Consider the following 72,089-nt stretch of genomic DNA (forward strand, 5'->3'; position numbering starts at 1 on the left):
AGAGTTATCTTTGTTGTGTGCAGTTCTGTGTGTCAATGCCAGTAAGATGGAGATCCTTTGTATTGGGACACTGGTGCCCTGTTTCCCTCAGACCCTCTGGTCACTCTCCTTAGGCCTTCTACTGTTACCATACCGTGAGCCCAGAAACTTGGGGTCATTTTCAACGCCTATCTTTCCTTCACTGCTCACATCTTGGACGTTTCCAAAAAGGCCCACTTTTAGCCTCACCTTCCACCTGTCTGCAGAGCCCTGGTCTTCTCTAGGATGGACTACTGCAACAACCTCTTCCTCAACCTCCCTTATTTGTTCCCTACTCCCCTTCAGCTAATGCAGAATAGTGCTGCAAAACCTATTGTTGGCCTCAAGCACAGGGATCGTACCTCTGGAGCCCTAAAATCGCTAGACTGGCTTCTGGTGACCACAAGAATGAAAGTCAAGATTCTTTGTATCATCCAGAAGGCCTTTTGGGGCCTGGCACCACGCTCTTTCTACCTTTGTCTCCCTAAATACTCCCCTTCTAGAGCCCTCTGCTCCTGTAACTTGAATTCTCTCCCCATGAAATGTTTATTCAAACAGAGAGAGGGAGGCAGGTCTCTATGTTTGTCTGGTGCCTCTCTTTGGAACAGCCTCCCGGCCACGGTTAGACTTGAGCCAGACTTCCTCAAGTTCTGGAAACCTCTAAAAACTGTGTTTTTCTCTTCCTCTATCCCTCTGTGCCTTCCCTGTAAACTCATTCCACTGCCACTGAAACTGGTGGCCTGGTCCCTCAAAAACCTGATAGGTTCCAGACTGTATAACTAGTCAATATCAGAACCCCACCCTTTCTTCAGTACTGTCCTTGTGGGCCCACTGCCTGGTAGCTGTGCACCCCACTCTTGGGACTGCTCTACCCCAGCACTTAGCCAGTTGCTTTCAACCTTGGCACCCCTTGTCACATCCTGAAAGGGGCCCCTAGGGGTCCCTTACGTCTATGGAAACAAGGCGAGTCACCACACACGATACGCCAGACACGAGGTTGTATTCCCAAAGCTAGGGTTTATTGCAAAAGCAAAAGTCTCAGTTGGCCAATTCGGTCTCACGCCCCGCGACGTGTATCTCTAGACCTCGAGGGACACAAGAGAGTGAATTACGTACATCAGTTACATGTATACAAAATGCATATCAAACAATCAGCTATGACATGTTTAACACCCCCCTTTATTGGGTTTCTTTGAACTTGTTGTGATGATGGACACTTTCGACAACTATGACACCTTCAAATACCTATTCTAGTAACAATTTGCAATTTCTGAGTGCGGAGGCATCTTTCAGTTGTTGAACAGAACACAGCGCTTCTGTTCCTGGAAGCGAGAAACATACGGGGGGAGAGTTGCATTCCAGACCTTGCTATCTATGAGGTGCTATTCGTGTCCTGGGAGCCGACACGCTCTAACGGGGCTCAGCAAAGGGGGGCCATAATAAGAGCATAATTCAAGCCTTTAGCTGCTTTATTCTAACATATTCTAGCATATAACGAGACTGGCTGGCAGCTGCGGAATTATTAAATGCCCTGCAGCTCTGCTTCAAGGCTACATTCGGGAGGGAGCCGGGCATTCTTCCTGGCGCTGCCTACGTTGTGTTTCAACAAACTCTTGTTATCCTCGCGGCCCTGCGGCCTTGTCCTTTCACGTGCAGACAACAATGTTTTACAGTCGAGCAGTGTAAGCAGAAAATGTACTGCGAAGCAATAAGAACAGAAAGCAATGAGCAATGGTTAGAAAACAAAATGGCGATTCTTGTTACATCAAAATGGCTGTTCATTGGCAAACTCGGAAACCTATATTCTGTCATATCGTGCATGAGACGGTTGGCCCACGGCCATCAAAATAAGTTTGCGGTCACAAAGTAGAGGTATCCATTTTTCTAGACTGACAAACCCTCCTTTGGCCGTATGCCAAACGTCTCATCTATTTATTGAAACCTCCTCTAATGATGATAAGTCTGAAATACTTATGTCTGAATTTTGCATGCTATCGTAAACATCAACATTTTCATCAATATCTATAGCCATCCATTCTTTTACTGTTTTGATCTCATTTGTGTCTTGGTCAACCCAACCATGAGTTTGTTTTCTTTCTGTCATCATATGCATACATCCCTTAGTACATCCCTCAGTTACCTCAGTGCAAACTATTGGTAGGCAGTGTATGCAACAACAGCATGTTATGAATATTCCAAACACCACTACTAATATCGAAATCAACTTCCATTCCCAAGAACGCAGTATTCCCCAAAACCAAGACCCTATTCTCCAGCCTCCTTCTTCAGTAGGGAGTTCGGAACTTAGGACATGCATTTTCTTTATTGCTTCAAAGATTGTAGGGTAATAGTCATCTACATATACACAACACGCTGATCCCACTATTTTGCAAATTCCCCCACGATCAACCAGGATCACATCGAGAGCCATTCTATTTTGCAGAGTCATTAACCTGATTCCTCTTTCTTCCAACGTCATGTTAAATAGAATCTCTGTCGTTGTGTTTATTGTATTTTTTAGTATTCTGGACAGCTGCCTTATATTATAGGAGTTCACTATCTGCCCCAAGAATGGAATGAATGATTTTGCTACGTCAGTTGCTATCAAAACACCTTCGCTACTCCTTTTGCTTCTAGATCTGGATAGTCTGGCCATGTCTGCTGTTTCTAAGAGGAACACTCCTGGGAACAGTAGACCTAGGTAACATGTACCTCCCCAGTTTCTGGGCAACCACAGATATGCTTTCTCTCCGCATATAAAATAAACTGGATCTCCCACATATACTGGTTCTATTTCCCATTTCAATACCACTGTATTCATGCACCCAGTAAATGTTCCGACTGAAAAGGAGCCTTTCTTTTTTAGACAAAAAGGGACAGTTCTTGGGTTATAATTCACTGTGTAAGAAGGGGGAACTGCATCTTTGTCCCCGTCTGTTCTTACACGAAGCGTCATCACAGATGTTTTAACTGGTGGGGAAAATCTATCTTGTCTATTTTGTTGGGTTATCTTTCACGTACTTTTCCTCGTAGGCTCCGGAGACAGTACTTGTGCTTTATGGAATAATGAACAACCCACAGGCTTCATTATTATTTCCTCAAACTCATTCATGTTGGTTCTGTCTAATTGACCCGTACTACTCTCATTCCATTTCCCATAGAACATCGCACTTAAAGATGCACTACATGCAGAACTTAATGGTAATGGCTGTACATACCAACCTATCCCCTTCCCAGCATGCTGCGGTAAATGGGCACATACCCAGCAATTTGTTTTCTTCAGAATTGCATGTGTCATGTTCATAATTAATAACAACGTGTTGTTACCAAACCCTTCCCTATGTCTTTCTTCCATTGGGGACAGGGTATAAGTAATCACCTGAACCGGGCTTTCAATAGTGGATATATTAACTATTGGTAAAAACATTCCCAATGGGTGTATCCATTCCACATACCATAATACTAGGGTTGTCGTTATTGGTGCTACCACGCTCATAAAGCACATAATTATTGTCAGTGCCAGCATTCAATTTTTTTTACCATGCGTTTTTCTTAAGATTACATTATTTATAATTGACTCATTCTCAGCAGTGGTGCAGAAGGAGGCTGGAACCGGTCCCGACATGTTTCTCATAGTCCTTCTTCTTCCTTATTACAGTTCATCGTGGATATCTCCCTTTGTTGCACTTGCTCTGATGTCAATAAGTTCAACGGAATTGTCACAGGTCAGTTCTGCCAGTCCTTTATAGCCTGGATTTGCTTATTTATTTTTAGGCAAGATCACTTGTCCTTTCTCATACTGCTCAGAGGACCTTTGATCAGTTATCTTATTGCCTTAGTACCATGTGCGCCCAGCTTGTCCACTCTGGTTCAGGACACATGTACTTTTTATGATCGCACCGAGGAGCCGCGAGTCTTGAATTGTCCGACTTGCACAATTCTCACGCTTCTCTCCTCTACCTCTAGTTCCTTCTCCGTCCATGAGCAGAAACAGAGGTTGATATAAACGCCAAAGAACTGTGGATCACTTTGTCTTTCAAGGCCGCAAATTGTATCGCCTCACTCCTGGTATCGTGTGATCCGTGGACAGTGCCGGTGCACTTCCAGATTCAGGCTCAAAGTCAGCCTGTGGCGCTACTGCAGGTGCTCGTATGCGCCGTGCCAGTGATGCAGATTCGGTCTTTGGCGTGCTGGCAAGTGCTGGTGGGCGCCAAAGGGGTACACGTTTCGTTTCTGCTGGTATTTGCAAGGCAGATTTCGTGTCGGCCAACAGTGATGTCAATTCTGCTGGCCAACGTTGGGGCACTCTTTGCCCTTCCCCTTTTTTGGCAGTCGTCTCAGGCTTTGTTTCGAGTTTTACTTCTCGCTTGCGCAGATTTGGTGGCGGCTTACTGGCAACAGTTTCTTCCGTTTCTGGGACCGCTATCTCTTTCCGGTTGTCTGGGTCAGGCAATTCTTTCAGTGAAGTTGGAATCTTTTTGGCATGGGTGGCATGGATCCACGACTTCCGTCCATCCACCCGTATCGCCGTCTGCGATGCCAAGAGTATTTGATAGGGGCCATGCCACCTGGGTGCTAACGATGACTTTCTTTCAAAATTTTTAAGCAGCACCCAGTCTCCTGGCTCCAGCGCGTGCCCCGGACCGGTGTATCTCACTGGTAATGCCTCCTGCACCTGCTGTTGAATCAAACGCAATTTCTGCATTAAAAGGCCACAATAAGTGCTAAGCACAGGATGTTCTACCTCTCTAAGTCGTTTTGGCTGAGGTGCGCACCAAACATTTGCCGGCCTCCCCATTACGATTTCGTACGGGGAGAGCCCAGTTTTAGCCTGTACAGACGTACGCATGCATAACAGCGCTATTGGTAATGTATCCACCCAACTCAACTTGCTTCCCGCACATATTTTACTGATCTTTGACTTGAGAATCCCATTGTGCCTCTCCACAAGACCGGCCGAACTCGGATGCCTTGAACTATGGAATCTCTTATCAATCTGAAGACCCGCACATATTTGTAACACCACTGCACCCACAAAATGCAGGCCATTAGCTGACCATAAAACACGGGGCAAGCCAAAACGGGAAAAATATTCTTTAAGCATTACTTTTGCCGTGCTCATTGCTGTGCAGTCCTTTAAGGGATATGCCTCCACCCACTTACTGAATGCACAGATCACCACTAAGACATATTTCAAATTTTGGCATCCCTCCATCTCTATGAAATCAAAATGGATCACCTCAAAAGGCATAGAGGGCGGGCCAAAACTGCCTATTGGAGTCACTGTTCCCTTTCCTACATTGTGTTGTAAACACGTGATACAGTTCTGCACCAACCTCTCTGCATTCTTCTTTATGTTTACATTCTGCCATACTGTAGATAGGTGCTGTATTATCTTTTTCGCACAGATGTGGGTAGGGCTGTGGGCCATTGTGACCATTGCAGTCACATAGGAATTTGGCAACATCCAGTTTCTAACTCAGCAGAGCCCTCTGCCCGCCCTTGTATTTCATTGGCCGTAGCTTCGGCCTGCATTTCTTTGACAGTGGCAACTCCATTTTCTATCATACATGGTACTTCCTCAGTCTGAACCGTCATCATTTTGGCATTTAAATCAGTGGCAGTTTGTTTCACAATTCTGTCTGCAAATGTGTTTTCCTCTCCTTCTTTGCATGTTACCTTTCTGTGTGCCTCGCATTTCACTATTGCTAGGCGTTTTGGAAGCGTGAGTGCAGACAGCAATCGTACAATCAAAGGGCCATGTTGAATTCTGGCACCATGTGATGTCAAAAACCCTCTCTCAGCCCAGAGTCGACCAAAGTTATGAACCACTCCAAAAGCATACTGACTATCAGTATATATATTCATATTCAAATATTCAGAAATCTCGCAGGCTCTGGTTAACCCTATTATCTCTGTGGCTTGTGCCGAGTTGTAGATTCTTTTGCTCTACAACGCTCTCTGGGGTAGTGATTGCGTATGCGGCAGTTGTCGTGCCGTCAGGTAATTTTAAACAAGAGCCGTCACAAAATAACTCTCCATCTGGCTCTTTCTGTGGGGTATCACTTAAATCAACTCTCCCCTTGGTTTCTTCCTCAGTGACCATTAAGCAATTGTGGGGGGGGGGGGGGGTGATTCATTCTCCCCAGTTTCTTTTATGGGTAGTGGCATTAATTCTGCAGGATTCAAAGCGCTACACCTCATAATTTGGATATGGGGCGCAAACAAAATAATCTCATATCTTGTCAATCTAGCAGATGTGAGGTCTGTGTCCTATTTAATAGAACGTCTATGGCATGTGGCACCATCAGAATTAAAGTATGCCCCAATACCATCCCTTCCATTTGTTTCACTGACGCAGCAGCCACCGCGACAGATCGCAAACATCGTGGTAGTGCGCGCGCTACAGGGTCCAGCGCAGAAGAAAAATAGCCGCATGACCTATTTCTTCCACCTTGTTCCTGTGTCAAAACCGCCAATGCACATCCTTCACTTTCACACACAAACAGTCTAAAAACCTTCTTATAATTTGGCGTGCCCAAAACTGGAGCCGAACATAATGCAGTTTTCAATTGATCAAATGCTTTCTGACATTCCTCATCCCACTGTAAAGGCATAACTGCATCCTTTCTAGTCAAATTCACCATCGGTTTAGCAATTAACGCAAAATTACCAATCCATTGTCGGCAATATAAAGCCATGCCTATTATAGCTCTGACTCCTTTCTGTGTCTTTGGAATAGGCATACAAGAAATACTTTCTATGCGTTCTGGCGTTAGCCTTCTCCCTTCTTTCGAAAGTAGGTAGCCCAAATAGGCCACCTCCTTTCGATTATATTGAAATTTCTTCAAACTAGCTTTATGGCCATGTGCCGCTAGGTGTGACAGTAGTAATACGGTGCTTTCTTTACAAATCTCCTCTGTGTCAGCAGCTAACAAAAGATCGTCTATGTATTGCAAGAGTACACAACCCACTGGTAATTCTAGCATGTCTAGCTGCTCTTTCAATGCACTACTGTAAATACTCAGACTTTCCGTGTAACCTTGCGGATTCCGCGTGAATGTAAATGATCGTCCTCCGAATGTGAACGCGAACAAATATCTGCTGTCCTTGTCCACTGGACTGCTGAAGAACGCGTTTTTTAGATCAACTACACTAAAATATTCTGCTGAAACAGGTATCATTGGCCCTCATTACGACCCAGGCGGTAAGTTACCGCCTGGGTCGTACCCTTACCACCATGGCGTAAACTACGTTTACGCCATGGTGGTTGGCGGATTTACCGCCCCATTCCAAGGTGAGTGGGGCGGTAAATCCCCATTTCCAATTTTACCCTTCCCCATTCCCATTTTCGCCCCATAGGGCATAATGGGAATGGGGAAAGGCGATAATTACGGCACCGTAAATTACGGTGCCGTAATTATCACCAAGGTCCCTTTGCGGCATGGATTTTAACGGCTGCAAAAAAGCAGCCGTTAAAAGCCATCCCGCAAAGGGAACCTTGTAATCAGGCGTTAAGGGTCGGCGCCGTTTACGGCGCCGTAAACCCCTTAACGCCTGAGTCAGAATGAGGGCCATTGTCAATATTGTAGTGACATCTGGCACTAAAGGAAATTGTGGATCTACTACCTTGTTTAGCACGCGCAAATCAATTATAAAACGGTATGGTAATTCATTGCCTCCTTTTTTATAAACTGGAAGAATCGGGCTGTTGCAGGTACTGCCTGTAATTTCTTCAATTACCCCTAATTTCACCAAATCTGTAACAATACTCTTCAATCCTTTCTCACCTTCAGCCGAAATTCTGTATTGGGGAATTTGCGCTAGGGTAACACATCTTTCAAAATGGTCTTTATTGGTTCTATTTTCAAGCATCCTACATCGTTGTCATGCATTGCCCATATACAGGTTGGCACTTTACTTAGTTCTCCTGGTAAAGTTTCAGACATGAATTCTGACACAGGGGCATCTTGTGGCCAAATCGTTAGGAACACCCCGTCTGCCGTGCAATGTATAACGGAACCTAATTTTTTCAACAAATTTAATCCCAACAGGTTCTCCCCACAATTTTCTGTTAAAAGGAAAGGACAGTGTTCAGTGAATGGTCCTATAGTAACTGGGACTGGTTGGGACACTGGGTTTATGACTGGTGTACCTGCGAACCCTACGGAAATATTCTTTTGCCCTGACAGTGGTAAATCCGGAACCAAGTGGTGGTTTATTGAACACTTTTGCGCTCCTGTATCTACAAGAAAGCGGTGCTCCTCATTCCCGACTCTCGTTTCTACGTAGGGTCCTCTCTGATTCACGGGAATAGACACTGGTTCCGACCCCTGTCCTGGGCTGTCGTATTGGGGAAATAACACATCGTCCGATGTGTAATCATTACTTTTACTGTAATACGTGTTTGGCTGTGTATCGAAAACGTTCCCACTCTTTCCTCTATTTCCCCCACTCTGGTTTCCATACTGTTGGTTTTGCTGTCCCTGACTCTGGTTAGGGGCACTTTGGTTTTGGGCTTGGTTTTGATTACCTCCATTATTGTGGTGCTGCTGCATACTATTCCTATTTGGTCCATTCGCTCCTTGGTGTCCTCTATGCTGTCTCCTCTGACCAGACCCATTTCTATTCTGCAGATGCGGACATTGCGCTCACCAGTGTCCTTCCTCCTTACAATACGCACACTGATTTGGTCCCACTGTTCCCCCATGCATATTCGAATTACTCCTTACTTGTGCGTTCCCTCTCCCTCTATTGTGTCCTACTATTTGCTGCAGTAGTACCCGTATTTTCAGATCTTCCAAATCCTTCTCCTCTCTCTCTTTTTCCACAGTCACTCTGAGCTCATAATATTGGGCCATGTGTAATACTTCGCCCAGCGTTTTTGCTTGCCATGCACTCTCTGATGTCATTATTAGATCCTGGATTGGAAGTTTTATCCACCTCACATATTTGTCAACAAATAACCTCTTTCCCGCTTCCGAGCCCACATCCTGCAAACTGAAGTCTGTAAATACTTCTTCAAATCTGTTAAAATAATCTGTAGCTAACTCATCCTTGCCTTGTACACATGCAGTCAATCTGTCCCATTGAATTCTTTTCTCTGGGACAATTTCTTTTAATTTCTGTACTATGCGTGCTAGTAATGCTACCAGGTTCGGTCCTGGTGTTCCTCTAACCGCTTTATTCCTGTCTTCTATCATCAAGTCCGCCCATGTGGCGCCAAAGGTCGTTGTGTCATCCACCTTTCTTATTTGCCTCCATATGTCTGTTGGCAGGATCACTGGGAATATTAGGTCTATGTCACCCATGGGAATCAAGGATGATTGCAGGCAGGACTCTACATCCTTGTAATACCCTGCAGGATTCTTTCTTATATCAGGAATCGTCTGCTTTATGTTGTTCACCTCCTGTCTGGAAAAGGGGACATGCACATATTGGGCGGTATAATGGGCTGGTGTTACCTGCGCTGCTACATTGCCCGCTGCGGGAACCTCTACTTTGGGCACAAAGGTAGGTGGGACCTCTCTCATAGGAAATGCCCAACTTACTGTCCCTCCCCCTTCTCTCATGTATAACAATATTCCCAGATCAAGCGATAGGGCTGTTTCTCCTGTCCCTCGCTCTAGTGCTCTTTTATATACTGCCATTATTTCAGGTGGGCTGGCCTTATCTTTTTTATATCTTTGTCTAATAAATGTTCAGCCATCGACTGCAGTGCTTTTCTTTTCATGGGCATGGAATATTCATCAAATATCTCATGTATCTCCATTGTGGGGATACTGGGCTCCGACATCCATCTAAACGCTTCTCGTATACATACTTTAACTTGTCAACCCCTCTGCACTGACGACATTGAATGTCGTCGTTGTATATACGGCTCTACAGTTTCCTTCCTATGTCTCCCGACAACTTTACTGCTGTACCCAGGTGTAGTAAACATTTCGGCATAATCATTATCTAATTCATCTTTAAGTTCAAAAAGTCCATATACATCTTCTCTCACTTCTTCATCCCTCTCCCTAGAGCGTGCTAATGCATTCAAATCTAACAATCGCTGCGGTGGTAATTTCCCAATCAACTGTTTCCATTTCTCCACCAAATATTCACCCATGCATTCCAATACTACCTGTCTTTCGTTGCTTCTTCGGAAGTTATACATCGAAGCCAATTCTGCCGTCCCATCATTCCCGTCTATATACATTTCTGCCTGTTGCTGCAATTCCACCTTCCTTTCTTTGCTGATCGTGCTGCAAGTTACCCTCGTGCATCCCCTTTGTTCAGTCCCGCCTCTCGCCCCCGTGGTTTCAACTTCAACCCCGGGAGGAACGGACGGTACCGAGTCTGCGTCTAAGGCGGGAGGTGCGGATGGGACAATGGGAACACGGAGTGTCTGTTGTGAGCCTGGTTGGCTAATAGGAAGTGTAACGTGCACGGTCTGTGGCTGTGGGAGGACTTGAGCTACCGGAGGGAGAGTTTGGGCTACGGGCGGGGTTTGGGCAATTGTTACTGATGTGGTTGGCCTCACTTCTGATCTTGGGCCTTGTTTTGTATGAGTCAATATGTTTTCTATCAATTCCTCTGCTATATGTAATTCTCGCTGTGGGTATATTCTTTCTATATTCAACGGGTCACGTCTACCTGACCTTCTTAGACTCTCCGTCCACTCCTCCTCTTCTTTCTCTCCCGCTACTTCACCTTTCGATTTATGCCTGCGCGCATGCTTTGCTCTACTTCTAAATCGGAGCATTGCTTCCCTTCTCCAGTCTTTAACGATATCAAATGCTGCAGGACGCGCTTTCTTTCTTATCAACACCCTTTCCAAGTTATCTATTCTCGCTATCTCAAAACTACCATTAATCGGCCACTGATGGTCTTGTTGCTTTCTGGTTTGCCTATGCCAAGTCTCACAGAATATTATCGCACCCACACCATACTTCACATACATCTCATACGCTGGTGTTCCCCCAGGTGGTGTAATTTGGCCATCTTCCAAAGACTGTCTACCACAGCGGAAAAACCCTGCTAGGGTGGACAATACCCCAGGCATGTTTCAACCTTCCCCCTGGTTAATCAACCTTACCTAGGGCGTTTGATTTTGCAAAGTCAACTCTCAACCAATATCAGGATTACTTTGACTCGGGGAATGACCCACCTGACAAATCAAGTCGTCTGTATACTGACGCACCAAATGACGTCGTGTCTGCGTTTCTTGGCTTCCGCCTCATTTCGGGACCCTCGCCTCCTTGTTCTCTTGCCAGGCACGTCGATCAGGGATCAGATGTGTGCAGATCTGCAAAGGAGTCTCTCATCACTTCTACAGGGCGCCCAGAACACCTCTTGATCCCGGCTCGATCGTCCCCTCCTCGCCGTTCTCCGCCTTACTCAATAACAACATATGCGAAGGAACAAGTGGGGGAGGGTCCCTATTCGGGCGCCATCTTGAAAGGGGCCCCTAGGGGTCCCTTACGTCTATGGAAACAAGGTGAGTCACCACACACGATAGATACGCCAGACACGAGGTTGTATTCCCAAAGCTAGGTTTTATTGCAAAAGCAAAAGTCTGAGTTGGCCAACTCGGTCTCACGCCCCGCAACGTGTATCTCTAGACCTCGAGGGACACAAGAGAGTGAATTACGTACATCAGTTACATATATACAAAATGCATATCAAACAATCAGCTATGACATGTTTAACACCCCCCTTTATTGGGTTTCTTTGAACTTGGTGTGATGATGGACACTTTCGACAACTATGACACCTTCAAATATCTATTCTAGTAACAATTTGCAATTTGTGAGTGCGTAGGCATCTTTCAGTTGTTGAACAGAACACAGCACTTCTGTTCCTGATAGTGAGCAACATAAGGGGGAGAGTTGCATTCCAGACCTTGCTATCTATGAGGTGCTATTCGTGTCCTGGGAGTCGACACGCTCTAACGGGGCTCAGCAAAGGGGGGCCGTAAGAAGAGCATAATTCAAGCCTTTAGCTGCTTTATTCTAATATATTCTACCATATAACGAGACTGGCTGGCAGCTGCGAAATGATTAAATGCCCTGCAGCTCTGCTTCAAGGCTACATTCGGGAGGGAGCCAGGCATTCTTCCTGGCGCTGCCTACGTTGTGTTTCAACGAACTCTTGTTATCCTCGCGGCCCTGCGGCCTTGTCCTTTCATGTGCAGACAACAATGTGTTACAGTCGAGCAGTGTAAGCAGAACATGTACTGCGAAGCAATAAGAACAGAAAGCAATGAGCAATGGTTAAAAAACAAAATCGCGATTCTTGTTACATCAAAATGGCCGTTCATTGGCAAACTCGGAAACCTATATTCTGTCATATCGTGCATGAGACGGTTGGCCCACGGCCATCAAAATACGTTTGCGGTCACAAAGTAGAGGTATCCATTTTTCTAGACTGACAATCCTTCCAGGGCTCCCTTCAGCACTTACCCATCCCTACTCCCCCTTCCATTCATGCACTTCTCTCACTGCACAATGCATATGTAGATTTATCGCAGCACTGTGTACAATTTATTTGTATAAGTTAGGGAAATGAGGATGGAAAAGATTTCTAGAATATTGTTAAGTGGCAGTTGATGTGTGGAAGTTTAATATGTTGATAGGGTTACACGTAGAGTTTTTGGAAGTGATTGCTGGATGGATGTTTGAGTGTTTGAAAGCAGGCAATGAGGGAGTGTTACAAACATAAAAGTGAAATGTGTATAAAAGCTGTCCTGTGCGAAGGTGTGCACGTGCCATTTGGGTCTTTTAATGATGCGGGACCTGGAAAGGGGACTGCAGAGTCTGTTGATAGTTTTGAAGGTTCATGGATTTTGATCCTTATTGGATGCTAGAAAAACGTATTTGTGACAGAAAATTGTTTCTGTCCTTTTTTCTTTTTTTCTACTATACAATTGTCCATTATTTCCATTAACATAGTACAAAATGCTAATAGAAATGAAATGTTGGAGAATCGTATTGAGTCTAACTACTTTATTCAAAAGTGTAAAGTAGATGGAATCTATAAGATTATTTTTTTCTATTTTGTAACTGTGAAAGGTAGCTCCAGAAGGAACCTTTTTTTGTGGTGTTTTTTTGTTTTTGTATTTTTATTTGTGTGCATGAGAGACCAGGAAGTAAGGTGAGGGAGGGAAATGGGGGAAGGTGCCCCAACCACAGATACGGAGGGGCAGGTGAACAGGGGAAGATGTTGGGTGTGCCTTCACTCTAAGGTAAGGGGTAGTGTTTCTCATGCTCCTTGATTGCAGCCTCGAAAGCACTTCGAAACTGCTCCCTCCTGCATGGTGGTTTGTTGCAGTATATACACAGTACTGTTGTCTTGGAAAAGTATGGATCAACAGCCTCTTTAATGGCTTGCAAGGTAGTTGGTGGGATCTTCTGACCCACAGGAGTAGCCTGTGTGGTGGCAGCACCGGTTTAGGAAGCTGAGGTAGAGGAAGACCAACTACTAATTGCTGAAAAAGGAACAACCTTTATCAGAGCATCTCGGTGGTTGGATTTCATGTGGCAGTATATAGAGGTGGTCCCGTAGGAGTACTGTCCAGGATGTCCATGACTGAGTACAATAAGTGCATTTCACCTTGGTAGCCTGAGCCTTTGGTACACCCCCAATGGTGGTAAAGAACCGCCACACCCATGATTCTCTCTGGGGTCTGGAGGTAGGCATTTCCTCTATCTCATCTTCCTGGTCCCCTTGATTTTTCTCTGCAACATTTATACGTTGTGCAGCCCTTCCAGCTGGTGGTGGTGTTGGTGGTGGTGGCTCCTGGGGAGGAGGGATGGCCATGGCTGATGCCATTTATGAAGTTACATAGCAGTTGTGCTAATACTCTTGCAAGCAGGTGTTCCCTCCTGGATTGCGATGGAAAATCAGTAAGAAAAGGTCTAGGAACCTCGGGAACATGACATCATGGAGTGCGTGTGTGGTCATGTGACACTGTCCAGAAAGTCCACAATGACGTCAGACTTTTGCCAATGTCGGCAAACAAACAAACGGTGTAAAAAGTTGCAGAAAGTTGATACAAGTGCTAAAAATGTTGCTAGGAGGTGGGGAATGGCACAGTTTTCAGTTGAAACTTTCTAGATTGGCTGAATATGCTGCTATATTTTGGGTGAGTACGATATTAGGAAGTTGTAGCAAATTAGGTTCCACTGGTAAAACCCATGAAATTGAGCGAAAAAACATTGTTAAAGGGACGGTATGGTTAAAAGTAAAACTGAAAAACCGCAGAAATTCGCTAGTTAGGATAAGCTAAGCAACCATAACTTGCGCCACCACAGTGCACTGCTACGACTAACACCCAGGACAAATTAATTTTGATGATAAATTCCTACAAGGGGTTGTTTTTAGAATGTTGTTAGGAAGATGTTGGGGTGATTAGGAGACGTATCATTAACTACTTAATGTATTAAAGAATGTATCTAAACAAAATATTATATTGGAGTGTTGTTGTTAATACAGGAACCTAATCATACATACACAAAGTCAGTGGCTGCAGCATGCTTCATCGAAGTACAGTATGTTAGATCTGCCAATTTTGGCTTCTAAAATAATTAATGCTACCTAAACATAGTTTTCAGTAATGTTAGGCATGGAGTAAATAGCAATAATTCAAGACTTACTACATAATTATGTTAGTACAAACAATACATATGAAGACAAATCAGAGGCACATACAGGGAAAATAAAGTAAGGAAAAAAGAAACGTCACCAGAAAATGTCAATAACATTACAATTTAGCATCATGTGAACAAACGAATTGTGTGTTTGAGGTTTGCTTATTGCCCCATATATGTGCACCATAAGCTGAGAGCAAACCCTAAGGAAAGTACTTTTAGAACATACAAGAAGGTTGATGTCTAAATATATAACGCCTTTTCAATTTTCATATTCTGACTGTCAGTAAACAAACCTGTCTGGCTTAGATATGTCAGTCAACAAAAGCAAGTGGCCCATACATGAGATGTCATCAATGACATTTGTGATATAGTCTTTGATGTCCTGGGTGTTACTGTTAGCAATGCACAGTGGGGACGCAAGTTATAGTTACTCTCTTATTTATATATTTGTGTATCTAACATGTTTTAGATGTATACATTTTCATAACTATTGAGTATTATTTCCAGTGAAGAACGACACATGAAGGTCTATATTTGAATTATATTTTCAATTCTAGGGGTGACCTTTCTCGTATATTTCCCTAGAGTCTCTCTTTGTTGTTCTACACATAAAATCACAACATAAAGGAAACCTTCTCACCTCAATACATAACATACCTGACATCACTATGAAGTGGTGACATGCTGCAAAATCCCGAAACAAGAAAATATGTGAAATTACTTAATGTGCCTTTGGCTTCATCACATACTGCGCAAGCAGCAAGGATGGGGTAGTCTGCGTTTGCCCCGATTTTGCTCTTGTACAATAGTTATTTGATATGGCATTCTTAGTAATCCATATGTTGTTTTCAACGCCTGCAATCCTCTTGTGGCTCTCTCTAACAATGGGGAGGGGATCTGTGGGATGGCTATTTAGGTTGAGCTTGTCCACAGTAGTGTAGATCCCGTTCGAGTGAGACTTCGGTGAGAGGGCATTTTCTGTGGTGAAGCCAAGAATGAGGGTAGGGGTCAACCTGAAATCACGTTCAAGGGACTTGTCACCAAGAAATGTTTGTTGATTCTATAAGTTGGGGCCATAGGAGTACGTTCTCTGAAGCTACAGATTTAAGAGGTGGAAACGTTGTCAAAAAAGGGCAGGGTCTGATGCTGCAACCTCCTGTTACACCCCTTGAGACCAGGGATGGACTTGTCTATAGGGAACTCTGGAGATTTCTCGGTAGGACGCTGCACGATTGGCCTCTTTTGTGTGGTAACCTAGTTTATTTTCCAAATGTTCTCATAGGAAAAGGATTAGGCTTGAAGAAAATGTGTAATATGGAGCCACTTTGAACATTATTTCCAGGGCCTCTTTTGGTTCCCAGTCCATTCCTGCTTTAGACAGTAATCTCTTTCTCTGTACTACCTTACCTCTCACTGTTTTAATTGGGACCACTTAGCACTGTTTCATGTCAGGATATCCTATAAAAAAATGTATCACTCATAAAAAAGGCTTCGGGTTTTATGGTATTTAATTTACAAACTGTTCCATCTGTATTTGGCAATACCTATTTTTGGCGATTCTAACTGTTCTCATCCACATTTAATTTGTACTCTTAAAACATATTTTGCAACTAGCATTTTCCCTCATGTATTGAAATGAAAAGTGCTTAGATGACTGTTAAGGGATGCTCACAGAGCTGTGTTTTTGCACATCGAATCAAGATCCATGTTCACCTTCCAAATAAATTGCTCCTCCTCCTATTCCTGCTAACCTGAACAACAGCACTATAAAATGTCATTTACACAACTTCTAAGGGAAATCTATTAGTTAGTGCATTTTCTCTGCTGCATTAGTTCGCACATTGACTAGCATGCTTGACAAGATGAAGAGGTAAGAATGAGACCAACATTTTCTCATTTTTCTACTTTTTACAGATAAATACTAAAAGCAACCAGAGTGATTTCCATCTGCATGTATGTGTAAAAATCAGTAAACATAGAAAACAGGTGGCCTTAATCATACATGGCTTAAGAGGTTGTAGTGTTGTACCAAGTAGCCACTTTTGGCATACGTTTCTGTTCAAAAATAAGTCTTAGAACCCATAAGTGTAATACTGAATCTGAATTTGTTTATTGGGGTTTGTAGGGGGGGGGACTATGGAGATCTCCTGTGAATAAATACACTTGATCGTATTGTCTGCCTCTAATTCCCGTTCCCCGAGGGGGCTGTGTAACAACATTATGAAAATGGCTCCTCAGTATTTAACAGTATCTTAAGAACTAAGATCTTACCTTCCTCCTGGAAGATTTTACATATTGTCTCAATTTACAAAAAGGGAGACAGTCTTGATCATATAGCATAGTTTATGAAACTGAATGATGTATTTTAAATATCGTATTTTTTAATGTGATTTTGTGTAATAATGAATTGCGAGTTTTTGCTCTTAGGTTTGTAATAAGCCTGTATACTAGTAAAAACTAAATATATATTAACCATTTTAAAAGTGCTTACTGCTGGCTGAACTTTACACTTCGAAGCCAGTTACTATTTGTTTCTTGAATCTGTGCTATATAAATTGAATTGTTCTAATTCTGGGTTCTTGGCTAGCTGACTAATTATCCTTTAAAGTACATGAATTATGAACTTTAAAACATAACTGCCATCCCTGTTTCTCAGGCTTGATGAGCCGGAAGTGCTAACCATTCAAGATTCTAGAACCAAGTAGTAGGGAAGAGACAACGGAGCCCTGCACTAAAGGCCAGCAAGAAATAAAAAGAAAAACTTAAAAAACAGTTTCTGCCATTTACCCAAGGCTGCCTCAAACCCTGCCAAGCCAAAGCCGCATCTCCATCACCTGTCGCATTGATACAACCCAGTGCTCTTTCTGTCATTCTTCCTACGGTGCCCTTTGGCTTAAAGGCCACTGGGTTTAGGTTCAGAGGCAGTCGGATCACTGTGAGCATGCCTCTGGATCACTATAGTCTCTCTGTTTCTCTTCAGACCCATCTCTCTCTCTCTCTCTCACTCTTAATCTCTCTCTATATGTATCTGTCTTAGACTGACTTTCTTCCTATGAAGTGCAGGGAATTCTTCTTAGGAACCTAACAATGTGCCCGTTTGATCTGCTATTGCGCCACCACACCTGTATGTCACTTCCTTTGAGTTTTGAAGAATCAGAAGTTACCCCAAGGCCCACGCCTCAAGTAACTTCATGAATTTACCCCATGACTGTGTCACATGCTAACCCTCTCTGGGTCCCTCTCTAGCTCTGAAAGTGGGGACTTTCAGTCATTGGCAAAAACTAAGAAAGCTTTATTTAGTGTTTTCCCCTTTCCTATCATTAATGTAGGCTATCTTTGCTTTGCACCTGGAAATACATCCAGGTTCTTTTGCTTTTACGTTCTTGAATCGTTTTCTTGTAAGTTGTCTGGCTCACTCCTCTGTTGCGTTCCTTCTATCCTTGAATGCTGCCTTGCTCCTCACGGACACACTATTTGCCGTTTGTTACCCCCTTTGATCCCTTTTCTCTTGTCTCACACACCACTTCTGCCTTGTTCTCCTCAATCTCACTCTTTTTTCTATCTCTCTCTCCACTTTCTGCTACCGATCTCTCCCATAAGAGTTTATTTAGCTCTTTTCTGTCCTTTTGTGCTGCTTCTCTCGTCATGGATGCCTTATTTGGCGTTTGTCATCCTTGCTCACACACTTGCTGTCTTTTCCTGTTATATGTGTGCCCCCTCTCTCCTCATACTCTCACTTTTTTCAGCTTCTCTCTCCCCTTTATGCTGCTGCTTTTCTCGTCGCACAGATGCATTTTGCTATTTTCTTTCTATACTGATAAGCTGCCTCGCTCCTCACGGACACACTATGTGCTGGGCTTTATCCCCCTTTGGGCCCCTTCTCTCCTTGCTCACACCCTTCTTCTGTCTTTGGGCCTCATTACACGGATGGCGGTAATGGTTAACGGTCACCGTTAATGGTAACACAGTGAAATTAAACCCTGCCTGACCTGCAAAATGACAAGTGGCGCTCAATTAAAAGTAAACACGGCCTGGCACATGAGCATGCCAGGTAGTGTTTACTCACTTTGCATAGCGGAGTGCAAAAGTGCAGGACAGAAGGCAGCGTGCACATGTGTATGCCGCCTTTAACCCCGCACTTTTGCACTCCGTTGTGCATATGATGAAAATTTGGTGGCGGGGAGCGGCCTACGTGTATGTCAACACATAATGGCTCCCCGCCATCAAATTACGATTTGGACAAAAAGAGCAACTATGTGTATCCCAATAAGAGGACCACATAAACCGTTAATAAGCTCCATTGTACACAAACTGTTTTAAGGAATTAGCCTATAACTGATCCCAAAAGCAATGTTAAGCTCTGCGAGTTCTATAAAAAGCAGAGACCTTTCTTGGCCTCCTCACTTCTCAATAAAACTTAAAGGAACAAGATTTCAGTGCTTCGGTCTCAGCAGATCTGGAGCGAAAAAGTGCTGCATCCTTGCTGTAGAGTGAAATGCGTGCCTGCACAAAACACTCTTTTTATGGTACTTTCAGCATAAGGGCGAGTCGCCCTTACCCTGTGAAAGCTCAAAATGGGAAATAGGAATGGACCCTGTTGACATTCTAAGGTATTGAACCAAAGAAAACATCACAAATAAGTGCTTAACGGGAGGGCAATATATAGAGAAAAGAAGAGATGCAGTGGAAGAAAAATGAAAAAGGGAATACAAAGGGACCAGTACCACAGTAGCAGACTTACCTCTGCTCCTGTGAGGAAATAGGAATCACAGGCTTCCTCCTGCTTCTGCCTTTCCCTAACTAATTATAGTCAAATTCGAGAGCTCACATCCAAAAGTTGACAACTCTTTCAACTCCTACAGGCCACATTACACATCTTTGTAATTCTTTACAGGAACCCATGTTTTATTAATTTATAGATCAAAGATGCTGTATTTGCCTAAACAAGACATTTCATAAAAAGGTATACATATAACATCATACAGAAAAACAAATGTGCATTTCACAGGGTTTTTACATTCATTCTGTGTTAGTATCTGTTATGGCTACAATGTTGCACCATCGAGTTCTAGATTTTCATATGTCCACATTTGTAGAAGTTCAAATTTGTAAAAGGACTTCTCATACAGAGCAATCTCTATAGGGATTTAAAAAAAAGAAGGAATCACATGTAATGTCATATGGACGCATTTGTTTAAGCTGCCAAGGAACGCTATGGAGAAAGGTACTGCATACCACTTGCTTTGGCTACGGGAGGGTCAGGCCCATATCATATGCTTTAGTGCTGTCAGGCCAATTTCTGTCACTGTCAGGCCAATTTCTCTCACCCAGGTGCCCTATTAACCAACGGTAGTTCAGAATGATTAGTATCTTCTTAAAAGAGGAAAAATGAGGTAAGGTGCACTGAAAGGGTTTCCTGCACAGAAATGTTTGTAAAATAATACATGGTTACACAATCCCAATACACATATCTTCACACCTGTGCCACTTACGAAATTATGTGTCGAAAGGTGAGTGGTAATGGTGTTGCTTCCAGTATTTCTGACGTCATTGTGCTTCCCATCACAGAGTTTATTTGGGATTTTATGTAAATGTAAGAAGACTACTCCTTTGCGTTTTTTACGCACATTTTTATAGAAGAAATTACTACATGTACAACACATGTATGTAAAGGTCATTGACAACGACCGAAAAGCTTCGTGTTGTGCATGTGATAGTGTTTTGTTATTTAACAAGTGTCGTCATTTACATAACAAATCAACGGTATAGCTTCCGTCTCTGAGGGGTAGCCTCTATGTATGGTTAGTGGCCACAATGTCGGGGATGTGGCTACTGGCCATTACTGAGAGGGACAAAACATTGCATTGAGGTCGCCATGTACACCAGGAGCTGCCTTTCTGGTAAAGGTCTTGCTCATAACCACACATTTCTCAAGGAACACAAATGTGGTGCTGCCCTTACGGTCACACAGTTTCATTTTTGCTTTCTGCAGCCTGCAATGGAAAGCGAAGAAGGCTTTCTATCCAACACCTGTCTTCCCTTTCTATGGTGGCCATCTTGAAAAAGGATTTCTTTTCTTCATCTGGGAACGCCTGTGAATATATATATATATGTATTCACCGAACAAACATTGTTAAAGGGACGTTATGGTTAAGTTGCACTAATAAAAACCTATGAAAACATGATAAAACTTTGTTAAAGGGACGTTATGGTTACAAGTAAAACCGAAAAACCCCAGATGTTCAGCAATTATGGTAAGCAAAGCAACCATAAATCGCACCACCACTGTGCACCCTAATATAGTAACATTTATGTTCAATTTACAAAGTTTCACCTTAAAACTCTGCCATTCCCTGCCTTCCAGCATCATTTTTAAAACTTCCATACACTTTTTTCAACTTTTTCCACTGTTTTGGTGTTCACCGATGTTTGTGAACATCTGATGTCATCTCAGACTTTCTGGACAGTGTCAAGTGACCACGCGTGCGCTTGGCATGATGACATGTTCGCGACCGCGTCCGCACTTTGCGAATGGGTCCGTGCTTCGCGACCAGTTGGGGACTGCCTTTTCAGCTGATCTAGGAGCTTTGAAGCTCAACATTTACCCTTGCACAGGTCCTACACCTATTCCTACTCATCATCCATTTACAATTTAGCACACAGTACATACTTGGAACAGTATTAGTAAAACTGCTATTTATTTTAAAAATGGCATCAGCTATTGCCACCCCTCCTCCCCAAGAGCCACCATCACCATCAGCTGGAGGACCTACACAAAGAAAAAAGGGCAATACTTCTCCCCTACTTATGCAAAAACACTCTACACAGTGCTCCTATGAATGCATGTACGCATTGTGCAGTGAGAGAAGTGCATGAATAGAAGGGGCAGTAAGGATGGGCAAGTGCTCAAAAGAACCCAGGACAGAAGTGCCAAGCGATGGCAAGGTGGGACGCCATTGGCTAATGACTGGATCAGAGGATCACCAACGGTGGGATACATCTTAACCGTAACGTCCCTTTAACAATGTTTTTTCTGTCAATTTAATAGGTTTTTCTAAGTGAAAATGTTTCATGATGTTAGATAACTGTGTGTAAGTTATTAATAATTCCTCTTTTTATATATATCAAATATATCAAAGAACTATAAACCTCCTTTAAGAAACAAACTTTTTGCAACACATTATCAGCAGCACATGCTGCAGATACAAATCATTGTTCAATTGCCTACGACATAAGACTCGTTCATGACCCCAGCTCCACCAAACTTCCCCTATTAATCACTGCAACTACCCTGCATTCTAGCTCAGTGTCCACTATACCCTAATAATGTGACCAGTGGCCAGTGCTCATAGCTTGCAACCATGGCCAGTCTCCAAATCCATGAGGCATTGGCTTCTGCCATGCCGCATTCCCCAATAAGCATATCAGAGTACACATTTGCATTTGCCGATGGCCAGGCTCTCTACCCAGACATCAAATTTATATCACTAGTTTTTGTACTTCCATTCTTACACTTTGGAAAAATAAATCAAAAGACATATTTCCAAAAACATGCATTCAGGTCCTTGCTGACGCTTGTTGCACAAGTTTGTTTAATCTAGTCCCCCACTTCAGGCTATAACCGCAAGGAGAATATTTTTCCCCACTGAAACCTACTGCTTTTGCCAGGCTGCATGCCCCAATAAGCAAATTACAGGACACATTTCTCATTGCTCACAGCCAGGCCCATTGCCCAGACACCAAAGTTATAACACTATGTTGTGTACTTACATTTTCACACTTGCAAAAAAACATATTTGCGAAACCATGTTTTAAAGTTCTTGCTGATCCTCCTTATGCATATTTGCTGCAATCTCATCCAGCATTTCAACCTGTACCCACGAGCAGAATTTATTTTCCCATTCAAACCTGTCCCGATTACGAAATATTTTACCAGATAACCGGTCCCTGGTGGCCATGCCCACTTTAATCCCATACCCAGTCCCTTGTGGTCATGCTCATTAGCCAGATTGGCTATACCTCAGTGACCAAAGGTATATCTCAATTTTGTGTACCTACGTTATAACACTTTTCAAAAAATAAAACACAGACACATTTGCAAAACCATGCTTTTGGATCCTTGGCAATGATCCTTGCACAAGTTTGCAGCAAACCCATCCATTTCTTTTTTAATTTTCAAAATGTACGTACAAAAAATAGTCATATGACTTAGCCGTATCTTGACAAAATCCATTCAGACTTTGCACGAACATTCAAGGTTCGGTCTAAAATCTTTCTGCTAACCTCTCTGCAGATTCGTCAAACGGCAACAAAGTTATAAGCCATCTAAAAATGTTGAACCCCCCTCTAATTTTATCCCCTCTTTACAGAATCCAACCATACTTGGCAAAAACATTTCAATCTGGTTCTAGAATATTTTTGCAAACCTTTGTGCAGATTTGCCAAACAGCACTAAATTTATAAGCCTTTCAAATATTTTGTAACCCCCCTCTAATTGTTTTCCCTTTTGCCGAAACAGCAACAAACTTTGCACAACCATTCAGGATCAGGTTTAACATGAAGTTGCACATTTTCATGCAGTTTCATTGAGTGATGCCAAACGTATAAGCCATCCAAAAACTGCTTTTGACCAACCCTGTAATGCAAAAATATGTATGGCTCTCCCTGGACATCTGAAATGTTTGCGAACATCACAGGGCTGGCCCCGAACATCCAGACTGTTTGAGGACTTCGGAGATGAACAACACCCTTTTTTTGCTTTTTATGGCCATGTCCCATTCAAACCTCATCATCCCTCCCCCCTTCACCCCAGAGATTGTTTCATTAGTTTGACAACTGCAATGTTTTTTTAATATGTTTCTAACGCGATGTCCACAGTCAAAGGGTGCTGCCCGCCGATTCGTGGACCGAATAGGGAAGTGGGTCTGCAGACCGGACCCAGAAATCACAAATGTTTTGGGACCTACTATTTGCCGTTTAAAAAATATATACTGAACTGAGTTACACCAAATTTACAAAAGCCTGCTTTTGGGACCAAGCCACCGCTCCTGCCACAAATTTGATGAAAATCCATGCAGCAGTTTGGGCTGTAGACATGAGCAATTTGTTTTTCCATTGTATCTATGAGGAAAACCACACATTTTGGGACCCCCACTAATAAGTTTGCCCCCTGATGAAACCTCACCAGAAATCGCAGGGCGCATGTACTTTTTTTGCATATACTTTTTTTGCAAAGTTTAGTGACGATTCGTCCAGAGGGGGCAAAGTTATAAGCCGCCCAAAAGTGCTTTTCCTTTCATTTGAGCAACTTAACCATAACTACAGGGACACTACCGCAGGCCCTGTAAATTATACATAAACATACATACATGGTAATTACAACATAAAGTAATGTTGCATTTGAGAGTAGGCTTGAATTCTCACAGGCCGTGTTGAAAACACAGAACAACACCACCTCTGACCATTATATTTAGATTCCGAGGCGCAGCGAGAAACACACACATGAGCAAGCCTTTGAACAATTAGGCAGGAATGTGTGCAGCTGATCAAGCGTGGGGCTGCAGGCTAGCATGAAGGTCATATTCTTGGGAAGCGAGGCCAATCTCTTGGATTGCCAAAACATGAACCAATATTTAAGACAGTAGCGTGCCCCATTATGATGGCCATTCTATTTGAACTACCAGATGTGAAGGAAAATGGGTCCTAAATCCTTTTTGAACTGGATTGATTAGTGGGGCACTAGGTTTACTCTTGGGGAGGAGAACTGATTAAGGGGAAAGAGGAGAACAAAAATAGATTTGATTTGTGCTAGGGAGAGCCAAGAATGATACCCGCACAGTGGGGAGGGCATGATGGGGTGCCAATGTGTCTGGGATGAGAAAAGGGCTGCTTTGTTTGCAGGGACCAGACTGGCCTCGAAGTTGACTGCCGAGTTCATGTTGATAACCAGGTGTACATCACGTTGTTAGGATTACAGGTAGAGGGGTGCCAGTTGAATGTAACCAATTACATTGCAGTGTCTCAAGATGGACAAGGATGTTACCCACATCTGGTGAAGATGGGTGAGAAGACAGCTGAGCCAAATGGAAAATGGGATATATGTAATCATTAGCATGTACATAGGTGGCAGCCAATGTGGGTGTGGGATTAACACTGTATATCGAGTGCGTCATATGTGATGATTTTTGTGTTTATAACTTGAGTCTGGTACAGAGGATGAGAGAGCTCTACAGCAGTGGATTCACAATGCCCTGTCACCTTTTTCTTTTATATACAAAATAAGCTCTGGTCTTTCTCGAAAAAGGGTGCACCTAGCCTTTTTCCCTAGTGGTTTGTATTTTCTTGGTCTGATTGCTGGGAGGTAACCTACATTTCTACAAGACAGGCACTGCAGTACGCAGCCCTAAAGTATTTGAATGCACAATGTGTGTATCTGTGTGTCGGCATGTGTGTGTGTTCCTCTGTTAAGGCTCACATATATTCTTGTTCATCACTTTTATGTGGAAGGTGTGTTATGCAGAGCAACGCTAGCCGTGATCTTGCTTTGCTTTCGAAGCAACCAACTTGAATGTGTGTTTCGTGGTGTTCCACTGTCCCTGTGATGTTGTTAATTTAGCAGGTAACATTGGGAGTTGTTCATGTGTTCACCTACAGAACAGTTCATAGATTTTGTGGCTTTTTTAAATCTTTCAACTGATTATGCAGTAGAATTCCCCATTGCACCTCAACATGCTCTGGACACTTTGGGGAGGGTATTTGACCTCCTCAACATTGATGATTTGGACATTTGCTCTCCTCCACATTCAAGGTGGGCTCCTCATTCGGTGTGAAGTCTGTATGGGTAACCTTATTGCCTGGTACTCAGGGGTAGTGACAGTGGGGATATGATTTTGTTTTTAATGGGAAACTAATAATCGAATAAAGCCGTGGCATTTTAAAATGTGTGCAGCAGCACCCCTCCAACAGTGTCACAGGGGGTGTGCTGCAATCTGGAATTCACAAATGTTGGCCACTTTTCTTTTGTTGCCTGGATTGGTTTGTTGTCGCAGTCCGACCCTGTACCAAGGATGGCATGTGCCTCGTCCACTCAGTACCAGAGATGGACACTGATTGATGTATAATTTGCCTCACCAAATCTCTGCTGCTTTCTCCCACCAGTAAGACATGTGTGGAACTTTCCCAGAAGAAGTCCTCAGGGATTCCTTTCTCTTCCTGTTTCTCTTCCCAGGTGCCCCTCTAAAGACAAGAACCCCTTCCACTCGTTTCAATAGATGGACTCTAACTGGTGTATATCCCCACTCTCAGAATCTCTGCTGATTCCTCCCAGAAAAAAATAACATGAGTGTGACTATCACGCAAGCAGTCCTCAGAGATTCCCTGCTCCACCTGTTCCATCTCATGTGTCACCCGATGGCACGTGTCTCATCCACTCACTTGAAAAGATGGATACTGACTGTTGTACCACGGACATCCTAAATCTCTGCTACTGCTGGCTCCCACCAAAATGATGTGATTGTGACTCTGCAACAAGCTGCCTTCAGGGATTCTCTGCTGCCCTGCACCCCTTCTGACATGTCTCTCGGTGGCAGATATCTGGTCTACTCACTTCAAGATACAGACATGACTGGCGTATCACCCACCTCTCCAGATCTCATCTGCTTCCTCCCTCTGAACTCACATTAGCCTCCCACAAGTTGTTCTCAGGGATTCCCTTCTTCTACTGCTTCTCCCCCCAGGTGTCACCCAATGCCTATTCCACTTACTTCAAGGCATGGACACTGAATGATGTGTCACCCATCTCCCCTCTTACGGTTTTATTACACGGCACACTCCAGCCACAGACTCCTTCCCCGACAATGAATGTGGCAAACAATAAAGCACTTTTTATTTTTGATAAACCACAGATTCTTTTTTTGTGTAGGCCTCCAACCTGTCTCGCACCCAACCCCCACAAACACCCTGTGTCCCCATGGACTAAGAACCAGGCCGGCGTGTATCAATAAGATATTTATTAATTTATTATTTATTGAAAAGGGAAAATAATCAATATACCGCAGCCACCAAAACTGTGGCAACACAAAGGCAGCATCCTCTCTAGAGCGACCAAGTGGAAATGGGCTGTTACACTCACTTTTGTTATAATGACAAACAGAAAATACTATCAGGTTGAAATGGAACGCTATACTCGCTTTTGTTTTAATGACAAAACAGGAAAATACCTTCAGGTTGAAATAGGCTGTTACCCTTGCTTTTGTTTTAATGACAAAACAGGCAAATACCATCAGATTGAAAGTAAAAGCGCCACAGTTTTAGCACTCCCCCCTGCAACACTCACCCCAAACATCAATTAAACTGGATTCCTTTGAATGGAAGGCAGTGGCAAGGAGTAGGAATAGAGAAAGAAAACCGGATTTGGAGTAAAGCCCACCACCCCAAGATGGGAAGCCAGCAAAGAAAGTGAAAACTCGTTTTGGAGCAAAATGGCAGAATGGGATTTTGATTCTTACTCACAACTGCTAAGGGCCTGAATGAAAGGAAATTCGAATTGCTTACACTTTAAGAGATAGGGAAAGTTTAGGGAATACTAATCAGCACACCAGGGGAAAAATAGAAATGAAATGGGAAAATCGGTTTTGGGAGAAAGCAACTGCAAACGGAAAATACAGTGGCAAATGGACATTTGTTTACACTGGGTTTAAAATGACAGGCAGCTCAGGGAAGGTGTTTAGCTTACAATAGGAAAATCGGTTTTCAATGACAAGGACAGAGGCACATTACAGGTAGACTTTGTTAAGTGACTCCAATCAAGCACTCCCACTAAGTCAGTGCCTTGTCTGGGATTGCTCAAAGGAAGCCCTTATTTTTATATTTTTTATGACAAGTTACACTCTGGACGATAAACCCTTATATAACACCCCTCTCTTTGAATCCCCCTGACCTCACTGAGCCAAGAAGTAGGTTTATTTTGCAATTTAAAAGATTTATTGGAAAAATTAAACAATATATATATATCACACTTTTATGAATAAATTAATAATTGATAGCACACTTATGAATATAATGTTGATCAACAATAGATAATCTGACACTAGCACACTTCTTTACAAACAATGCGGAGTTAGTATAGGAAGCATAAGGTAGCAGAAAATACTTTTATGGTTTCAAGGAAAAGCAATGAGGGAAAAATGCAGCACAGAAATAAACTTGATATGATTTCAACAAAAGATAATATGATCACTTTTTCTTTAACAATTCCCTCTGCCCCTATGCAAGATAAGGAGATGGAAGGTGAGCACACAATTCTCAGGAATATAAAATGCAATACAAATTTCCAGTTCCCCCCCAGCGAGTTTAGAGAAAAACAGGTATGATTTTAAAGCAGGCAAGATCCTTTTAAATATGGTGGCAATGAAGTGAAAAATATGCTGAAAATGCTTTTAATTCCCTCTAGAGGTTCAGGGTGAGAGATAGATAATTTAAATCAGTTCAGGTCAGCCCTACCAATGATTCAGGGATGGTTATCAGGTTGAAAACGGGATTCAGTAATGGAAGCAAAAGACAGATATTTTTACACGTGGTTGAAATGAAGCAAACTGTCAATTTGCTGCACTTATTTTCTGGTACCAGGCTTGTTGGAAAGCTTAGAATCTTAGCTTTAAGATGAAAGGTAAACCACGTTCCTAGCACCTACGATTCCAGAGATACGGATGGTTTTATGAAGGTAGTTTTTCAGAAATTAAATAATGATTCAAAATGGCAAAATGACACTTTACAGGTTTAAAATCGGAGAAGGGACACACGATTCTATGATGCAGTTCTGGACAGGTTAAAATTGTTTGAATTAGATTATCTTAAACTAAGAGATTGGTTTTGCACAGTTCTGGCTGAGTACTCACACTATGGATTTGAAATAGGCCGTCAGGGTCCGGTCAGCAGGTTTGGACTGGACTCCGGCGGGTGGTTCTGAAGACACAGCTCTCTGGGTCAGCTCTGCTCTGCACTTCACAGTGGTCTGGTCTGGGTCTCTCTGGTTCTGGTCTGTGGTTCTGCTGTCGGCACTTCTTTCTGCGTCTGCTACCGGTTCTGGCAAAAGTTCTTGGCAAAAAATCCAATAGCTCGCGCCGGCTGTAGAATAGTTTGGTTGGATTGCTGGATTCTGAAGGCCTGCTGAGAAGAGTTCTCAACTTGTGGGTTAGGCCTTTGCTTTAAGTTCTGTAGTCTATCTGGAGTCTAAGTTCTGGATGTTCCTTCTGGATGTTGTGTGGTCCGGCATAACGCTCCGCAAGAAAATGAAAAATAAATCTCTTGCCTGTCTAAGCAGTCTCTTTTTATGTGTTTTGAAAGTGGGTGGGTCGGCTCATTCTGCATGCCCATACCTCTCATGATTTGATAGGTCAAGGATTCTCTGTGACCTGATTTGAGAAGGGATAGTGTGTCAGAGTGAATCAGAGTCTTACAGTCTATTGAAGAAACGCCCCTTTGCTTTTACGTAGAAAATGAATTTTCCATAACTAACAGGTTTCCCAGATACACACGTCGTTGAAATTATATACACATTTCACAGATTAATTTAAGATACACTCTCGCCCAACTCTGATCCCCCTCAGAGCCTGGGTTCACAAATGGCAACATTTTGTGCTTTTTAGTGACTTTCGCCATATTGGTTTTTCCTCAAAATTTACACAGACCTGCACCCTTTCCCTGAGCATATTACTGGAAATTACTATGTCTCTATCGTAAACACAGTGTCTGCAATATTAACAATTAGCGGGGTTTGGTCCCAGAACATGGAATTTGGGCTCAAATCGTGAGGGCATTTTTCATTTTCATGATCACCAAATTGTACATTTCTGTGAGCTTAATACAAGATTTTAGAAGCATTTAACTTAAACATATATTTGCTGCAATATGAATCCACAGTCCTGTCTGGCCCACCCCTAGGAACTGGGGGAGTCAGGGATCACATGTCTCTACTTCCAGGCAGAGCTCTGTTTACAGTCCACACCCAAAATCAGCATACCCCATTCAATTGCAAGGGTCTATAGTGTTGGGTCCAGCAGGCTGCAGGGAAGTCCCCTCCCTCTCAATCAACAGGGCCATGTGATATCCTGCCTCCTGGTGTGGGTCTCTGGGGTGTTAAGAGTTCTCAGGAAAGGCCAGTCTTTTGAACTTTTAATTACATAAGACCCCCTTCTGTTCACTGCCCAGTTCTGCAAGACAGCTCTCCTCTCAGGATTTAAAGAGCGATAGCGCCGGTCAGTGTCCAATGCCGGTACTGCACCTATTTTTGACAGCTGTCTTGAATTAATACATTTCAAAAGGAAAGGATTTTACTTGATGGTATATGATCCTTGCTTGACATGGCATTGATGTGGATCTGTAGTAGAGTAAAGTAAAACACTAAACCATAGTTGGATTTTTGTTTGGTGGTTTCGGGCCCATGATCTTAGCAATTTTTGACATTAATAAAAACGGGTTTTGAACAGAACCATCTTTCTTTGCACTGGTGGGTGGCAGGTCAGTGGACAATTTTGGTGTGCGCAAAACTGCACGGTTCTCCTGGATTCTGGCGCAAATGTGGGCTTTTCCGCCATCCAAATGTTACAGCATAATAGTCCAAACGTGGGTCAGGACACCCAACAAGCCCCCTCGCCCGACTGCGCTTTGATTTCGAGTCAAGGGGGAGTCGGGTGCAAAGGATGTTTCGATCCACGGGCTGGGATGTCCGCATCATCTTCTTCCGATTCCGCAGATGACAAAGTTCAGCATCTTTTCCTCCATCAGGGTGGATCGACAGGTTCTCATTGCCGGTCCTGATGGGAGTATTGGGCGGTACCCCGGCCCCTCGGATCTTTGCTCCCGGTCCCCAGGTCGTCTTCTGTGGTCAGTCTCCAGGTGTTCTTTCTCCTAGGACGACAAAGCAAAGCGGCATTACCTATTCGTAGACATTTCTCCCCCACTTTTGATATAGTGGGGCGGCATATACATCTTATAAATCAATAGACATTTACATCCTTATTTTTTTTAAAAAAACAAGATATAATCAGAAGACATCTTCATTCGAGAATCATAATATTTTAGAGACTATATGTGGGATATTTTAGGGTTGGAACTGAATTACTCTTGAGCGGCCCCCTCTGGTATTGCAGAGGACTCCTCCAGTTGCTGCAGAGTGTGCCTGGGATGGCAACACTTTAACTGATTTATATGGACCCACTTGTCTTCCCCTTCTGCCACACTACCTTTGGGGATGTGGATCTTGTAGGCAACTGGGGAGATCTTATCTACAATTTCAAATGGTCCCTTCCATGTAGGCAAAACTTTTCGCTGTTTGGCCTGGTTTCTTTGGAAATTGTATAGATAGACCCGGTCTCCCACATTGTATTCTTTCCGGGTGGTCTTCAAATCGTAATGGGTCTTCATGCTATCAGCTGATCTTTCTAGATTCTGCTGAGCATAGGCAAAAGCATGTTGAAGGTGTTCCCTAAATTCTCCACATACTCATGAGTTGTGGAGGCATTTATCAATGTCTTCTCTTGGGTCCTGTAGAGCAAATGCTGGGGAAGCACCATCTTGCATCCAGTCATCAGCTCAAACGGTGACATTTTAGTTGCAGATGAAGGGGTAGATCGGATGGCCATTAGGACCAGAGGTAATCGGATATCCCAACTTGGCCCAGAATCTGCCACAAACTTTTTTAAGATGCTCACTATGTTTCTGTTGTATCTCTCTACTGCACCAGAAGAGGCTGGCCGGTAAGCAATATGTAGCTTCCTTTTGACCTCCAGTATCTCCCACATCTTTGTCATTACTTCACTGGTGAAGTGGCTACCTCTGTCGGACTCTATCCTTTGGGGTAGACCAAAACGCGAAAAGATGTGGTTGATCATCAGGGCAGCTGCTGTTTCTGCCTTGCAGTTTGGGGCCGGGAGACATTCCACCCACTTGGTAAACAAGCATGTCACCGTCAACATGTACTTATTCCCCCTAGCGGAGCGAATCACGGGGCCTATGAAGTAGATTTGCAAATCTGACCATAGCAGTGTCATCGTCCTCTTTTGGAGAGGCGCCCGGTGTGTGAGGGATGTTGGCTGAAATTGTGCACACACAAGACACCCCTTCAGGTATTGGTCGAGGTCCTGCCCCATGTGTGGTCAGTAAGCAACCTCTCTTAAAATCTCAAGTGTTGTATGAAACCCCCTATGACCGGCGGTGGCCGCATCATGGCCGTGACTTAACATCAGGCTTCGGAATGAGGTAGGGACCACCCACTGATCATGGCCAGCTTGGGATTTCCTTACCAACAAACCGTCATGGATTCGGAACATCTTCGGACATTTCATCAACACTCTACGGTCCTCTTTCCCAATGTAATCGGTATCCGTCAGGGGAAAGTTCTCCTCAATGTGTTGGTAAAACTTACCAATTATTGGATCCCCCTTTTGAGCCGTAATCAAATCAGCATCTGGGGTCTCCTTACTCCATTGTGCAGTTGAAAGATCATTGTGAGCATTTGTCTGGGACCTAGTGATAGCAGTGACCTGGATTTCCCCCAACAGGTACTCAATCTCTATTAGATTCCCTTGGATGGCCCCGGTTTTGGCCATCTTATCAGCTAAGTCATTTCCAGTCTTGTCTGGTCCCTCTACTTTGGAATGACCCTTGATCTTCTTCCAATAAATGGTCATCCCATTCACGGTGACCAGATCATCAATATTTTGGATTAACTTCCCATGTTTCAAGCGTTTGTTATTAGCACATAACATGCCTCTGGTTTTCCAGTTAACCAGGTGCTCCACAAACCCGTTCCGTACATAATCTGAATCTGTGATTATGACCAGTTCGTGGAGTTGATGTTGGACAGCAGTGAGGATGGCCTGATGCACAGCCATCAATTCTGCCACCTGACTACTTCGGGGACCAATTTTGTACCCAGCGGAGGGTTCTGGGGACTCATTCACCCATGCATTCCCTACGCCGGCCACCAGTTCTTTCTCCCCATTGTTGTCAACATGGTAAGAGCGTCCATACACATAGACAATGGGCATTCCCTCACACTTGTCTTCTTCAAAGACTTTGTGTGGGGAATTAAGATATGCCTCCATGTTGGCCTTGATTTTTAGACTTTCGTCCTCGAGACAGTTTTCTCTGGCACAATCATGCAAGTCTGCTAGCCCTTGCGCAAGGGGACTCTTCTTGTTTTGGCCATATCTGACCTCCACAGGAAAGCCTTGCATTAACAGAATCCAGGAAGTAATTCGGGAATTACTCACATTTCCGACTCTGATTCTGTCACTTTGGAGATATTGCAGAGGCTGGTGTGTGTCTCCACTATGATGTATTCCCCCTGGATGAATGGGCGGTAATTCTTCAATGCCCACACCGTTGCCAGGAGTGCCTTCTCACAATCGTTGAATTTTTCCTCCACAGAGGATAAAGTTTTGCTTGCATAAGAGATTACTTTATTGACCTTGTCATGCTTTTGGTATAATACTGCCGTCAAGCACGTATTAGAGAACCCTGTCTCCAGGAAAAACTCCTTGTTTTTGACAGGGTAAGCTAGGCAGGGCGCTTGTGAGAGGCTTGTCTTACTGCCTCGGATTGTTCTGGACCCCATTCCCACTTGACCCCCCCCTTCAAAAGATGAATCAGGGGTCTAGTGATCTCTGCGTAGCCCTCAATGAACTTTATGCTGTAATTAGTCAGTCCAAAGAGGCTCCTTAGTGCCTGCAGAGTTGTGGGATCCTTCAATTTTAGGAGGGCTTCCACTTTCTTTTCCTGGGGACAGAGACCCTGAGGAGTAATCTCATGCCCCAAGAAATTAACACGGGTTCTACACCACTGTGCTTTCTGAAAGGAAAGTTTTGCCCCGGCAGCCCTCAACTGGGTCAGAACATAACGGATCTCCGCTATGTGTTCTTCCACAGAGAAACTTTTGATGAGGACATCATCTACATAAGCCAGGTTACCCCTCGCACCCAGGTCGGGCATGGCCTTGTGTAGGAAAATGTTGAATTCATTGGCAATGTTGAGGTATCCGAAGGGAGTTCGGGTCCATGTGTACTGCTGGCCCCCAAAGGTAAAAGCCAGTTTGTATTGGTCCTCCCTACTGACAGGTACGGTCCAGTATCCATTGGTCAGGTCTATTGCAGTGAATACCTGTGAACCCCTGAATCTGGGCCAGCCCTTGGTCAATGTAGGGCAGAGGCCATCGGGAAGTATGGACCCGTTTGTTGAGCTCCCTAAGGTCGGCGCAGAGTCTCCACTGGCCGTTTGGCTTCAATATTCCCAGCACCGGATTATTGAAGGTGCTGTGTACTGGACGGATTATCCCCCGGGACTCAAGGTTCTTAATTATTTCAGTAAGGGACTCCATGGATGCGAGAGACAAATGATATTGCTTCACAAACACTGGAGTCATGCCAGGGTCCGTGGGAATTGTTGTTGTGTGGATGTCGGTGCGACCACAGTCATATGAGTCTACCGCAAAGAGATCTTGGAAATCCAAGAAAACTTGCTTCAACTTTTGCTTCTGTTCCAGAGTCACACAGGCATCAGCTAGGTTGACTCTCTCTTCCACCATCTGCCTGAAGCCTGGAAAGACTTCTGGTTTCGCTATCTCAGCGGTCTCCTCCAGCTGGGTGGAGAAGTCCCTGGTCAGAGTGCTGATTTGGACTGGAGGCTTCAGGTGGGAAAGGCAGCCCTCATGGACCTGGAAAATCACCTCATCTCTCCTGAAGTCACAAGTCACATCTTCCTTACCATAAGGGCAGGAAGTGTACACCAGGAAGTTCCCCCCATGCCGGGTAAAGATCCTGTCTGCTGTTGTATTGTCATCACTGTCACTGTCAAAACAGTCCTTGGGGATTGGTCCTAATAGTTAATTTCCTAAATCATTGGAGAAATGTTGGTCATCAACCGCCATTCCAATAATGGTGCCGGTGGCTAGAGTAATACTCTTTAAGTCGCTGTTATCCAACTCTATTGGAATGGTGTCATGTTCTATGTTGACTAATGGTGTTGGGTTTACCCCCAACCCTTGCTGTTGGAGAGAAGCATTTAGATGAATATAAGCATCAGGGTTTTTCAATTTTTGTCCTCTTTTAACTTTCACTTCCAGGGAGAATTGTCGGGTCCTTTCTGGGATGGTGACTTCCTCTTTAACCTGAATTTCAACTGCATAAGGTAGCAATTGAGCTGACCTAAATGCGTTTTCTGAATCATCAAAGCCCATGGGACTATCCGCTAATCAGGACCAAGCTTTGAAGTTTATTAGGTCCAAACTAATGGCAAAGCGATTGAGAATGTCACTGCCTAAGTAAAAGGTGGCAGTGCCGTCTTGCACAACCCAACAATTATGGACTATGTTCTTGTTGCCAATGGAGATTTTGAGCATACACCTGCTTGGCAGGAGAAGTTTGGAATTGGTTGCTTCCAAATCCATTTCCCATTTGTCTATCAGTTTGAATGTGGGAATGGCTGGATCTTTTGGGAGTTGGCGGATGTCAGGATGCTCAGGTCCAAGGCACAGGAGCGAAGCAGTACCAACCACCCCCTCAATGGTCTCAGTGTCTGCAAGTCAAGGCTTACACAGACCTCTGCAACCAGAGCGGGGAAGGAGGGTTAGGAGCTCGATGAGTGGATAGGTAGCGGGATTTTTAGGTTAACCGGATTGAGGGGTAGGAAGAGGTTATGGATGGGACTGGGGATTGTAGGGTAAACGATGACTGCACACTTTTCCTGAACTGGTTGCTGCAAGTGTTTTTAACACATTTACATGTAAAGGTGTTTCCCTTCACACCACATTGCCCTTCAACATATCATGTACATTCTCCTCTGAACACGAAGTTAAAACAAACATGGATTGATAAACAAGATGTGAGTCCTGTTACATTTTCATGAACAAAAGTCTCATGCACAAGCACACTTAGCTTATACTTCTGTCCTTAAGTCCTGTCCTGCAAAGGCTGTCGAGTCCTGTGCCACGTCCTTGCGGTCAGGTGATCAGATGCACACTAAAAGGAAAAAACAAAGGACAAGCATTAGCGTGTGCCTTCTGATTCTGTCAGTCTCTCACTCTCCCAAACACACTCTACACACATTCAGCATTCCGTGCATTCAAGGATTTTCAGGTTCCTTTGGGGTGCGCTGCCGCACGTGGGCTTCAACCCCCCAGGATCTATATTTTGCCAGTATTCGGTCTTCCTTCAGACCGACTGCCTTTTGCACTGTAATGCGCTCCCGCCTCGTGCGCCTTTCCGGCTTATGTTCCACGAGACAAAACACGTGAAAACATCCACCAAATAGTATCGTCTTTCGCCTGCACACAATCACAGAGCAGAACTCTTTCCCCCGAAGCCCGCCCACTTAGCTCCTATGTGCCGGCGCAGGGGGCTCTGGAGGGGTTGGGATATGCCCCCCTGCACTTCCCCCATAGGTCCCAGACACTCCGTGGGCTGAGCGGTAGTTATCTTTATGAAGCGAGGGGCCGGATGGTTCCTCGGAGGCTCTGGGCCCCTCGCGTGTGAATTCCGAGGAGCTGCTGGGCACACGTCCACTCTCAATGATGTCTCGAGCACAAGCCCCGTGCCTTGGGGCTTGCGCATGCGCACTCGCGCGCCACACCCAGCGCGGCTTCCCATTGGCTCGCGAGTCCGCAGAGCATGCTGGGAAATGTAGTCCTGGCGTGCCAAATGCTGGGATTTGTAGTTTTGGGCGGCAATTCGTCTACAGAAAGGGCATAACAGCCTTTTTAAGTAAAGTAGCTTTCTGGGTCTAGGTTTCTTCATGGTCCCTGGCCCTACAGTTCCAACAGTACATGGTCTATGGCTAGTCCTGCCCCTGACAGCACTCCCCCCCCACGGAAGGCAGGGCCCCCGGGTTTATCAGGGTAGTTTCTATGAAAAGTGCGCAGTAATCGTGGTGCATGTACATGCTGTGAGGGTTCCCAGGAGCGGTCTTCGGGCCCGTACCCCACCCAATCAATCAAATAATAAAGTTGTCCGTTCTTTAATATCTTGGAGTTCAAAATGGCTCGTACTTCGTACTTAGGTTCCCCCTGTACGAGTACGGGAGGTGGTTTTTGGGTACGTGTGCCACGGGATGCTGGTTTTAACAGCGATGTATGGAAGATAGGATGGATTTTCATCTGGGATGGCAGAGTCAATCGAACCGCTACTTGGTTAATTACCTTTTCTATGCTAAACGGGCCCAAGTAACGGGGTTGTAACTTTTTGGGCCCCTCTAGTCGTAAATTGCGGGTGGACAACCACACTAGGTCGTTCTTATGATACACTGGGCTGGCACGTCGATGTTTATCTGCATAGATTTTATATGTCTTTTTAGCTCTTATGAGATTAGCCTGCACCTCCTTCCAAACCTGCTCTATTCCGATCCGTTGTCCTGCCAATGTAGGCAGTACTGCTTCTGCTGTTGGTACGGATAAAGGTAAGATCCGTGGATGTCTTCCATACAGGCAGAAGAACGGGGACCGTTTTGTGGAGGAGTGAACAGCATTGTTATATGCCAATTCTGCTAGCCAAGTGTGTTGAACCCATGTTGTCTCTCGTCCTGCGGCCAAGCAGCGTAGGAACTGTTCAAGCCCCTGGTTCACGCGTTCGGTTTGGCCGTCTGTCTCAGGATGATAACCCGAGGACAGTCGGACTTCCATACCGATGATGTTACAAAACTCGCGCCAGAACCTGGAAGTAAACTGCGTACCCCTATCCGTTATCACATGGCACGGGAGGCCATGAAGGCGGACCACATTCTGTAGGAATAATTCGGCAATTTCCTTGGCTGTTGGGACCCCTTTACAAGGGATGAAGTGAGCCATTTTTGAAAAGGCATCCACCACCACCAGTATTGATGTGTAGCCCTGCACTTGTGGGAATTCGACTATGAGGTCCATAGTGACTGTGTGCTATGGTACAGTAGGAGTCGGCAAGGGACGAAGAAGACCTGCGGGTGTCTGGTGATCGGCCTTGTTTTGGGCGCAAATTGTACATTGTCGCACGTATTGTTGAACATCAAGTCGCCACTTTGGCCACCAGAAATGCCTTGCTACCAATTCTAATGTTTTTGTCTTACCAGGGTGACCCGCTAGGGATGAATCATGGCACCAGGACATAGCCTTTTCTTGTAGATGGGTTGTGGGCAAGTATAAGGATTGTCCATGATACGGAAGCCCATCTTTAATGGTATGCTGGGAGTCTTGTTTGCACCATTGATGCAGATCGTGCATGGAGAGTTCTTGTCGGATACTCTCGAAAAGGTTAGTGGTTAAGCCCACTATTCGCTCCGGAGAAACTATTGGCCGGGACACTATTTCTATTTCCTTAAGGACTTTTTCCGGATAGCGAGACAAGATGTCAGCTTTCCGATTGTCAGTTCCGGGTCTGTAAGTGATAATAAAATCAAACTCACCAAAATATTGGGCCCAGCGCAGCTGACGCGGACTCAAGGTCTTGGCAGTCCTAATAAATTGGAGATTGCGGTGGTCGGTAATAACCGTCACGGTGTGACGTGCCCCCATTAAATAATGCCGCCACTCGCTAAACGCTGCCTTTATGGCCAATAGCTCCCTATCTGCTATGATGTAGTTAACCTCTGCGGGGAGCAGTTTCCTTGAGTAATAGGCCACAGGATGTAATAGGCCCGTCTGAGGATCTCGTTGGGACAATACAGCCCCTAGTGCATAGCTGGAAGCGTCTGTTTCCACCACAAATGGCTGGGACAAGTCTGGATGTTTCAGTACCGGAGCATCAGTAAAGGCCTTCTTCAGTCGTTGAAATCCTTGTTCAGCCAAGGCGTCCCAAACAAACGGGCAGCCTTTGCGTAGAAGTCTCATGATTGGGGTAACCAGCTCAGAGACATTTTTGACAAACCTGCTATAGAAGTTTGCAAATCCCAAGAAGGATTGCACGTCTTTTACATTGGCTGGTGGGGCCCAATCTAGAACGGCCTGTACCTTTTTGCGATCCATTTGCACGCCTGTCGGAGTTAGGTAATAACCCAAGAATTCCACTGTGATCCGGTGAAATTCACATTTTTCTAATTTGGCATAGAGTTGGTGTTCCCTCAACTTTTGTAGGACAGCGCGTACATGCTGGATATGTTCTTGGAGACTATGGGAATAGATGAGGATGTCATCAATGTACACAACGGCACATACATCCAGATATTCTCTAAGAACCTCATCTAGGAAGTGTTGGAAAGCAGCGGGTGCGTTACATAGACCGAACGGCATAACCTGATATTCGTATAATCCAAATTTTGTTCGAAAGGCGGTTTTCCATTCGTCACCTTCGCGCACCCGCACTAGATGGTATGCGCCACGAAGATCCAGCTTAGTATAGATGACCGCGTCCCTAACCTGATCTAGAAGGACTGGGATGAGTGGAAGTGGGTAACGGTTTTTGATGGTTATCCGATTCACCCCGCGGTAATCTATGCAAGTCCGAAGTTCCCCGGACTTCTTCGGTACGAAGAACAAAGGGGAGGATACCGGTGAGTTAGAGTGTCTGATAAAGCCGTTTTGCAAATTGGCTGTTATATACTCTCGGAGGTGCTCGTTTTCAGCCTCGGTCAAGGCATATATACGACTGCAGGTAAGGTAGCCCCTGGCTCTAGGTCTATGCGGCAGTCGAATACCCGATGTGGGGGTAAGGTTTCAGCGGCCTTCTTGTTAAAGACGTCTATGTAATCGGAGTATTCTGCGGGCAGTTCCTCCGGGCGCACCTCGGGTTGACCACCCGTAATGCTTACAACTTGAGGGATCAAGAATATCGGCCGCTTACAATGCTCCTGACAATAGGAAGAACTAAATTCTACCAATCCGGCGGTCCATTGAATCTGAGGGTCATGTTTTCTCAGCCAAGGCAACCCTAAAATAAGGCCGAATTGCGGGGCAGCAATTAAGTCGAAGGCAATATGTTCCCAATGCCCATCTCCGCTACTTAGGGTCACTGAAATAGTGTTATGTGTAATAGGTCCGGAACAAAGAGGCGTACCATCAACAGCGCGCACGGGTTCAGGCTTTGCTTTTTGCTGCGTAGGGATACCCAGCTTGACTGCAAACTGGGTGTCTATGAAATTACCTGTTGCACCCGAGTCAATCAACATGGTGACCTCTTTTAATAGTCCCTGAAACCCTAGACACCCCCTTAACGAGACATGTGGGGCGAAGTTGGGACAACCTGTAATTGGGGCCCTGCTATTGGTCAGGCTCGGCCGGGTAACCCCCACTACCGGCGAGCCGAAGCGTTTCCCTGAGTTTTGGGCTTGGTGGGGCATTCGCAAACGAAATGTCCCGACTTCCCACAGTACATACAAACACCATCCTTTCTCCTCCGTTCTTTTTCTTCTTTGGATAGGGGACCTCGAACTGACCCAATTTGCATTGGCTCATCTCCGTCAGACTTGTCCATTGTCCCTCGTGTCCCTTTAGACTGATCAAACCTTGTTACTGAACGTGACTCCCCTTTTTTCCTATCCCCCCGTCGTTCCGCCTGACGGTGATCCAACCGCATGGCCAAATCGATCATATCTGAGCATTCTCGAGGTTGGGGGTCAACTTGGGCGATAAGGTCTTTAATATCATCCCTTAGCCCCTGATAAAATAGGGACATACATTTGTCGCACGGCCACTCGGCTTCGGCTACTAATCGATTAAACTGGGTGACATACGTCACCAGCTCCTTATTCCCCTGCCTCAAAGTCAGCAATTCCCGATCCTTACACAATGTGGAAGCCCTTCGGTTAAATATTTTCTCGAAGTCACTAAGAAACCTATCCCAATCATATAGGATTGTGTTATCTTTTTACACCAAGGGATTTGCCCATGCTGCAGCATCTCCTGTAAGGTAGGAGATAACAAATGCAGTCCTAGATTGATTTGATCGGAATGCTGCCGGTTTCGTAAGGAAATGGAGGCGGCACTGCGTGATGAAAGTGGAAAATGTCTGCGGATCACCACCATATCGCTCAGGTGCTGCTAGGGGAACTACAGGTTCCGGGGTGACTTGCACCTGTACTGGTGCATGACCTGGTAAGGGTGCGGTTTGGGCTGCCAAACTACGCACCTGCACGGACAAGGTGGCATAGTCCTGTCTGGACGCAGCCAACTCGCTCTGCAAGTCTTGCAAGACCTTGGCGATCTCCTCCATGACGGTAACGGGGGTTGGCTACCCCGCTCGGGCGCCTGAATATTACGTGGGCTTGTGCTTCTGTCAGGATTCTCAGGTCCAAGGCGCAGGAGCGAAGCAGTACCAACCACCCCCTCAATGGTCTCAGTGTCTGCAAGTCAAGGCTTACACAGACCTCTGTAACCAGAGCGGGGAAGGAGGGTTAGGAGCTCGATGAGTGGATAGGTAGCGGGATTTTTAGGTTAACCGGATTGAGGGGTAGGAAGAGGTTATGGATGGGACTGGGGATTGTAGGGTAAACGATGACTGCACACTTTTCCTGAACTGGTTGCTGCAAGTGTTTTTAACACCTTTACATGTAAAGGTGTTTCCCTTCACACCACATTGCCCTTCAACATATCATGTACATTCTCCTCTGAACACAAAGTTAAAACAAACATGGATTGATAAACAAGATGTGAGTCCTGTTACATTTTCATGAACAAAAGTCTCATGCACAAGCACACTTAACTTACACTTCTGTCCTTAAGTCCTGTCCTGCAAAGGCTGTCGAGTCCTGTGCCACGTCCTTGCAGACAGGTGATCAGATGCACACTAAAAGGAAAAAACAAAGGACAAGCATTAGCGTGTGCCTTCTGATTCTGTCAGTCTCTCACTCTCCCAAACACACTCTACACGCATTCAGCATTCCGTGCATTCAAGGATTTTCAGGTTCCTTTGGGGTGCGCTGCCGCACGTGGCCTTCAACCCCCCAGGATCTATATTTTGCCAGTATTCGGTCTTCCTTCAGACCGACTGCCTTTTGCACTTTAATGCGCTCCCGCCTTGTGCGCCTTTCCGGCTTATGTTCCACGAGACAAAACACGTGAAAACATCCACCAAATAGTATCGTCTTTCGCCTGCACACAATCACAGAGCAGAACTCTTTCCCCCGAAGCCCGCCCACTTAGCTCCTATGTGCCGGCGCAGGGGGCTCTGGAGGGGTTGGGATATGCCCCCCTGCGCTGCCCCCGTAGGTCCCAGACACTCCGTGGGCTGAGCGGTACTTACCTTTATGAAGCAAGGGGCCGGATGGTTCCTCCGGAGGCTCTGGGCCCCTCGCGTGTGAATTCCGAGGAGCTGCTGGGCACACGTCCACTCTCCTTGATGTCTCGAGCACAAGCCCCGTGCCTTGGGGCTTGCGCATGCGCACTCGCGCGCCACACCCAGCGCGGCTTCTCATTGGCTCGCGAGTCAGCAGAGCATGCTGGGAAATGTAGTCCTGGCGTGCCAAATGCTGGGATTTGTAGTTTTGGGCGGCAATTCGTCTACAGAAAGGGCATAACAGCCTTTTTAAGTAAAGTAGCTTTCTGGGTCTAGGTTTCTTCATGGTCCCTGGCCCTACAGTTCCAACAGTACATGGTCTATGGCTAGTCCTGCCCCTGACAGCGGAACATGGCTTCGCTGATGAAGCTCTTACCGTTGTTCACACACACTCCGGCGAGAACAGAGTCCTTCCCATCATTTAACTGAACAGGGATGAACAACTGCTCTCCAATTTGCTGAATATCAGCCAGGCTCTGAGCTGATTTCACATCTTTCTGGACTATCGGAGTGGGAATGTCTGATTGTGGATTAGTAAAGAATTTCGGAGTGTTTCCTTCCAGTGTGGAATACCACCTTAAACTGGAAGGAAGGTTGATTTTCAGAAATAGAGAGGACCCCCCATCACCAGTCTGTTGTCCTACTGCTATTACTGTCACGTCTGGAATTTGGTTGTTCTGGAAGTGAAATTCTACTTGGTCAAATTTTTGTTCAACCATGTGGCATGTGCCGTTTAAACTAATATGGTTGACACTCTGTTTTAATTTTATTGGTCGTCTAGTCTGGGTCCAGAGGACCTTGTTTACGCAATCTATTAGGGGTGACAACCTTCTCAGGAGGTCATTCCCTAGTAAACAAGGGGTTCCCTCTGGAGTCACTATTATGACCGGGTGTTTCACCTTGTGTCGCCCAATTTTGATGTCCAAATCTGCAGTCCCCTCGACAGGAATTTCCTTCCTGTCAAAGTTCTGGAGTTGTCCAGGAAGAGAGGTGAGAGGAATACGGTAATTCTCCCCCCTTCCTGCATTTAGTTCATCAAAGGCCCTTTTGGACAGAAGGGTAGCTTGGGATCCAGTGTCCACCAGTGCCAAAATTGTACCCTGCCCCTGTACTTGTACTGGGGCATAGTATCTTCCCTCCTTCTCCTCAAAGGGGCACAGATAATGCACATTTTTGGACAACTGGTGGGCTAATTTTCTAGTTTTGGACATTGGGAGAGAAGAGATTTGGGCTGAATTCTGTGGAGAGTCATGGCAATCTGCAAGAAAAAGTTGGCAACTTTAAAGAGGATATTCGAGTTCCCCTGGTTCCGGTCCTGGCCCCCCCCCTTTTTGGAGGCAGTCACCAGAATGGGTTTGAACCCGGGGATTTTGATGCTGTTGGTTCTGGGATAGAATGATGGGCGGCGGCAGCTCAATCCCCACATCTACCCAGCCTATTGATGCAGTTTTGGGTTCCCCTGGTTCCGGTTCTGGGCCACCCCCCCTTTTTGGAGGCAGTCACCAGGATGGGTTTGAACCAGGTGTTTTCGGTATTGTTGGTTCTGGGATAGAATGATGGGCGGCGACAGCTCAATCCCCACATCTACCCAGTCTGGATTGGAATCCCTTGGGACCCATTTTTCCTTGGGAGGAGTTCCCCCATCTCTGAAGGAGAAGATCCTTTCCCCATGATCCTCTTGGGATCCCTCTCCCTCAAATTGGAAGATCTGTACCTCCTCTTCAAAGTGGGTCTGTTTGGGTACTTTGTTTCTCCTACCTCCTCTCTGCTCCTTGGGTGGCATACTTCCAGGGGTAGGAGATTTTGTTTCCGGTTCCTGGCTTTCCAGGGGCTGTTTACAAGTGGGGAAGGAAGCTTCCTCCAAGGCTTTACACCCCCCTTCCCCTTGTGCCTCCTCCCTGGGAACCGGTGGGTTGTCGGGGTGCTGCCCCGTCATTGTTCTGGAGCACCAGGCCCTGAGTTTGGGGCATTCTGCGGTGGCATGCTCATCTGAGGGTTCTGTTGAGCCCTCAGTATGTGACCCAGATCCCGTGCCATATTTTGGACCTGGCGCTCTAGTTGGGAAACCCGCTCAGGCTGATACGGAGTTGTGTTTTCTCCCCTGGGCTGATCCCGGGAAGGGTAGCTATCCCTTCTCTGGTAGTACCCCGGGTTGGGAAGATTTGGGTACCCCTCCACCCTTGGCCTCCCCTCTCCCAGATTAGGTGGTCTGGGCTCAGGGAAGTGGGGAAAGAAGGATGGATGATTTTGGGGCTGGAAGTTGGGTGGATACCTCGGGAACAAGCTCTGCCCAGGATTTGGGAAATTTCTGCCCTCCTGTGGGAAGTTAGGAGGGAAGTTCCCTGGGTTGGGTGCTTGGTTGGACCCCCCCCCTTGGGTCGGAGGAGTCCACACATAACCCAGGATTGGACTGTTTCCCTTATAGCGGGGACTTACATAGTCAGGGGAGCGAGGGACCCCATTTGTGGGACTACCTCCTTGACTCCCTGTCTGTGACTGGCCCGAGGGCCTTCTGGGCTTAGAATTATTTTGTGCCGGCAGGTTTTTAGGTCCCCCCATCTCCAAATCTAAAACGGGGGCAACCTTTACCTCTGCCACCTTGGCAGCAGCAGGGGTGCTGTTGGTTTTGGTGTTTTCAGGCTGATTCTTATTTTCCACTGGTTTCTGCACCTCATAGATGCGGGTGGCTTGCTCAATGACCCAGTCTAAAGATCTTTTCTTGTGAAAGTCTCTCATGAGCTGGGTCATTATGTATTTGGGTAAGGCATGGAAAAACGTATTAACAAATTATTTACTGTCCGTGCGTACCCTTTTTGTAGTCTGCGCAAAAGCACGCTTGATCCTCCCCACATTGCAAATTGTAGGCTGCCTTGCGAGCCTCTTGGAGATTTCTGTGAACAGAATTTTTTTCAAGATGGCCGCCCTGTAGGTGTACCATCTTGAATGATTTTGGTCCTCCAGCCCTGCAAAGAAACTGGAGTATTCAGGGGAGAATGTCCATTTGACATACTGAATGCAGCTACTGCTGTGCTTCAAATGGAAAGTCTCCATCATTTGCTCATAAAGCTCCAAGTGTTCCCAAACAGAATACTTGGCGTTCTTGTGGTAAGGGGTGATGACACTCCTTATTGCCTTGATCTGCTTTAAGGGGTCCTTAAACAAGGCCCTTTTTGCCTTATTGGCCCTTTTGGTTCGGGTAACCCTGGTCCTCTCATCCTCTGACTCAGAGCCACTCCTCCCAGAGGTGCCCATCTGATCTTCCAGGTTTTCCCGGATTCTGCGAGCCTGGGAATGGCTGGCAGAATGTGGGGACATAGTCTCCTTTGTCCTGTGGCGTTCAGAGGAGTCTTCAGATTCCTCCTTGCTGCCAAGATTTGATGGGTCCCCCCCCACTGACCTAACTGGGCAGAGGTTTTCAGGATGCCCTTAGTGGGCCTACTCTCCTGGGGTTCACCACTAAATTGCACTGTACTTAGGTGCCCGTACCCGGATGCCGCCCATCCATTCCTGGGTGGTACTGGCCTATGAGCCCCATAGTTTTGGCTGGCGAGTAATCTGCCATCCCTGTGGCCCTGTGCTCATGTGTGCCAGGGGACACGGGGCGGCAGAGTCCAGGGACTGGGAGAGATGAATGCCTCTGGTACTAGGGCTCCTGAGGTTATGTTCAGGAGTTTCCCTTTCCCAGCGAACTTCATCTCTGTCAGCCCCTGCTCCCTGTTGCAATGCAAGAGCCTGCGCTTTCAGTTCCTCATTTAAGGCCTTACTAGACTCTATCAGTCTCTCCTGCATGGCTACCTGTTGCTGGAGCCTATCATTGTGCTGACAGAGAGCTTCATTCTCTCTCTGTGCCTCCTGGTTGGTCCTGGAATACTGGGCCAGTCTCTGCTTCAAGAGGGTTACCTCCTGAGTCCCATCCCTACTGGCCTGTTCCTTTCTTGCCAGAGCATCTTCCACCCATCTGGTGTGCTTTAGCAAGTTCTGATGCTCTTTTTGGAGGTCACCCAGTCCCCGGAGGGCCAGGTGATTTCCTTCAATTCTTTCTTTTAATTGGCAGACCTCCTGGCCTAAGGTGTCCCTTTCCTGACTAAGAGCCTGCATCTGTGCCGCCAGGTCGTCCCTCTGCCTCTGAAAGGCACCAGCTTTCTGGCGTTCTTGATCAAACTCTGCCTGGGTATCCAGGTCTGTCAAAATCAATGTATTGCTTTCCTCTTTCTCTCTGTCTAGTCGGATTTGCAGGGTGGCTACCTGCTCTGTGCATGCCCTGTTAAAGTCTAGTTGTTGCTCCAGCTTTTTCTGGCTCTGCAGTAGGGAGTCCAAACCTTCTTGGTACTCCTTCTGCAAGGCCAGAAATCTGGTATACTGGTCAGCCTTTTCCTGTTGCAGGATATCCATATCCTCCTTTATTTTAATAATATACTGCCTACTATCATTTTCTGACTCCTGGCTCCTCTGCAGCCTCTGCTCAGAAGAGACCAGGTCAGATGGGGCCTTCTCTAATGCCATCAGTTGCCTATTTGCCAGATCTTGGCCTTCAGCACATTTGTCCTGCATGGCTCACATATATAAATATAATTATGCTGCTAACCTGGCAATCTTGTTGTGCTCATCCTTGGCCTTAGGGGCCATATATAGTTCACTCAGGGCCACATGTAAGGGACCCTGATCTATCCATATATCAGACCCTCTTTCAGTGATCTGGGGTGCGATTGCCTGCAACCAGACCGCCTGGTCCTGATGAGCCCACTCACCTCTCACAAATAGCTTATGTAAGAGGTGTTCTCTGGCTATTTTGATATCTACCAAGGTCGTCATTCTGGAATTTGATTTCCTTCCTGATTTACAGAAGTTTGTATTTTATTTTGCAAAACAGACCGTTTCCTTAGAGCGTTCCTTTGAGGGGTGTTTTTACAGTGTAACACGGCGTGGTGATCCAACAGAATTTATATATCCTGTCAGTTAACACACTGTATTAATCTGCACAAGTGATAGATCTAATCCAGAATCCCTGGCACGAGCCCCCAATCTCTGTTAAGTGACTCCAATCAAGCACTCCCACTAAGTGGCTTGTCTGGGATTGCTCAAGGGAAGCCCTTATTTATATTTGTTTTATGACAAGTTATACTCTGGACGATAAACCCTTATATAACACCCCTCTCTTTGAATCCCCATGACCTCACTGAGCCAAGAAGTAGGTTTATTTAGCAATTTAAAAGATTTATTGGAAAAATTAAACAATATATATATATATCACACTTTTATGAATAAATTAATAATTGATAGCACACTTATGAATATAATGTTGATCAAAAACAGATAATCTGACACTAGCACACTTCTTTACAATCAATGAGGAGTTAGTATAGGAAGGATAAGGTAGCAGAAAATACTTTTATGGTTTCAAGGAAATGAGGGAAAAATGCTGCACAGAAATAAACTTGATATGATTTCAACAAAAGATAATATGATCACTTTTCCTTTGACAATTCCCCCCCCCCCCCATGCAAGATAAGGAGATGGAAGGTGAGCACACAATTCTCAGGAATACAAAATGCAATACAAATTTCCAATTCCCCCCCAGCGAGCTTAGAGAAAAACAGGTATGATTTTAAAGCAGGCAAGGTCCTTTTAAATGTGGTGGCAATGAAGTGAAAAATATGCTGAAAATGCTTTTAATTCCCTCTAGAGGTTCAGGGTGAGTGAGAGATACTTTAAATCAGTTCAGGTCAGCCAAACCAATGATTCAGGGATGGTTATCAGGTTGAAAATGGGATTCAGTAATGGAAGCAAAAGACAGATATTTTTACACGTGGTTGAAATGAAGCAAACTGTCAATTTGTGGCACTTTTTTCCGAGTGCGTCGATAGCGATTACGGAGGAACTATAAGGAGTAGCAAGTTGGTTCTAGGCTTGTTGGAAAGCTTAGAATCTTAGCTTTAAGATGAAAGTTCCTAGCACCTACGATTCCAAAGATACGGATGATTTTATGAAGGTAGTTTTTCAGAAATGAATTAATGATTCAAAATGGCAAAATGACACTTTACAGGTTTAAAATCGGAGAAGGGACACAAGATTCTATGATGCAGTTCTGGACAGGTTAAACTAGTTTGAATTAGATTATCTTAAACTAAGAGATTGGTTTTGCACAGTTCTGGCTGAGTACTCACACTATGGATTTGAAATAGGCCGTCAGGGTCCGGTCAGCAGGTTGGAACTGGACTCCGGCGGGTGGTTCTGAAGTCACAGCTTTCTGGGTCAGCTCTGCTCTGCACTTCACACCGGTCTGGTCTGGGTCTCTCTGGTCCTGGTCTGGTCTGTGGTTCTGCTGTCGGCTCTTCTTTCTGGGTCTGCTACCGGTTCTGGCAAAAGTTCTTGGCAAAAAATCCAACAGCTCGCCCGGCTGTAGAATAGTTTGGTTCGATTGCTGGATTCTGAAGGCCTGCTGAGAAGAGTTCTCAGCTTGTGGGTTAGGCCTTTGCTTTAAGTTCTGTAGTCTATCTGGAGTCTAGGTTCTGGATGTTCCTTCTAGATGTTGTGTGGTCCGGCAAAACGCTCCGCAAGAAAATGAAAAGTGAATCTCTTGCCTGTCCAAGCAGTCTCTTTTTCTGTGTTTTGAAAGTGATTGGGTCGGCTCATTCTGCATGCCCAACCCTCTCATGATTTGATAGGTCAAGGATTCTCTGTGACCTGATTTGAAAATGGGATAGTGTGTCAGAGTGAGTCAGAGTCTTACAGTCTATTGAAGAAACGCCCCTTTGCTTTTACTTAGAAAATGAATTTTCCATAACTAACAGGTTTCCCAGATACACACGTCGTTGAAATTACATACACATTTCACAGATTAATTTAAGATACACTCTCGCCCAACTCTGATCCCCCTCAGATGGCAACATTTTGTGCTTTTTAGTGACTTTCGCCATATTGGTTTTTCCTCAAAATTTACTCAGACCTGCACCCCTTCCCTGAGCATATTACTGGAAATTACTATGTCTCTATCCTAAACACAGTGTCTGCAATAATAATAATTAGCGGGGTTCGGTCCCAGAACACCGTACAAAGTGGAATTTGGGCTCAAATCGTGAGGGCATTTTTCATTTTCATGATCCCCAAATTGTACATTTCTGTGAGCTTAATACAAGATTTTAGAAGCATTTAGCTTAAACATATATTTGCTGCAATATGAATCCACAGTCCTGTCTGGCCCGCCCCTAGGAACTGGGGGAGTAAGGGATCACATGTCTCTACTTCCAGGCAGAGCTCTGTTTACAGTCCAGACCCAAAATCAGCATACCCCTTTCAATTGCAAGGGTCTATTGTGTTGGGTTCAGCAGGCTGCAGGGAAGTCCCCTCCCTCTCAATCAACAGGGCCATGTGATATCCTGCCTCCTGGTGTGGGTCTCTGGGGTGTTAAGAGTTCTCAGGAAAGGCCAGTCTTTTGAACTTTTAATTACATAAGACCCCCTTCTGTTCACTGCCCAGTTCTGCAAGACAGCTCTCCTGTTAGGATTTATAGAGCGCCAACGCCGGTCAGTGTCCAATGCCGGTACTGCACCTATTTTTGACAGCTGTCTTGAATTAATACATTTCAAAAGCAAAGGATTTTACTTGATAGTATATGATCCTTGCTTGACATGGCATTGATGTGGATCTGTAGTAGAGTAAAGTAAAACACTCAACCATAGTTGGATTTTCGTTTGGTGGTTTCGGGCCCATGATTTTAGCAATTTTTGACATTAATAAAAACGGGTTTTAAACAGAACCATCTTTCTTTGCACTGGTGGGTGGCAGGTCAGGGGACCATTTTGGTGTGCGCAAAACTTCACGGTTCTCCTGGATTCTGGCGCAAATGTGGGCTTTTCCACCATCTTGGATTTCCTAAGCCCACAGCACCAAATGTTGCAGCATAATAGTCCAAACGTGGATCAGGACACCCAACAACTTCTAGGCAAAAGGGATCGTTCGCAATGGAACAACGGTTTGGGGTTTAATAGGACAGATGTAAATAGGAGTTCATTTGGTAAGGCACACAATACACAGAAAAATTGGTTTTCTATTACAAGGAGACTATGGGCCTCATTACGACCCTTGTGCTGATGAAATGAAGGGGCCAGTACGGGACTGCCCCCTTCATTCCGTCAGGGCTGATTACAAGGTTCCCTTTGCGGGACCAGGATCAGATGTCTGGTAAAAAACCAGACGTCTTTTCTGGGTCCCGCGAGCGGAAGGGGGAGGTAACAATGGGACACTTGTAATGTGCCCATTGTTACCTCCCTCCCCATTCCCATTGAGCCCTATGGGAATGGGGCCTATGGGGCTCAAATGGGAATGGGGAATGACCCAGTAAGTCCCCATTGCAGGAACCCGGTAATGGAACCCGGTCTGGAGGCAACCATTCCATGACTACCTCCAAACTCGTAATGTGGCCCTACTTCTTTTGAGGCAACACTTGAATGATTATAATAATTAAATACAACACGAGGTACAAGATGGTTAATTTTGAATTTCAACAATCTTGTACCGTGAATTGAATTTCAATGGGGGAATTAATTGATTTACTTAAAAATACACTAAGGATTTACACAGACAACTGAGAGATTTTTAAAGAGAGATGCTAACATACACAGGCTAACAATAGAATCTTCTATGAGAAGGTGACCGAATTACAATGGCAATTTGGGGTTTTCAATGGAGTTTTCAATGGGGTTATCAATGGGAGAAATATTGGATACAATGCTACAAAAATGAAAGGCTTATGCAATTTAGGACTGGAGTATATGCTACTTACAAATCAAGCCTTGGTCTCAGATTCAGGAAAGCCAGCTGGATCTCAGGACACTCTGGACAGCTCGGTCAAGGGGTCTGGTCACTGCACTCTCAAAGATGGTAAGGTTCAGCAACCTTCTCTCTGTCCTCCTTCTCCTGTCTTCTGGATTTTGGTCTGTCCCTGACCTAGTACAGCCCCCCTTATATAGCACAAATGACATCACTAACTTTACAATCTAGGGGGAGTACCGTGTAATTACTCTGCTGCCAGGATTGGACAGTTTCGCTCTGTCTCTTTGCCCTCAGTCATGATTGGTTCAAGGGAAGACAGCACCATCTGTCTTTTTGCATTTCTTACAATTTTTTGTTCTCATGACCACTTTTTTGCAAAAACCAGTTATGTCTTATAACTTTATACTTATACTAGCCCTAGCCATATGAAATAGATATGCAGTTTCAGTTGCTCATGGGGAATTAGGTAAGCCTATCACCAATTCCCTACAAGATAGCATGGCCCTTTGGCACATTTTTGTCATTTTCATAAAAGGTATAACAGTTATGACTCTGCAAATGAGCCAGCATGTTCCTAATTTCATCTTCCATCTTTTTATCAACTGTCATATTTGCCACATGTTCAGATCAGCCAGAAACTAGTCTTAACTGGCCATTTCAGTCCTTAAAGTCCCAGGGAAATGCAATTAGTCTCTTTATAAGCACCTGTAATTTACATGAAAAAATTGCATAAAACAAAATTGATTCTTATTCTGATTGCTGCAAAAATACCTAAAATGAAATCAGTCTTTTAATGTAACTTGGGAGTGTCTTGTTCCACATGGGGGAGGGCAGCCTCCTCCCCCCACAGCCATCTGTCTCCCTGGGCTTAGCCTGTAACCAGAGTTTTTTAATAAGTCTTTTTGAAGTGGTGTGGGTTCTTTTGAATGGGTGCAACAAGGAGCTCACACCTCCTGGTCAAGCTCTAGCCACACTTTGCCCCCTTTGAAATATTTGGGCTCCTGCTTTCATGTCTGCAGAGCAGGGAATTATGACACCCTCTCCAGCATCATTTTATGGTGGGATGGTTATAGGATATGTGTGATATTCAGAGGGAAGTGGGGCTTTGTCCTTTGAAGCTCCTCCCTCAGCCCAAACTGTTTTTTTTCCGGCAGTAAGTGTCTCTACAAAGGTGACTGGAGTTTTGTGGGTTGGAACATAATGTATATTGGCTCTGGTCAAACCCCCACATCATATTTCCTTGCCATTTTCTGCGTAAGCATTGGCATCTTTTCACTGTGGCTTTTTAAAGCCATTGTTCTTTTCACACGTGTGCAGGCTTTTTGCTTCTAATGTTTAAAATCCTGTCTTGCAGGTCACAGGATTCTTTGATTGATTTATCCTTTTTGAGTAAGTTTGCATTTGCCTTTAGTCCATTGATAATGAGGGGTAGGCCCCCTTCCCATGGTTTTTTAATTTGATATGAACACAAAGAAAAAGCCAAGCCGTTTTTCGTTTGCAGTGTTTGAAGAGCTGCTGTTCATCTGAAAGGCAAAACAAAAGCTGTTTTTATTTGTAGTGTTGAAATTCTTGCCCCTCATGTGAAATAACAGTAAAGCAAGGCTATTTTTGGTTGCAGTATATAACTTCTTGTTATTCAGGTAAAAAGAAAGAAAAGCAGGGCGTTTTTTTTGGTTGCAATGTAGAACTTCTTGTCATTCAGATGAAATAAAAGCAAAACAAGGCCGTTTTTGGTGGCAGTGTTTGAATGCTGCTGTTTGGGTGAGGGGGGCTTCCGTCCAGGGACTTTAAATGTACTCCACACCCTAAATCTCTGCTCCTCCTCCCACTGAAATCTGGTGAGCTGGCTCTCTCACAATTTGTCCTTAGGAATTGAAGAGTGCGCGTGTATCTTTCTAGCTCTCACCCAGGAAGCAATCCCTCACAGAAATTCCCTCTCCATAAACTCAAACCAGATCGCACGTGTGTGCTCAACCACTTCAAATCACTCAGTGGGTCGGGCTGCGTAAGCAAAAACCTACCACAGAGATAACTCTCAGAGAGTCTATTCACTCATTACCTCTCCCTACCCTTCTTTCAACTCAACTTATCTAACTCCACTTCAGTTTAGTTCCCCCTTCCCTTTATTTGACCTACCTCCAGCAATGACCGACTTCATCTCTAAAGGCTGCCTAAAACTGGAGAGGAGTTCCAGAATGGTGCCCCTCTTGAAGCCATGTGGTTGATCTTCAGATGAACTGTGATTTGATGTTCTAGAGAAAAAGTACATTCAGGCCTATTTATAAATATACAATAGTGCCCCAAAACTCTTTGTGCAAACCGCAAAAACATCCTCACTAAAGGTAAACCTCTGCCATCCGTACAATAATTGTGTGTGTCCCAGTGACATGATTGTCAGGTTCGACTAATCGCAAAGATACTTCTAATTTTTTTAAATCTCAAACACCAAGATACAGCTGTTGTAACAACCCATTAGTTCTAAGATTTGAAGAAATTCGCTTAGCACCAGTATTGCTGATTTACAAACACTGACTGGAGCAAAGAGCAAGCAGATTTTGCCCAATTCGATGTTAACTAATAGTTTTTGCAATAGAGTGACATTGTTTGGAAGAATTTCTCTTTGAGTGTGAAAGTGAACAGAGCAAATTGGGCTTGCTCCAAATGTAAACAGAGTCCTTTTACATAACTGTGTAATCCAAGACAAGAAAACTGAATACACCACACTTGTTTGTGTTCATGTAGTAAAGCACAAACAAATGATGCCAAATATTTAAAAGTGAAAACTGGATTTAGAAGATATGGGTCAAACAAAGTGTGCAATTCTGAGATACAACAGATGTGCAACAAATGGGGGTTCATACATTTCATAAGTGTGATGGAAGAATAAATCTGCAAAAGATGACCACATACTCTGAAAGCATGTTAAGTAACACAATTGCCCATGTAAGCAGGGAGTGGCCACCAAAAATTAAGCAAACAGGATCAAAAAAATCTAATCCCCAAAAATGTGAGCAAAATATGTGTTAAAAAATGCTCCTCTCCATTTGCTCCAAACAATTGTTGAGCAAGTGGTCCAGGAAAGTGTGCAAGTTAAGAGGCAACAACCTCAAGTGACACATATCACATTCATTACCCTGTTCAGCATAGTAGAAAAAGCAATCAGACACACGTATCCACAATTGCGAGCTTGGGAGCATTCAGCAGGCGTGTCAACTCAGTAGGTGAAGGTGGAGGGGGTGGAGTAAAAGGCATAGAGGAGGAGATCGACAACCTTTCCTCTGGCAGATGAGGATGACATGCTTAGCCACGCCCTCCCCCCAGGAAGGTGGACATCAGATCACCATGCTACCAATCATTCACTGACACCTTTTGCCAGCAGTGACTTACCCACATGAGCCCCTTAACAAGGCGTGCCTTGCAGAAAACCAAAACATCCTAAACCCCACCTGTCAATGAGTGCAAAACCAATATTGTTAAACAAATAAAGTATTTACAAACCTGATACGGGCATGCTGCTTGCTGCAGCAGCAGGTCTGTCCATTCCTGCAGCCTCATTCCCTTCCATTAGGTGCCCTTATAGATGTGACTTTCTGGGTTGGCCGGACTTTGCAGCCTTTCAAGTCAATGGCCCTCATTACAACACCGGCACTAAATCATGGCGCTATTAGCACCATGGTTGGTGCCGGTGTTGTAATGGGTCCGCCATGGTTCAATGGGGAATTACCACCCCATTCCAAGGTTGGCGGGGCGGTAATTCCCCATTGAACCATGGCCCTTCCCTATTCCCATTTTCGCCCCATAGGGCTCTATGGGAATGGGGAAGGCGCTAATTATGGTACCGCAAATTGCGGTACCGTACTTAGCACCAAGGTCCCTTTGCGGGTCCCTACTTTAACGGCTGGTCTAGACCAGCCGTTCAGGTCGGGTCCCGCAAAGGGACCACGTAGTAAGGCGCTAAGTGTTTAACGGCGCCAGGGTCGTAATGAGGCCCAATGTACTGGGACAGAATGGTGCTTTGAGTCTATTTACTGCGCTGAGCATTAAATGTGCATATCTGCTGGAAGCACATGTTTTGTGCGTATCCAGAAGATGCACAAATGTAATGCACAAATGATGTCCGATGTCTGCCCATTGCAGCAGATGCCTCAAAAATGTTCCCAAATACCCTGAAAAAAACATGCAGATCAGGAAGCAGTCTAAAAACTCCATTGAGCAAAAGTACATGTACTTTGAAGGTTACAATCTGTGTCAGATGTGCCATTAAATCCCCACTTAATGCACATCTTTTCTGCAAATAGTTGCACTGTCTTGCACAAGTTCAATTTTTTGCATATTTTTTTGTGGATTCGGGTGGCACGAGAAGATACACAGAGAGGCGGTTTTCGAGGGTCTGCCCCTAAATCTGTTTCCTTTCATGTCACTCGCCAAACTCAACACAGTGGGCCTCATTACGACCCTGGCGCTAATGGGTTAACGGCACCGTAAAAGGCTGCACCGCCGTTAACCCATTAGCGCCTAATTGCGAGGTCCCTTTGCGGGACCCGACCTTAACGGCTGGTCCAGACCAGCCGTTAAAGTAGGGACCCGCAAAGGGACCTTGGTGCTAAGTACGGTACTGCAATTTGCGGTACCGTTCTTAGCGCCTTCCCCAGTCCCATTGAACCCTATGGGGCAAAAATGGGAATGGGGAAGGGCCAATGTTCAATGGGGAATTACCGCCCTGCCAACCTTGGAAAGGGGTGGTAATTCCCCATTGAACATTGGCGGACTCGTTACGATACCGGCACCAACCATGGTGCTAATAGCGCCATGGTTTAGCGCCAGTATCGTAATGAGGGCCAGTGAAACAAATCAGACGTATTTCTTTTTGCGCCAGTACACAATGATGCAATGTGGACTGGGGTAAAACCTGTTTGCTCCTGACGCTAAGTGCATTTGCTCAATTTGTAGCATCTGTGCAAATGTTAAATAATCTGCCTCCTTGAGGGCGGCAGCAGCCTGGCAGCGCACCTCTGCTGGAGTACAAGAGAGTGAAGCCTCATTCCTCAAGCAAGCCCATCTTCAAACACTGGGCCTGATTCACAGAGCGTTTTCCTATGGGATTGCGCCATTATGAAACGGTTCTGTGAAGCAGTCGGAAGAGCAAGTCTCTTGGGTCCGGGTGCATGTCACGATCGCAGCTAGCTCGCCTCTTGTCGGAACAATTAGATGGGAAAATAGAGCCATTCAACTCGTGACACTGGTGACACAGAGCACCGAATGAATTCCCTCTCGATGCAAAGGTGTGAAATTGGCTTTTCTTGAAGCACCTGTTCCAGGCGTGTATCTATTACCTTTGTCCAGCCAGCTTTGTGTTGCTTTTGTAGTACATCGCGGCTGGCTCTTGAAGAACGCGATGGTCTGCAGGAAAGCTGCTGCTGCTGCTTCTCATGGAGTTCTCGCACACTTTCTTTATGATGCTAGAGAGCGACAGTCAATTTAAATCAAAATTTATGGAGAACATTACGAGCTGAAAGGACTTTGGCTAATCACAGTAATGTCCCAAACGAATGGCAAATGAAAGCATGCGGAAATTGAGTTAACACAAGTTAAAAGTTCACTTACTTACTGAATTAAATTGCAGAAATACTACTTAATTTAATTGCCATGTCCTACTCAAAAGCAGAGAAATTTTGGAGTTTCAGTGAAGACGTATTTTCTCGTACCTTTGTAGTTATGCTTGACTTGAGCTGGGAGAGACTGAAGGTCTGCATTTGGAAGAGATTTGATCCCTGAGTACATATGCATGGGGCATTATTGTGAACAGGTCCACCAGCAGTGTGTGTTGTTGAGTATGTGTGTACCAAGCAGTATTTCTGCCATAAAATAGCTATGCAGCATAAAGGACAAGACTCCAAACGGCATGGGATTTTTTTTCTACTTAATTTCAATTCGTCTCCAAACCTGCAGAGATGGTTTTTCAAGGGTGATATGTTAAGCAAGAGGTGATACAGGTGGCTGCCCGTGATGAGGATTCTTTTTACATACTTACTCTGTCTTCTTCATCTTAAAGAAAAAATGGTACTCTACAGCATGTGATGACAGAGCAACATTGATGTTCATGAAGCACTGCAGAAAACCTGGCACAAGTATTGTGCGTAGTGTTTAGATTTGTTTTGTTTGAGCTAACATGTTTCTTATACATTCTGATATTGTGAATACACATTTATTTGTATGTGACAGTGTTGCTCTGAAAAATCAGGTGAAACAAAATATATTGTGCAGTGAGCACATTTGTTCAAGTAATTAATTATTACACTATTGGTTTTACAAAAGGTTCAAGCCCAGTTAGTGATAAAAAAGTTACATTACATTCAATGCAATCTTTAAGAATTCTCTTCTTTGTTAATTTGACTGTATTTTCTAGTCTTCCATTTACTCGACCCATATCATTTTATGGAATAAAAATAAATGTGAGTGCAAGGTGATGAGTGGTATTATGGAGGTAGAGGCCCAGCTTTCTTTATATCCTATTATTCCCCTATTTTGAAGATTGGTTATTTGAGCAAAATCAATCATAATCATAAGCCAGCATGACACCTATGCATGCAACAAGACATATATTATCCAACTTGAACAAGGTGCAGTGTAAATATTGGGTGAAAGCATTCACAGAAGAAGTTATCCTTAGCAAATACCATTGAGCAGAGTGATTCATGGTATTTGATATCTAAGCGGGTGGGCCCAAGTGAGCCTAACTGGTTCAGCATCCCAGAATGGACATCATTCAGCAGAACGGCCAAGAGTATAGCCACAAGGGGAAGAAGCAATTGGCAGATGACTGCGGATGAGTATCAGTTGCACACAATGACCCAGAGCAGACAATACCCCAGGATGACCATCATTACTCTAACTCATGCAGCCAATTCATAATTTAGGCAGGACCGACATCAGTTCAATTTTACAATAAGATAGTGGTTATTGTATAAATGTGCATGGTATGCACACTGGCTGAGTGAAGTAATAAACAATTGGATTATTTGTTTTAAATGTGTGAATATTCTTTTAATGTTTTTGATTTTTTGAAAATATAGTGATAATGCCTTGTTGCAATTTACCAGGGTTGCAATCCTTGGACCAAATGATCCAGGGTGACTATTCATAGACTAAGTAACCAAGGTTGAGGAAAATCACGCAGAGTAGGTTAATATGACAAGAATTAGGTAGTATGATTAGGAGTGATGTCCAGGCATATGGGACCAGCTATAACGAGAGAGTTACAGTAATTGGAGGAATTATGGGCACTATTTTCAAATGCTTCATTCATTCAACATGCAGGCAGGCCCCCATGTAGAAGTTGCAAATGAACAGCACACTCTTTTCAGATGTAACATGCTGTAGGGATATTAAGGATGCAAATGAATATCTACATTGAAAAATAAATATATGCACTGTATCCTACGCACAGCATTTGAAAGAAACATGAAGAGGAGTAGATCCTCCCCCTCTTTGGTGATAGACAGGTGAAAATGTCATTCAGGGCCCTGCCCCCTTTTTTAATATTGTAAAAGTCAGTGGCATTGTCCATTGAGACAGCCAGGCTGCCTTTTTATAGGCAAGTACATTAGAAAATAGGTGTCATTGTACACATGTATTTAGGACAACATAAAAACAAAGGAACATTTGCATTGCGAACAACATACAAAATGTATAATATATATCTCCCTGATATAAGAAATATTACCCACACTCAATAGACTTATCAGCATAAGGCCCATAACAATAGCAAAAGGTAGCATTTCTTTCCTAAAATGGATGCCCCAATATACATAGAACTGAATGCAGGCCTTCAGTCTTGTGTGAATTCAAAAGTGCTAAACAACTAAGGATATTCAGAGTTGGGAAAAACCCAGACAAATCAATAAGAAGCCCACGCCAAGGTTGACTGAGAGCAGGCTGGGGGTTGGGCAAGACAGGTAGAGAATTTGGCACCATCAAATATAGAACAGATGGTTTTCCACAGTGCTGCTCATAAAACAAAACTTGCATATGGTCAGAATAGATAAGGAAAGGGGATTAGCTAATAAGAAACTAGATAGCTTAATCTGCGACCTTAGCATTTGTCTGGAGCATCCAGTTTTAAGGTTGTGAAATATATCTTCTGGTGTATTGAAATTTGGAAATTAGAATAAATGGGGCCATTGTGACAGGAAATGATCACATGTTTCAGGGAGTGCTTATAGCCAATAAAAAGGGTCAGTTCAATTTGTTTGTAGAAATGTGACCAATTGTACTGTAAAATCTATAAAACCATGATGGATGCAGAAATGCAGTGAGATCTTCTTTTTGTGAGCCTGTAAGATGGGTGATTAAAAGAAAATACTCCCGGCTAGTCGTTATCTGTGTCTGTCTTTTGTACATCATGGATTCCCTACCAGGGAGGCTGGCAGCAGGAAATTATCCTAAGAAATGACTTCTTTAACAAACACATGATTGGAAATGTTGTGATGTCAGCAGATCAGCTACAATGAACAGAATAGACAGTGCTTGCCATAAAAGCAGAGATGCAGGCAGTCCTCAAGGAGTGAAGCCATGAAGAGAGAAATTAAATGGTGACAGCCTATTTTAACACTTTCTGTGGCAAGACATGGTCCAGACTACAAGGGTCTGGACTCATTTAAGAGCAAACATCCCTGTCATGGATAGATTATGTGGGGTTTATCCTTATATTTTATTCAGTGATGTATCTATTAACTGATTTGTATATGAACCAATACATCTGTATTTATTCTGATATAAAATATACATTCTGCTTCAGTAAATGCCACCAATATGGAAGCACCCATTGAAAGTTTGATAAATTGATTCTTAGCTCTTGGGTTGTGCTTACCAACTTGGGTGCCAGTATTTTATTTTAATATTGAGTTATTCTATTGACCATACCATCCACAAATGATGGCCTGAAAAATGTACAAGCATTTATTTTTTACAATTAATATATGTTCACATATTTGTATAACCCCAATTTGGCCATCTTCCTCATACTCTGAGCCATAACCAGAGTCTTACATTTTACCTACCTATGTTTTCTCTAGTCAATTCTTCGATTGAGTTATGTTATTTCTATGGTAGCCCAATATAAACCCTGGGCAATGAAAGGCTGACCTAACTGTAATATTAACTACTAATATGCATGCAATTAGAATGTGGCAGAACTAAATCAAATACACTTTGAACAAGGTGACATGCTCTGCCTTGCACCTGTCAGGTGTGTACCATTTTTAAAAGCGCTCAGCACACAGCCTTAATTCTCAGCAATGAATTTCTGAAGACCTCTGAATATCTTGTGTGTGTTAAACAGCCCTTTCAATCAGTTACAACTTAGAAGATATGTCAGCTTGCAATGATTGCATCCCGTGTTTTTAAAAGCACATCACATAATGGTATCAGCTGGGAAGTTGCATATTGAAACTTAGAAAACATATTGGTTAGTGACAACCAGTAGGCCTCAAGCACTAGAAAAAGTCTAAAACAGCATTTTTTCTTTTTGTTGCAATTTGTAGCCACTCATTTTGCAAATACTTTTCATACCATGAGTAAATATATAATTGCTAATATAACATTGTTGTAATTTAGCAGAATTCAAGCCCTAAGCATGACACTTGGGGACAACAGAGGGCCAGCATGTCCTCTGTGCACCCAGTGAGGTCCTCATTTATTATGCAGACCGCAAAGCAATTTCAAAATTGAATTTTATGTCATGGGTGCAATGACACACCAGTCTTAGTCAGAGCTAAAAAACTCCCCTACAAAAAGAGGAACATGCTTTGTTCAAGATGTGACAAATCAACTTCTGGGGTACCAGTGGTCCAGGTGTGAATATCATTTTTTAAGCTATTGTGGGTTAATTTGCCAGCCCAGCAGAACTCCCCTGCACCACACAACTGTATTTTCAGCAGTTACAAGGGGAATTGCTGTGCTGGCTCTGCTGAGCACTTATTCCCTTGCATCAAAACTGTGTTTAGCAGTTACCAAAAATAATGGCTTCGCTGGCTCTGTTGAGCACATATGGGGCGAGATGAAACATAGAACACCCTGAGAATTGCTGCAGTTATTTTTTTCACATGCACCAAAAAGAAGAATTCAAAGCAGCCTGGTGCAGTGCTGCTATGCTGAAAGCACACAATTTCTAACTGAGAGAAAATGTTCTGTGTTTAAAATGACTGTGCACTGATGCTATTTCATCTTTTCAACATTACACAGTTTGGTTGCTGATAAAACACATTCATGCCCATCTATCTTCAGGTTATACACCAGCAAAGGAGGTCAGTCCTCCCTGAAAGGCATTATGTGTCAAGTAAAATCTGTGAAATAGTAGAGAAATTCACTCCAGGACGTACGGCAAGCTTTTTACTTTTGCAACAAAATAAAACAGGCAAACTCTTCACAAGAGGCTCTCTCTCTCCCTTTGCTTATGTCAGTTTCAAAGAACCCTTTTCTTGAACAGATTCCTGTATATAAGAAACTGACCAGAGCTATGGAAATGTGCAGAATGAAGATGCGCAGAAAATCGCATTTGTAAATGACTTAGGAAAATAAAATGAACCTCTGTTACTTTGCTTTGCAAAATCAATGAAAGGACACTTTTAAAGCTAAAATGTCAAATCATCCCAATATTAACACAGAAACAGCATTATTTTTGTGGAACTGGGGTAGTTTAAGTGTATATTATACTTATTTACTAAAGACTTGGTTTCCGTGAAAGAAAGTTTCAAAACAGCAAAATAATGGGGCCTGGGCAGGAAATGCAAAGGCACTAAAGCTTCCTGGGACAGGAATCTCCCCCACAAACTATGAATGGGCCAAGGTGTGGGAATTTGCGACCTCGTCAGTCTTCCTGGCATTTCTCCAACCAGGAACAATGGGTCAGCGGAACTGGTGTGAATTCCTGGTGACACCTCTCTTCAGCTGCATCTACCAGAATGAAAGGTTGCTTTGGTAGCCCTGCTGCCCAGATCTGACACAGTGGGGGTAGAATGACTGGGGGAATCTTAAGGACCACCCTCAGTGACAGATGCCATCCATTTAACGGACACAACCTTTTGAATCAAAAAGAAGGTAAGATGACATTTTGCCTGTGTAAGCCTGTGAGGGAAGGGATTTCTACCTCAGTACCGGCAGGCTGTGTGACATTGCAGAAAATATTATGTAAAAATAAGATAAAGTCTAAAGCCTAAGACAGCAATATATTTGGTGATGTTCTCCAGATGGGGAGACTTTCAGCTCCACATAATAAAACCTGTTTGCCTCATCCTTAGTGAATCAGTAAACAATTGATGTTACAACTGCACCAATGTACTAATAAGTCTCTCAATTAAGTGCTATCATGAAACGCCAAAATGTATGCATGATAAGAGACCTAATCATAAGGCCATATAGCAGCATTTTTGCCAGCAATACATACAACAATATTTTTTGTCTCACAGGCAGTCCACAATGTGTGACTATAATATGGGGTGTCCCCCCCCCCTGTTTTAGGAATCACACAGGAGTCAAGCCTGTGATATACCACGAGATATGAACTAACACTGTTGTATTTCTGCCAAGTTGGTGTTTTATTCATCAGCCGTACTCATTTTATGGCATTAAATTACCTTCTATAAAAAAGGGGCAATGTCTATAACAGACATTCTGTATGCTTATCCAACAGATACAAACTGTAAGGTTCGAGTAACAGGAACCCATAAAAGATGTCCCTGTTCCAAGTCTACTAAAAGAAAGGTTAGTAGAATAGCCCCACCCCCCACAATAGTCGTTTTTAACCAATACTGCTCACCTTATTGACTCAGTGTTCTTGTCTGATTACTTTTTAAAATAAGAAGAAATTAAGGGTTAGAAAACTCATCTATGATCAGAACAAAAGATCATCATCTGTCCTGATGAAGGCCTCCAGAAAAACCTTTTCTAGGATGGGGTTTATTCTACGGATATAGGCTGAAACGCATTGACACAACATCCCAAAGATATATCAGTTTGAGAAACAACCTGCTCGCACTTAACAAACTTTGTGACGAGATATCTTTTTGAAAACAATGAATAGATTTGAAAACAAAAATTGTAACTAGATGAAAGAAAGATCAAGTCCATAAAGGACCCGTTGAAATATTTTTAGTCATGTTTTGTCATGTGATTTTTTTTATAATATGTTAAAGCAAAGAAAAGTACTGTTATATCGAATGAATCATGCAATATGTTTATTTGATATTAGTATAAGAATCTTGAGTCGGGGTGTTTATATAAGCAACTTGATATGACCATCTATATTTCATAGAGTGTGTGGCTTACACATTGCTAGACGAACAGGAGACAGGGGTAGTCTTTGTTTCATTCTCTAGTCCATTTTGACCCTGTCCTATTATAACACAGTCCCCTAACAACAAAAAATACTGGGTATGACCTACTATATATATACCAAATTATGAAGGCGCGTGGCAAATCACAAGGCAAATTAAGCATGTTGAAATTCAAGCTAAATGTTATGTAACCACTTGAAAAACACTGTTCTTTGGGATTTTTAATAGTTAAAAAAGATTAACAAAACTAAAGGGAGAGAGTTGAAAAAAATACAAATTTGAAAACCACAACTTGATTTAACGAATGGCACAGAGTATGCCATACAAGGCATCTACCAGGATCTTTATCGCAGTAAGCACATATATAGTGGTGCAGCTAGAAGTGAGCAGTGAACATTTCAGAGGTGCCCTCATGAGGGGAAAAACAAAATAACTCTTACATTCAGTAAAGAGCGATGTTCGGGGCCTTTCCACTTCCCTCCTATATAAGGCAAAAAGTAACTTAAATTGCATAAAATAGAGTCACACTCTCTCTGGCCAAAAGCAAACAGTCAGTGTGCCAAAATCCAATTGTGCACAAAAGCAAGAAAGGTCATATACAGTTCTTTAGTTAGGCTCTTTTTGGCCCTAATCTATTAGATTGCCTTCATCTTTGTTTCTGGGGTGAAGGTGTATGGGGTTCCCAAACCTTATTCTCTTAGCTATGCAGGGCAGTTGTTCAATGGTCCAGGTTCAGTCAAATCTCTTGAATGAGTTGGTGTAGAACCTGCCCAGCAGGGAGGATTTCAGTCAGGTTATAGGCTAGGTTGGGAAGTCTGGGTCTCCTTAACCATCTCCCTTCTATGGGATTCTGGTCATCCTGGGAGTTTCCACTTCTGACTGTTCCTGATGCAGTCATCCTGACCCTGGTGAGGTTTCACCATCTGGTACCTCCTCTTGCCTCTGAGGCCTGCCAATCAAGTCTACTAGAAACCCCATGCAAAGGGTCTCTCCCTCGCTAGTTGGGGTGCCTATTCTCCTCCCACCTTCTTTGGTGTTGTCACTTTATCTCCCCATTTAGCTTTCCTCCATCCTCCTTCTTAGGTGATGCCACTCTTCCTGCAACCTCCTCTATCTCTCTCTCTCTCTCTCTCTCTCTTTTTCCAGATGGTTTTGACTCTTCCTCCAGCCTCCACAATCCTTTCTCCAACCAGCCTCCAACTCCCTCCCCGAGAGTTGTAAAGCTCCTCCTCCAGCTTCACCAATCCTCTCTTTCCAAACTGCTCCTCCAGCTCTCATTTCAATATACCTTTAGCTTGCCAAAATCCTCAAAACACCTTCTCAAAAAAGACTGAACTGACTGCTATTTATAGGGTGGTCCCAGTCCCTTCATCTTGGGTAGTGCTTAGGTGTACTGGTTGCACCAGGGCTGTGTGGACTGGGCTGTTTTGTGATTAGATAATGTCTTAGAGTTATGTGGGCTGAAAGTCTGTTGTCCTAATCTTGTTTCAAGCTTGACCACCATTATGAATTTTAGATGTAGTCTGGGTATGTGTGAGGAGCCCTGCCCTCCTTTAGGAAGTTCTGTTCCCCTTTTAGCTTTACTCTGGGCCCTTCCTGTTGCTTGCATGTGGACTCAAGTCAGAAAACCCTCTGTAAGTTTTGAAAGCTGTTGGCTACAGTTACTACTTCTCTGTCATCGGAGAGTTTCTTTTTTGTTGTCCAGAGCAGAAGAATGGACAGTGTTTATGTCCCTTTTCTTGCACACAGCTGAGTCATTTTCCTTTGTTCGCACATAGGTTTGTATCCATGGGATGTAACCACCCTCCGTGTGTATGATTCAAAATGGAAAACGTGTCCCTCTGTGTCACTACTGAAGAAGAAAACAAATGTATTTCCTTGCTCAGATGTAGATTTAAAGTGTTGCAAGCTTATGCCCTTAAAGTGAAAGGCCTGTATTCTAATATGGGTGATTGGCTTTTCTTAGGAAGCTGAAACAACTCTCTAAGGGGGCAACCTGATAACCTGATAGAACAGAGCATCTTTGAGGTCTCTCTCCCTCTCTCTCTATCTCTCTCCCTATATTTCTCTCTCTATCTGAGTTTTAGGTTGTCTGTAGGGGAGGTAGATATAAGTACTCCTGCGACTGACAGCTCAGTGGTCATGGCTGTCTGCAGTAGTTGTAAATGCTATGATATGATATGATATATGATGATGATAGGTTATTTATAACATGCCTAATACCCAGAGGTTTCTAAGCACGGACCCAGGGTTCGAACTTGTGGTGCTCTATGTCGTCTTGATTCGAAGGTGAGCACGTTGCCCCTAAGCTATCCTCCCGAGACAAAGTGCTACTATGACTGCCCACTTGGTGGTCGTGGGGATGTGAAGGAGTGGTGAGCTTGTAGGTGCTCGTGTGACTGCCACCTGCCTTAGTGCAGGGACCCCGTTAGAGTGGTCTTGGCGTCCCCATATACTACCTTGAGGTCAAGCATCCACTAGCTCAAGGCACTTGGGCCCTTTCTTTACCACACTGTCATTCCCCAACGTTTGGCAAGAGACTTTGTCTCACAAAACACCTTAAACAGGAAAATATGTTATTCAAAATGTTACAAAACGTTACATCATAAACACCAATCAGGCACCCACAACAGTTGTGACTATGGTTATGAGGTGACAAGCTCACCCAAGGTGGGCCTAGAGACACAAGAGGTTCGGAGTAGACGGCAAAGATTTGCAACTCTGCTTTCAGTAACATTGAAAGACAGAACAAACCCTCTTCTTGGAGGCAACTGTGTGGTCTTTTAACTGACCCCACCCACACTATGGTAATTAAATGCATTCCGCCTCAGGAGAGGAACAATGAATGTTAAGGGCCCAAGGGAATCCAAATCAAATGTTCTCATGGGAAAGGAATCAATTCCCTCATGCTCAGACCAAATACCAGAACAACCCTCCTGATTTTAGGTTCCAGGCCAACAGACCCCAATACCAGAGTGGAGGACAAATGTTTTGTCCTCTGTGCAAGTTCTGGCTAGCCAAGGTTTTAACAGTCCAGCAGTACTGTGAGTTGTGTTCTTTGCCTCCATTGGTCTATGGTAAGGTGTTGTTGAAAAAGCCACTTTTTCAGAGATGTGTGACATTAGAGTATTGTGGGGGCATTCCTGGTTGATATTCTGAGCAAATTCGAGATGTTGGGTGTGTGCCACGTGAATGATTGTGTGCGGGTTTGCTGATGGCACACAAATCTTTATTTCTTTCTTCTCTTAAGATAAATCTGTCCATAAGCTCCCATCATCCAACCATTCTTCTATTACAGCTTGGATAACCTCTCAGTTTGTTTTTCTTAATCTGAAAAAAACTGAATTATTTTTCTTTCCTGCCACCACTTGGATTCTTTCTCCTCCAGTGATCTCTTTCACCCACGTATCCTTCAAACTGGTCAGCAAATATGGAATCTTTGCTACATTTTGATTTTTCATTTTAGCTTCATCCTCAGATTAGCTCCTGCATTCCAATCCTGTTGATTGTACCTTAACAATTTAAGGAAAATCTATTCACTTTTCCTTCTGCTAAAGTCCTATTGCAAACTAATGTCTTATGCCCTCTTAATTACTGTTGCTCTTTAAATGCTAATTTCCCTAATTACACTCCTTTCCATCTATGTTCACTCTTGCATTCTGCAGTAAGAAGTTTGTTTTGCTTACCACCATCATCTAATACTTCTATTTACCTGGCCCGTCTTCGTTGCCTTCGGTGAAACAACATTTTGAGTTTCTATTTTCCTTAATTTCTCTTAATCATCCCTCTAGAGAACTTCATTCTGCATCTCAATTTGTCCTTTCTGTTGCACAACATCCCTGTGCACCTTCCCATTTCCGCTCTTTCCAACTTTAGGCCCCTACATTTTGGAACTCTTTACCTCTGGACATTCAATCCTGCCCCAGTCTTAATCAGTTGAACGATCATCTCAAATCCCATGTGTTGGAGTCTGCATTTTCTTAAACTTGTTTCCTTGTTAAAAATATTTGTTTTGTGAGATATTTTACTGGATCATGCCCATTTATTTTTTATTATTTCTATAATGGCGATTTGTTTGTTCAGGGATTTGGATAAAAGTGCTATATCAGCTCTGTAATAAATACATTTCTGATCTTGAGGAACTTTTTTTGAAATACCATAGGCGTGTACCTTCGCGACCTAATTGGGGTTGCTTTTAAAAGTATTTTTCCTTTTCAGAGTTTTTTTCCCTTCTTTTCTGGTCGGTTCTTTGTCGCATGGGTGTAGGCCACTACGGAGACACTGAGTTCCTCTACTCTGTCTTTAAACTATAAGAGAAGTTGCAACTGTGCCTGCACCTCTTTGCGCCAAGATAGATTGCCAGTGTATTTCCTTTAACTGTGAATAACCATTCCAAAATCCGTTGTATTTGATAAGGATTTTTATTTTGTTAAGTATTTTCAGCCCCTCTTGGATGGGGTCTCATCCGGGACTCTTTTGATTCAGAGAAACATTGTGGTTCAATGGACTTTCGCTTGTTTTCCTGAGGTTTAGGATGTTGATTCTCTTTGGCAGAATGCAGCCCCATAATCTTGGTCTCTCTCTCACTGCCTCTTTCAATCCATCATAGACTAAATGTTTCTGTCTTGGTTTCTGCATGCTTAGGAATTTGTCTCTGTCTCCCAAAATGCAGAGTCTTAGACACAGTCACTTTCAGTGGACTCTTTCGCTCCACCAGATTGCAGTATGTCAAACTTCTCTTTCTCGGTCTCCTGGCACTTAGGGATTTCACTCACTCTTCCAGAATACAGCATCCCAATCTTGTTCTATCAAACACTGCACTCTTTTACTTTACTAGAACACAATGGTTCAAATGTCTCTTTGTCTTATAACCTTTATCGGCCTATAAAATTGAACCCCCTCTCTCAATTCAGTGTTACTCTTTCTTGATGTTGTTTTCTGCCTCTTCATGCTCTCTGGCAATTGTTTGCTATCGGTTTCTTGAATGAGATTATCATCAGTGCCCCCTGTTGTCCAACCTTGCCAGGTATAAGGACCCTTACTCAGGTCCTAGCATCGGGCTCAAACGTCATTGGATCTGGTTCTCTCTTTGTTTGGTAATCACACTGCCTCTTTGAATATCTGGTTTGTAACCTCCCTTTCTCCGCTCAACTTCAGGGTGTATGCTCCTCAAATGTAATGACTTCTTTTTGGATCAGTGGTTTCCTGCACAGTTCTCTGTCCTAAAGTGTACTTCATCAGCAAGGATCCTATCACATTGCTGACAGTGGAAGTGAGATTCTATAGGCCGGTTCTCTTCCCATAGACTGGCTCATTATGTTCTGGGCCCTTAATCTGTCACTTTTCACTTACAGAACAGCTTTTAACATCTATCACTCTCATGCATCGGTCTTCTTAGTTTTGTAGGGAAGGTATCTAAAATGAATACAAAAAGCTCCAAAACAATTTAACACCCCATCACAGAGCCTGGTTCACATTATTTTTTAAATATGGGTCATATATGGTATATTGATCTAATGGCTCCAGAGATGGCAATCTCACTCCTCAATGTGGGACCAGAAGCAGGGTGTATTTAGACTGTGTTGTTCCTTTTTAAATTCAATCATTCTAAGTATAGCTTCTCTCCTAGCTGACAATGCTGGGGAAATCACCCAAAGCACTAGTGATAATTCCAGACTGCCATGATAAACAAAGCTATGCATCGCATGACAGCCTGCCTACTTTTGTTTTACTAGTTAACATCAATCAAACCATGGAAAATCGAATTTTTCTAAACCATTGTTTTTACTTCAATGATAAACACAAAATTATTTAAGGATTCAACTGAGATATATTTCAAAATCTAGACCATGCTGAACAAAATAAACATGAGTAAACCTTTGCAATCATGTTTCACTATAATCAGCATTTTATATATACATCCCTCTATGTTTTTTGTTTTTTGAAGAAACACCCTCTGATTAACTGAACTTTCTTTTCCCATGATAATCAGTATTTGACACTTCAAAATTATGGTTGTCCCTATGTTGATGCAGCATGAATAATTGGGAATTTGAATGTAAAAAATATTCTTCTGTGATGAACAAATGAAGTGTGTACTACAGAAAGCATGTGTATCTGAACAAGCATTAGTTCTACTAAGGGCAAATGAAAATGGAAATTTGAAAATATTATTGTTTTTTACATTGAGAATAAATGAATGTACATTTAAAATTGCTGTGACATTTTTGGAATGAGGACCAGTGAAATAGGGAATCAATTTGAATAACAGGTTTCTGCAATTGGTGATTGGTTAGCACACGAAGACCCTAGGAAAGGGGCCATGGCATTTTAGAAGATGGGAGGGGAGGATAACAGAAGGGCTTCTAATGGGCTCCTTCCATTTTTCAAGGTTTACACTAGGGTTGGAGTTCACCAAACTAGCGCGGAAGCAATGGAAATGTGACACTGAGTGGCCTACTGTGGTTAGGTCTGCTATCCCACTCTGACACCATATGTCACATTTATTGACAAAGAGGACAGACAAGGGAATATTTTTTGGCCAAGATACAATACTAGTAGCATCTGAAGTAAAGTACATTTGTCAGGCTGGTTATCCTCCAGAAAGGAGTAGAGTATCACGGCAACCTTAAGAGTGTCTCTCGAGAAAATAAAAAGTATTCCCATAAAATGTTCTCCAAATCCTCAGTAAGTTTGGGGGCGAGTCAACCTGGCAAATCAACCCAATAGCTAACAATCTCACAGTCTTGGGATTTAAGGGGTCCCAACACCCTATTTGCACACACTCCATGGGATCTTGCCTCCTTGGTTCAAAATCTTGTTTTAAAGAGGTTGATGTTACAAGGTTCCCACAGTTCTCAGGTTATCTCATCCTTGATTCTTGGTAAATGTTTGAAAGGGTTGCCAAAGCCTTTGTTCTAGCAGTACAGGCCAAGTCTTTTCTTGGTTTCTTCCATGAGTTGGAAGGAGAACAATTACCTTTGGTTGAGTGCTAACTTCATATTCTGATAGTTCTGTACTTCCCTTGATGATGAAGCAAATTAAGTTAGAATCATTCTCTTTTTGCATAACCATTTTCAATAAAATATTGTCAGGCTAAGTTATTATTTTATTTGTGCACTTTCTTAGTAAGAGTTACAAAACAGAGCAATGATTTAGTTCATGACATTCAAATATTCACAAATAGTTAAACATTGCTGCATGATAATAACTACGAAAGAATGTTGTCATGTACAGAAATTCAAGATTGGGATCAGATACCAGTTTCACCTCTTGACCAAAGTGTGTGAATCTAGGGAGCTCATTTAATGTCATAGTGTCTAATACCTCAACATTCTCAGCCCTTCCAAATTTCAACATTGTCATCCTTTAAGAGTAATTTAGTGCTCAAGGTACGCTCGTCAAAAATCCCTCAATCATTGTTTACAAGGCGATAGTGTTATCATTGTAGTGAACATGGATGTTCCTCACAGCACAAAATAATGTGTTTTTTACTCGCTAATGGCAAACCCATTTGAAAACCATGGCCCTCTTTTAATCCCAGTGTGACAAATCAACTTCCAGGGCACAAGTGGTCCAGGGATGAACATTGGTTTCTAAACCATCAATCAGCCCCACACCTCTAGTACACCAGAAGGGATCTGAAATGATTGGAAACACAAGCAAATTATAAACCTCTTTGTCCAATTTTGGTAATGTGGATGGAACGGCAGGCTTATCTCTGCAAGGTGATCATTGGTTAGTTGCTACACAGCAAAAATACAATTGTTACCCAATGATAAAAGGTACTGTCTAGTCATGGTCGTATAAAAATATCTACTTTATTATTATTACAACAGACAGTTCTAGCACACTACAAAGTCCAACCCACCCTGTAAAGGAATACAGATGACAGACAATTTCAAGAAGGAAAAGGGATGCACTCTTGATACTGACAGGAGGTTAGTTGGTAAAGTAATTAATCACAATATTTCAAGTATACTTGGTTTCAACACAAAGAGAGCAATGAGTCATAAAATTTCACTAGGGGCCTTCGAAGAAGGACCAGGGGGGCAGAACCACGATTTACCTTGTGCTTGTAGACGTTTTTGGTGCTCGACAGGGTCGAGTTGCTTTCAGAGTGCTTTGCAGCTTATGCAACAAAGTTCAAGATGGGAGACAGCTGCGGTATCAGGTGGCAGGCAGTTCGGCGAGCGAGGCTGTATGGACGGCTCCAGAAAGGTCTACACGGCAGCTCAGGGTCAGGAATCATTGTCTTGGTGCTGGTTGGTGGGTCGGAAGCACTGGTCAAGGCGTCTCGGGTTACGTTAGTGAGTGTGGCGTGACAACAGTCAGCAATGCAGTCAGTTGCAGCTCGAGGGGCTCGACTGGCACGAAAATGTCCTTTAAGGTGGACGCTGGCTGATGCTTATTGATGCACTCCTCGTAGCTTCTTCACTGAGCTTGTGTCGTCCTTTAAGGTGGACGGCCCAAAGCTCAGGAGAGTGTTGCAGGCAACGGCTTTGTCCTTGGTTTGGTTCAGAGACTCTCTGGCACTTCCCACCTAGGAAGCTTGCTTGCAGAGCCTAGCACGGCAGACTGTATGCTGGGTGGGTACCAGTTCTAGAGCTGTTGGCGGGTGCTCTGGTTTTGGTGCCTCCCTCTATTCCCTGGGAGATGTTTAGGGGAGGGATCTTGCTTCCCTCTTTGGAAATCCTGGCATTCCTTCACTGGCGGAAGCTGTTAGGCAGTTTGTACCTTCAGCCAGGGTGCAAATTAGTTCTTTTTGTTAGTCCTTGTGAAGTCTTCAGATGATGTGCCCAAAAGAGGGCTCAGCCCTCTTTTAAAGCCAAATGGGCCACAGTGATTGGTGATAGGCTAATCCTACCTTAATGAACCAATCCTGGGCCCCCAACAACAATCTTCTGTATGCGTGAGGTCATAACCGGAGTGCATTGCAACAGAAAAGGTAAAGGGGTGATAAAATGTACTACCAAGTCCCACCCATCTTCCTGTCTGTTGTGAATCAAAGGGTATCTCTAGTTAATGGAGGTCTCTGTGGTTCCTGATTAAAGCGGCAGGTCTCCCTTGAAGCCGTGGTGAGAACAGACGTTCTGTCTCCA

The sequence above is a fragment of the Ambystoma mexicanum genome, chromosome 6q (assembly GCF_040938575.1).
Source record: "Ambystoma mexicanum isolate Mex_15411 chromosome 6q, UKY_AmexF1_1, whole genome shotgun sequence".
NCBI classification, from domain to species: Eukaryota; Metazoa; Chordata; class Amphibia; order Caudata; family Ambystomatidae; genus Ambystoma; species Ambystoma mexicanum.